At 40.3% G+C, this 72,089-nt stretch overlaps 2 protein-coding genes, 2 long non-coding RNA genes and 1 pseudogene across 5 annotated transcripts; 2 read left to right on the top strand and 3 right to left on the bottom strand.

Annotated features, from left to right (window-relative positions):
• Positions 1 to 29,708: 29,708 nt before the first annotated feature.
• Positions 29,709 to 38,119, bottom strand: LOC145007406 (receptor-like protein 7; annotated as a pseudogene).
• LOC145004877 (uncharacterized) lies at positions 33,874 to 35,736 on the bottom strand. Its single transcript, XM_078963895.1, has 4 exons — positions 35,292 to 35,736; positions 35,048 to 35,150; positions 34,115 to 34,161; positions 33,874 to 33,958 (listed from the first exon to the last, which is right to left on the bottom strand). Exons 1-4 carry the CDS (start codon positions 35,408 to 35,410, stop codon positions 33,874 to 33,876), a joined length of 354 nt encoding a protein of 117 aa, XP_078820021.1. The 5' UTR covers positions 35,411 to 35,736.
• Positions 38,120 to 39,296: 1,177 nt separating the features above from the next.
• On the top strand, positions 39,297 to 41,363 carry LOC145006139 (uncharacterized). The gene is made up of 6 exons (XR_013662812.1): positions 39,297 to 39,686; positions 39,837 to 39,930; positions 40,500 to 40,596; positions 40,671 to 40,700; positions 40,785 to 40,981; positions 41,235 to 41,363. It is a non-coding gene; the product is annotated as an uncharacterized LOC145006139 (long non-coding RNA).
• Positions 41,364 to 41,476: 113 nt separating this feature from the next.
• Positions 41,477 to 46,176, top strand: LOC145003972 (uncharacterized). 2 transcript variants are annotated; one of them, XR_013662223.1, is made up of 5 exons: positions 41,477 to 43,194; positions 43,950 to 44,012; positions 44,667 to 45,014; positions 45,461 to 45,634; positions 45,935 to 46,176. It is a non-coding gene; the product is annotated as an uncharacterized LOC145003972 (long non-coding RNA). The 2 variants fall into 2 exon arrangements; XR_013662222.1 differs by having other exon boundaries at positions 41,477 to 44,012.
• Positions 46,177 to 49,699: 3,523 nt separating this feature from the next.
• On the bottom strand, positions 49,700 to 53,032 carry LOC145005677 (receptor-like protein 7). Its single transcript, XM_078964795.1, has 3 exons — positions 51,946 to 53,032; positions 51,525 to 51,879; positions 49,700 to 51,452 (listed from the first exon to the last, which is right to left on the bottom strand). Exons 1-3 carry the CDS (start codon positions 52,999 to 53,001, stop codon positions 49,777 to 49,779), a joined length of 3,087 nt encoding a protein of 1,028 aa, XP_078820921.1. The 5' UTR covers positions 53,002 to 53,032; the 3' UTR covers positions 49,700 to 49,776.
• Positions 53,033 to 72,089: the final 19,057 nt, after the last annotated feature.

Genomic DNA, 72,089 nt, shown 5'->3' with positions numbered 1-72,089 from the left:
CCATGATTCAGACTATGTTAGTTGAACAAAGGGAAGAAATGAGGCGGATGTCGAATAGGGACGAACCTACTATGCCCGTTGAGCAACCCGAGCTGATTCCCGAGCAATCAGAGGAAGGGAACTACAGCCGCCAAGTGAGTCAAGTTAGGACTCAAGGTGAACGAAGGGATGGCGTGGAGACGAGAAACGACAAGGATGGGCGAATGTACTTGGGTGCGAAACCACCAAGTCTCTCAGGAAGCCCAAAGCCTGTTGAGATTATGGATTGGATCTCCGAGATGGAGATGGTGTTTGAGAGCTGCAGCTGTAGCGAGAAACAAAAGACTATCTTCGCAGTAAGATAGCTGAAAACTAGAGTCTTGAGCTGGTGGAAGCTATTGGTAGCTACGATGCCACGAGGAGAGTCACTAAGGATGTCATGGGAAGAGTTCTTGAAACAGTTGAAAACGCAGTACTACTCAGAGATAGATCTGATAGACCGAAACAACGAGTTTGAGAACATGAAGAAAGAGAAGATGAGTGTTGATGAGTACGCCACCGCATTCACCGAGAGGATGAAGCTATTCCCCTACTTGGTGCCTACTAAACTCTCCAAGATTGATAGGTTTGCTAACGGATTGCCCACTGACTTTAGACCAATGGTCAAACTGGCAACTACCTTGAAAACAACTGTTAGGGCAGCTAAGAACGTAGAGACCCAGATAAGAGAAAAGGGTCTAGAAAAAGATAAGGCAAGAGAGAAGCGGAAGTTTGAAGGATCTTAAAGGTCCAACAAGGAGAGAAAATTCTCAAAGTTGAAGGAGGAGATGGAGGTGAAGCGAGATGGTGTGATAAATGCAAGAAGAAGCATTGTGGGAAGTGCAATGAAGAAGTGACTTGTTACAAGCGTGGAAGGACTGGTCACTATTCCAAGGACTGCACATAATGATAAAGTATGCTACGGATGTGGAGGCAAGGGGCACATGTCCAGAGACTGCCCAAGGAAAAATAAAGCAGGAAGACCAGAAACGCCACCAAGACCAAGGGCATTTCACATGATCCTCGACGAAGCAGAAAACCATGCGAGGAATCAAGGATGGGGACTTCATATCCAAAGATCAAGTTATGCAGTAACCATAGTATCGTATGATGTAGCCTATTAGAGGCATAGTCCAGGGTGAACTTGAACACCTTTGTAATAGTTTGAAGAAATAATGAAGCCTTCGTTTTTCTATCTGATGTATTAAACTGTTATGTGATTTTCTTGTATGGTGACTTGGAAAACTGCGAGACAATATTTGGGACGAGTATGAGTAGGTGTGAAAGGTAGTAGATGCATAAACTACCGGAGGCACATGACTCACACTTGGATCAAGGAAAGTCACAAGGTTACCAAGATACTAGTAACTGATTTCAATTTATTCAAGTGTGTTGTTACCAGCGTCTCAGTAATGACTAAGAAGATGATTGTTATTCCGACCCTAGTGGTCATATCAAATTGATTCTGAATATGATGAGTATGTTATGTGGTTCAGAGAACCAAGTTCAACGTAGCATCTGACTTAAGCTGGAAGATTTAAATAAAATATAATCAAAGCGATCGGTAGAGGTATCGCGATAGTTTCTTGTAGCTAGGAATGCTACCTTTTAAAATTTGATTAATCACATTAGAACATGAAGGAAGGCATAGTCTGTTTTGGAATTTAACTCTAAGAGACCCGAGTCTAAATGTGCATCACATGATGGTAGGTCATAGTTTGGAGTCTAACCTGAGATAGAGAGCAGGTGCACGATCGAGTACTGCTTACAGTCAATAAGTCTAACAGATAGACTTGAATGAATATAGAAGTTATAATTATTACCTAGGATGAAGAGATGACGTATGGATTCACTGTACGAGCCCTGTTTCGTTGATGATTCCAGGACGTAATCATCCTAAGGGGGAGATGATTGTAACGCCCATACATCCGGGCTAGTTAGTTTAGAGATAATATGGGTCGAAAATGACTTTTTGACAAAAGATTATTTAGAATAAATAATCTTAACCAAGTTTTAATATATGTTACAAGGTTTCCGTACATATGAAGAACGCCAAAATCCGAGTTATAACAAAGAAGTTATGACCCGTCGAAGTTTCGCGACGGAACCGGCACGACACCGGGAAGCATAAACAGTAAATTTATGATAGAGTGAGATTTAGCCTTATTGATCTAAACGAAAGTCGTAGAATACGTTAAACCGAGAACGTCCATAAAAAGAACGCCCAAATCTGACTTCGTATGAGGAAGTTATGATTTTTCGAAGTTTCGGCTTAGTAGTGTACAACCTGAAATTTGAATATTAAATCGAGCGGTTTTTAGTTGACACAACCTAAATGAGAATCGAAGATCTCGTTAAGAGTAGTGTAACGAGAAAAATATGGGCGGAAACGGATGTCGGATGAAGAAGTTATGAGAATTTAACGGACCAATCCTGTCCCGGCCTGTTAATAATGTAACTTCTAAAATAAATTGAAAATTAGCCGACAGAGTCTAAACGAAAGTTGTAGAGTATGTTCCCGCCTTCGCGTGGATATAAGGAACGTCAAAAATAGAGCTCTTATGCGAGAGTAAAGATTTTTAGAAGTCAGAAGGAAAAATTACGAAGCTGGAGCAAGATCGATGACGTGGCGGCATCACGGTCATCCATCGCTGAAGCAAGCCTCGCACTGTATGATGCCACATAGCCCCTTCGCATTACGCCCCGCATCCGAAACGAAGTACGCCGAGCGTACCTCGCTCTAGTGCGGTCCGAGACTTCGCCACGTCGCACCACCCGGAGGCCACCACCTGGCAGTCCTATCCAAAGAACGCCCAGTGTAAGCATGTTGAACGCCCATCGTAATGTCCGAACTTTAGCCTATAAAAGGCAGCAAAGGCTGACGAGTTCCATGCACCAAAATCCTCTCTCTCTTTAGTTTCTTTCTCTCTCTAGGGTTCCAAACCCTCCCCTAAGCCTAGGTAAACCCCTTAGCACCCGAAGGAAGCCCCGAGGCTCCCGGAGTCCCGAGAAAAAGGGTCTTTCTGTTTCGGAAATGCTGCTCCAAGCAAAGCACGGTTTTCTTTAAAATCCGCTGTAAGTGAGCTACGCTTACAAAATTTTTAATATAGTTTTCAAAAAATTATAGTAATGTTATTAGGTCCCTAAAATACTTATTTGGGCTATTATTATGAGTTATATTGAGTGTTATTTAACGCTTATATCATACTAATAATAGTCAGACTATTAATTTGTCGTGGTTCTCGTTAGACTAAACCCTAGTGGTATTGATACTAGATTTTATCGAAGGAAAATTGTGTTGAGAGTATCGAAGCGCTATCCGAGTACTGAGTCACCAGCTTTCAGGTGAGTGCATAGTTACTTTCCTCTTACACATATATATGAAGTATTTTATATAAACTACGTGCTATGTGTGCATATTATCTGAATACTTGCTGTCTATGCTGGATGAACGTTTTATACATGTTTTAAATGATTTAAACCGTATACGTATTTTATATATACGAATATGTTGGGTATGAGATGGGTAGATGAATGATGAGAGATAAAAGATGATGTGAGTAAACATTGGTAGCTATAGACTTAGTGCCTAATAAATAATATCAGTAGCTATGGACTTAGTGCCTATTGGACAAGCAATGGTAGCTATGGACTTAGTGCCTGCTAGGAATTGGTAGCTATGGACTTAGTACCCATTAGATAAACATTGGTAGCAATGGATTTAGTACCTGTTAGGAATTTGTAGCTATGGATATAGTACCTAGTAGTTAAACACTGGTAGCTATGGACTTAGTACCTGTTAGGAATTGGTAGCTATGGACTTAGTACCTATTAGATAAACACTCGTAGCTATGGATTTAGTACCCGATGATTAAACTATAGTAGCTATGAAATTAGTGCTTTACGAACGAGCATTGGCAACTATGGATTTAGTGCCAGTCCTATAACCTTGGAATCAAGGGACTTCAGAATAAACAAATGTAGGATAGATGACTTTTAGGATAGATCCTTAAGAGTAAACAAGATAATGGGGATGGGTAATTGGGTTGATTGTTTGATTGTTTAAACATAATAATTATATTATTGTGGGTTGAAAACCCTATGTAGTCACCAAGTTTTCCAATCTGACCCACTCAGTTTATCTATAACACAGGTGTTGATATGAAGTCACATTACACCGAGAGATTGAAGAGATATAGATCACTAGTGTGAACAAATGTAAGTTTTGTTTATGCTTATGTTTCTGTATTGAGTTTTCCCTGTAACTCACCGAGTCCATGCGTGTGACATCCCCATTTTCACGGCCAGAAAAGACCGATTTTGTTTATGCTTTATAAAAATCAGAGTTCTTCTTTTAATAAAAATGTTGCGGAATTTGTTCCCAGAAAAACACGATAAATACGTTATTAAAACATTTTTGAAGAAACGTATTTTATTCATTTCAAAGCGTTTGGGATGTCATCGTTAATACAGAAACATAAGCATAAACAGAACTTACATTTATTTACACTAGTGATCTACATGTCTTTAAATCTCTCAGTGTAATGTGACTTCATATCAACACCTGTGATATAAATAAACTGAGTGGGTCAGGTTGGGAAACCTGGTGAGTACATAGGGTTTTCAACCCACAATAATATAATTATTATGTTTAAACATCAAACAATCAACCCAATTACCCATCCCCATGATCTTCTTTTCTCTTAAGGATTTATCCTAAGACTCATCTATCCTGCATTCGTTTATTCCGATGTCCCTTACTTCCAGGGTTATAGAACTGGCACTAAATCCATAGCTGCCAATGTTCGTTCATAAAGCACTAATTCCATAGCTGCTATAGTCTATTCATCGGCTACTAAATCAATAGCTACCAGTGTTTATCTAATAGGTACTACGTCCATAACTACCAATTCCTAACAGGTACTAAGTCCATAGCTACCAGTTTCTAACAGGTACTAAGTCCATAGCTACCAATGTTTTTCCAATAGGCACTATGTCCATAGCTGCCGATGTTTATTAGGCACTAAGTCTATAGCTTCCAATGTTTACTCACATCATCTTTTATCTCTCATCATTCATCTACCCATTTCATACCCAACATATTCGTATATATAAAATACGTATACAATTTAAATCATTTAAAACATGTATAAAACGTTCATACAACATAGACATCAAGTATTAAGATAATATGCACACATAACACGTAGTTTATATAAAATACTTCATATCAATGTGTAAGATGAAAGGGACTATACACTCACCTGAAAGGTGGTGACTTAGCACTCGAATAGCGCTTCGATTCTCTCAAAAAAATTTCCTTCGATAAAACCTAGTATCAACACCACTAGGGTTTAGTCTAACGATAGCCGCGACAAATTAATAGTCTGACTATTATTATTATCATATAAGTGTTAAATAACACTCAATATAATTCATAATAATAGCCCAAATATTTATTTTAAGGACCTAATAACATTCGTATAATTATTTGAAAGCTATATTAAAAATTACGTAAGCGTAGCACACTTACAGCGAATTTTATCGAAAATCGGAACTTAATTGGAGCAACGTTTCGAAACCGTAAGGCTCTATTTCTCGGGACTCCGGGAGCCTCAGGGCTTCCCTCGAGAGCTAGGGGGTTTATCTAGGGCTTAGGGATGGTTGGGGAGCTAGAGAGAGAAGGAGAATGGTGTCGAAAATGAAGGTTGCCCTCGCAGCTATTTATAGGCGCGAAGCCTTGGATTTACGTTGGGCGTACCGAGGGTAAGCTAGGCGTAGTCCTCGGGTATGGATGCCAGCCGAAGCCAGCTGTCTCGCACTTATCTCGGAAGGATCAGACCGAAGTTACGTGGGGTGTAACTTCTTCATATGCGGGCGTAATAGCAAGGGTGACGCATCATCATCATCTGAAGCGAGGACCGTGGGCCGCAAGCGACAGTCAGGATTAAGCCATGTCATCAGTCCATGCATCAGCTTCGCAAATTCACTTTCCAACTTTGAAAATTCGTAACTTTCACATACGACCTCTGTTTTCGACGTTCTTTATATCCACGCGAAGGTGGGAATGTACTCTACAACTTTTGTTTAGACTCCTTCGGCTAATTTTGAATTGATTTTAAATTTTTTTATTATTAACAGGTCGGGACAAGATTGGTCGTTATATCCTCATAACTTCTTCATCCGACGTCCGTTTCACCCATCTTTTTCTCGTTATGCTAATTTTAACGATATCTTCGATTCTCGTTTAGGTCGTGTTGGCTAAAAATCACTCGATCTAATATTCGAATTTCGGGTTGTACACTACTAATTCGAAACTTCGAAAAATCATAACTTCTTCATATGAAGTCAGATTCCGGCGTTCTTTTTATCGATGTTCTTATTTTAACATATTCTACGACTTTTGTGTAGATCGCTAAGGCTAAATCTCGCTCTATCATAAATTCACTATTTACGCTTCCCGGTATCGTGTCGGTTCTGTCGCGAAACTTTGACGGGTCATAACTTCTTCGTTATAACTTGGATTTCGGCGTTCTTTATATGTATGGAAGCCTCGTGACATATACTAAAACTTGGTTCAAATTATTTATACTAAATAATATTTTTTCAAAAAGTCTTTTTCGACCCCTATTGTCTCTAAATTCACTAGCCCAGATCCACAGGCGTTACAATTATCTCCCCCTTAGGATGATTACATCCCGGAATGATCATCAAAATAGGGCTCACATGATGACTCCATTTGTTATCTATTCATCCTAAGTCATAACTTCGATGTTTCTTCGAACGAGTATCTAACTCTTAGACTCCTTGACTACAGGCGGTGCTCGATCTTGCATCCGCTCTCTATCTCATGTTAGACTCCAAATTATGACCTTCAAGTCACAACGTCAATCCTCAGATGATACGAACTTAAGATAAGTTCTCTTTATTACTACAATGGAACGATTTGTTATATCCTAATGACCTATCATCACGTGATGCATTCCTTGGACTCAGGTCGTTTAGAGTCAAATTCCGGAACAATCTATACCTTCCTTCATGTTCTAATCACATCTTAAAAGGTAGCATTTCTAGCAACCGTCTCGATACTTCTACTGATCGCTTTGATTAATTTTTTCTGGCTTAAGTCGGTGCTACATCGAACTTGGTTCTCTGAACCACGTAACATACGTATCGTAGTCGGAATCAATTCGATATGACCACTTGGGTCGAAATATCAACAATTTTCTTGGTCATTACCGAAACGATGGTAACAACACACTTGAATAAATTGAAATCAATTACTAGTTTCTTGGTAACCTTGTGACTTTCCCTGATCCAAGCGTGAGTCCTGTGCTTCCGGTAGTATATGCATCTACTACCTTTCACACCTACTCATACTTGTCCCAAGTATTGTCTCGCAGTTTTCCAAGTCACCATTCAAGAAAATCACATAACAGTTTAACACACCAGATAACAAAACGAAGATTTTATTATTTCTTGAAACTATTACATAGGTGTTCAAGTTCACCCTGGACTATGACTCTAATAGGCTACATCATACGATACTATGGCTACTGCATAACTCAATCTTCGGATATGAAGTCCTCATCCTTGATTCCTCGCATGGTTTTCTGCTTAGTCGAGGATCATGTGAAATGCCCTTGGCCTCGGTGGCGTTTCTGGTCTTACTGCTTTAGTTTTCCTCGAGCAGTCTCTGGACATGTGCCCCTTGCCTCCACATTCGTAGTATACTTTATCATTATGTGTGCAATCCTTGGAATAGTGACCAGTCCTTCCACACTTGTAACAAGTCACTTCTGCGTTGCACTTCCCACAATGCTTCTTCTTGTATTTATCACACCATCTCGCTTCACCTCCATCTCCTCCTCCAAGCTTTAAGAATTTTCTCTCCTTGTTGGACCTTGAAGATCCTTCAAACTTCCGCTTCTCTCTTGCCTTATCTTTTTCTAGGGCCTTTTCTCTTATCTGGGTCTCTACGTTCTTAGCTGCCCTAACAGTTGTTTTCAAGGTAGTTGCCATTTTGACCATTGGTCCAAAGTCAGTGGGCAATCCGTTAGCAAACCTATTAATCTTGGAGGGTTTAGTAGGCACCAAGTAGGGGAATAGCTTCATCCTCTCGGTGAAGGTGGTGACATACTCATCAACACTCATCTTCCCTTTCTTCAGGTTCTGAAACTCGTTGTTTTGGTCTATCAGGTCTATCTCCGAGCATACTGCATTTTCAATTGTTCCAAAAACTCTTCCCATGACATCCTTATGGCTTTTCCTCGTGGCATCGTATCTGCCAGTAGCTTCCACCAGCTCAAGACTCCTGTTTTCAGTTGTCTTACTGCAAAGACAGTCTTCTGTTTCTCGCTACAGTTGCAACTCTCAAACACCATCTCCATCTCAGAGATCCAATCCATAATATCAACCAGCTTCGGCCTTCCTGAGAGACTCGATGGTTTCGCACCCAAGAAATTCTTGTACATTCGCCCATCCTTGTCGTTTCTCCTCTCCGGGCCATCCCTTTGTTCACTTTGAGTCCCTACTTAACTCACTTGGCGGTTGTAGTTCCCTTCCTCCGATTGCTCGGGAATCAGTTCGGGTTGCTCAGTGGGCATATTAGGTTCGTCCCTATTCGAAATCCGCCTCATTTCTTCCCTTTGTTCAGCTAGCATAGCCCGAATCATGGCTTGAACTCCAGCCATGGTGTCTGGCTCAGGTGCAACTTCTTCTACATCAGGTATTTGCTGAACCACTGGGGGTTGGTTCCTATTCTAATTTGCATTCACGTTTCCGCTACGGGTCCTTGCCATCTTGATCTATACACTGAATAAGGTGAATCTAGATCTTTATTTAGGATCGATGTTTAAATCATCGTTATCACTCCGAAACGTTTATATGTTAGTTCTAATATCGTATTCGTACGTTTAGAATCCTAAACACATAAGGTTTCCAGATCCGGTCGACAACAGACCATAGATCCGAACAATTAACAACATATCAGGCACAAAGCATTTAGCACATAAAAGCATTTTAGGCATAATTCCTAAAATAAGCTAGTGCTCACACCTCACAATCATTTCTTAGCATTCTAAGTTTAAGTCTAGAAATCCTACAAATTCCTAGTTCGCTTAAACTAATGCTCTGATACCAACTGTGACATCCCCATTTTCACGGCCAGAAAAGACCGATTTTGTTTATGCTTTATAAAAATCAGAGTTCTTCTTTTAATAAAAATGTTGCGGAATTTGTTCCCAGAAAAACACGATAAATACGTTATTAAAACATTTTTGAAGAAACGTATTTTATTCATTTCAAAGCGTTTGGGATGTCATCGTTAATACAGAAACATAAGCATAAACAGAACTTACATTTATTTACACTAGTGATCTACATGTCTTTAAATCTCTCAGTGTAATGTGACTTCATATCAACACCTGTGATATAAATAAACTGAGTGGGTCAGGTTGGGAAACCTGGTGAGTACATAGGGTTTTCAACCCACAATAATATAATTATTATGTTTAAACATCAAACAATCAACCCAATTACCCATCCCCATGATCTTCTTTTCTCTTAAGGATTTATCCTAAGACTCATCTATCCTGCATTCGTTTATTCCGATGTCCCTTACTTCCAGGGTTATAGAACTGGCACTAAATCCATAGCTGCCAATGTTCGTTCATAAAGCACTAATTCCATAGCTGCTATAGTCTATTCATCGGCTACTAAATCAATAGCTACCAGTGTTTATCTAATAGGTACTACGTCCATAACTACCAATTCCTAACAGGTACTAAGTCCATAGCTACCAGTTTCTAACAGGTACTAAGTCCATAGCTACCAGTGTTTTTCCAATAGGCACTATGTCCATAGCTGCCGATGTTTATTAGGCACTAAGTCTGTAGCTTCCAATGTTTACTCACATCATCTTATATCTCTCATCATTCATCTACCCATTTCATACCTAACATATTCGTATATATAAAATACGTATACAGTTTAAATCATTTAAAACATGTATAAAACGTTCATACAACATAGACAACAAGTATTCAGATAATATGCACACATAGCATGTAGTTTATATAAACTACTTCATATCTATGTGTAAGATGAAAGGGACTATGCACTCACCTGAAAGGTGGTGACTTAGCACTAGAACAACGCTTCGATACTCTCAAAACAATTTCCTTCGATAAAACTTAGTATCAACACCACTAGGGTTTAATCTAACGATAACCGCGACAAATTAATAGTCTGACTATTATTATTATCATATAAGTGTTAAATAACACTCAATATAATTCATAATAATAGCCCAAATAATTATTTTAAGGACCTAATAACATTCCAATAATTATTTGAAAGCTATATTAAAAATTGCATAAGCGTAACACACTTACAGCGAATTTTATCGAAAACCGGAACTTAATTGGAGCAGCGTTTCGAAACCGAAAGGCTCTGTTTCTCGGAACTCCGGGAGCCTCGGGGCTTCCCTCGGGAGCTAGGGGTTTTATCTAGGGCTTAGGGATGGTTGGGGAGATAGAGAGAGAAAGTATTTTAGAGAGAGAAGGAGAATGGTGTGGAAAATGAAGGCTGCCCTCGCAGCTATTTATAGGCGCGAAGCCTTGGATTTACGCTGGGCATACCGAGGGTACGCTGGGCGTACTCCTCCGGTATGGATGCCAGCTGAAGCCAGCTATCTCGTACTTATCTCGGAAGGATCAGATCGAAGTTACGTGAGGTGTAACTTCTTCGTACACGGGGCGTAATAGCGAGGGTGATGCGTCATCATCTGAAGCGAGGACCGTGGGCCACAAGCGACGGTCAGGATTAAGCCACGTCATCAGTCCATGCATTAGCTTCGTAAATTCACTTTCCAAATTTAAAAATTCATAACTTTCACATACGAGCTCCGTTTTCGACGTTCTTTATACCCACGCGAAGGTGGGAACGTACACTACAACTTTCGTTTAGACTCTGTCGGCTAATTTTGACTCGATTGGTCCGTTAAGTCCTCATAACCTCTTTATCCGATGTCCATTTTCTTCCATCTTTTTCTCGTTACACTACTTTTATCGAGATCTTCAATTATCGTTTAGGTTGTGTTGGTTAGAAATCACTCGATCTAATATTCGAATTTCAGGTTGTACACTGCTAATCCGAAACTTCGAAAAATCATAACTTCTTCATACGAAGTCAGATTTGGGCGTTCTTTTTATCGATGTTCTTAGTTTAACAAATTATAAGAATTTTGTTTAGATTGCTAAGGCTAAATCTCGCTCTATTGTAAATTCACTATTTACGCTTCCTGGTATTGTGCCGGTTCTATCGCGAAACTTCGACGGGTCATAACTTCTTCGTTATAACTCGGATTTCGGCGTTCATTATATGTATGGAAACCTCGTGACATATACTACAACTTGGTTCAAATTATTTTAAATAATCTTTTGTCAAAAAGTCATTTTCGACCCCTATTGCCTCTAAATTCACTAGCCCGGATCTACGGGTGTTACAATGCGTGTCCAAAAGTTGGGAAAACCCCAGTTGAGTCACCGTGTCACCCCATTGACTCGCTGAGTCCATGCACGACAATCTTCATCGGACTTGCCGAGTTGACCATGCAACTCACCGAGTCCCTTCAGTCCATTATCCATTCAGATGCTTATTAAGCCATTTTAAGGTTCCATATCGCAGGTCCAACTTCCCAAGGCATGTTTATCATGTAAAGTTGCAAACTTTATGTGCATTCAAGGCTCTAAAGTCTTATTAGATCGAGTGACTAAAGAGAGCTCAGATCTAAAGTTACAACTTCAGATCTTAGCTCACACCAAAGAATAGCTTCATAATATGCTAGAAAAGCCCTAATCTTTAAGCAAAGGAGATCTAGAAGGAAATAAGGTCAAGGTAACGACTTGATACCTTCCAAAAGATGCTAACTGAGGTAGATATCAGATCCCCACACGTTCCTTGCTTCTAGCCACTTGCTCTCCAAACTCTTCTCACTAAGATCCACCTTCCAAAGCTTAAAACACAAAATAATGGAGCATACATGGATTAGGGTTTGCTGGACTCTCAAGAGGCTGTAAGGGGGCTAAATGAGGCTTATGATCCTTTAAATAGGGTGCAAAACCCTGGAAATTAGGGTTTCATCCTCCAGATCCAACTCATCGAGTCCTATCTTGGACTCAACGAGTAGGTCACTTAAACACGTGGCCCAATCTACTTTAACTCGACGAGTCAGGGCATCAAACTCGTCGAGTAGACCTTGAAATTATGAAAATTAAAGACAAAAAATTATCACCTAATAGTCGGGGCATTACTATTCTCCCCCACTTGAACTAGACTTCATCCTCGAAGTCTGCTGTAGTGAACAACCCTGGATAGTGCTCCCACATTTCTACCTCTAGCTCCCACGTCCACTCGGACCCTCTTCGGTGCTCCCACCGTACCTTGACCAAAGGTACCTCTTTGTTCCACATAACCTTCACCTTCCTCTCTAGAATGGCCACGAGCCTCTCAACATAATTCAGGCGTTCATCGACCTGAATGTCATCCAATGATACTGCTGCCTCCTCATCTAGAATGCACTTCCGCAATTGCGAAATGTGAAAGGTGTTGTAGATCCAACTGAGCTCCTCCAGTATCTCTAACTTGTATAACACCTTGCCAACCCTGGAAACGATCCTGAACGTCCCAATAGATCGCGGACCCAATTTCCCCCTCTTCCTGAAGCGGATCACACCCTTCCAGTGTAAACCCTTCCGGAGTACCATGTCACCGACCTGGAACTCTAACTCAGATCGGCAGCTGTCGGTGTAAGTCTTCTGTCGACTCTGAGTGGTCTGCAGCCGCTGCCTGATCTGCTGAATCTTTTCGGTAGTCTGCAAGACTACATCCATCTACCCCATCACCCTATCTTCGACCTCAACCCAATAAATCAGGGTGCGACATCTCTGACCATAAAACAACTCGAAAGGTGGGGTGCCAATGCTGGAATGATAGTTATTGTTGTAGGAGAACACTGCAAGGGATAGGTAGGAATCCCAACTCCTACCAAAGTCGATGACACACTCCCTCAACATATCCTTGAGGGTTTGAATGGTCCGCTCGCTCTAACCGTCGGTCTGCGGATGAAATGTTGTGCTAAAATGCAGCTGCGTGCCTAGTTCCTCGTGGAACTTCTGCCGGAAATGGGAGGTAAATCTAACACCTCAGTTGGAAACAATGGAAACCGAAACCCCATGGCGAGCTATGATCTCGTGAACATACAAGTCAGCTAACTTCTCGGCCGAAGAACTCTCGTGTATAGCCAAGAAATGGGAAATCTTGGTCAATCGATCTATGATGACCCATATAGCATCAAACCCCTTCGCCATCCTCGGCAGTTTGGTAATGAAATCCATCGTAATCTGTTCCCATTTCTACATGGGAATCTCCGGGGCTACAACATACCATGTGGCCTTTGATGCTCGGCCTTGACTATCCTATAGGTCAAGCACCTCTCGACATACCAAGAGATCTCTCGCTTCATACATGGCCACCAGTAACTCAAACTCATGTCTCTGTACATCTTGGTGGCCCCACGTACATGTTGATTACGCCCAACATACTCACCGAGTTGACCTGGTTGACTTTGACTTGGATTTTGACCAAGGATTTTGACGTAGGGGTATTTTGATACGTATTATGAGATTTGGTTACTGCATTTATAAAAGTGTATGTAGAGTTGATTTTAGAGCATCATGCTATCTTAGTTTTCTTATTTATTTGTGAGGCGAGCTTTCTCACTATATCTAATGGTTGAAGGCACCAATGTCGGCCCGTTATTGTGTTATTTAGGATGATAGCTGTTGTGTGGCTTACATGAATTTGTATGATGGGTTGAAATAAACCTCAAGGTGGGGCCAACTATTGTATGTTTAGGTTGAAATAGACCCCAGGGCGGGGACCAATATTGTGTGACTGGGTTGAAAGATAACCCAGGACGGGGACCATATGTGTTGATCGGGATTAAATACACCTCAGGGAGAGGCTCCAGGACGGGGCCCATATATGTATAGCGCGTTGATTATACCCCAGGGTTAAGCATACTTGTATGTTTTAGTATGTGGTACCTTGGGGAACTTAGTAAGCTTAGTGCTTACGGTTTGTGTTTATGGTTTCAGGTACTTCTGATTCAAAAGGGAAGGGCCCGACGTGATGGCGCAATTAATGAATGAATTGATAGTCTTTCAATGGAAAATTTTATCATTATTTTTGGGCTGTTACAAGTTGGTATCAGAGACTTGGTTTGAGGGATTCAGGCACAATTTTGGGTGTGTTAGAACTCAAACTGAGGAAATGATAATATTGTTTTAAAATGAAAAAATTGAACTTTAAAAAAGATTTTTACTAAGTAAAAGGGGTGCGATGCGTGCCATCAACCGAGCTCAAGTAAGTGGTTCGGGCAGTTTCAAGTGCAGCCGGACGGATCAATTTAGCAGGGATTGTACTTGTAACACCGTAAATTTTCAAATAAAAATTTCATTTAAAATTACATAATTCTCATAACACATTTCACAAAAATTTCATTTATTTAATTTAAAATTTTCAACTCTATAATTGTTTGATTAATAAACCCGGATCCTCAAAACATAGTTCTTTCACATAACACGGTAAGCACGGATCTTAGTGAGTTCCCCAAAATACCACACACAGATCATTAGCTACTCGAGGCTATAACATAATAAGACCCTCTGATCAATGTCTCTCAGTAGGACCCTCCGGTTCCACAACTCGGGTGGACCCTCTGGTACTAACTCAGTAAGCATAGAATAATACACAACATAAATCACATACACATAATGCAAGATATCACAGTAGTCAATATAACCACATAAGACCCTCCGGTCACACAAGAATTACCCCTCTAGGTAAAGTATAGTGAGAAGACCCACCTCGGATGATGAAGAACCCCTATAAACGTTGCTGTTGCGCACCGACCTTTATCTCTGAGCCAAACCCACAATTAAGCCAATTAGGAACTAAGTCCAAACTCTCACTCATTAGGTCTAAAGGTAGTCCACTAACCAGCCCATCAATAATCTAAAACCCATTAGGCCCACCAAGGCCCAATAACAAATGGGCTTTCCCGAGGCGCAACTCTCATGTCCAAGCAGCAAGCCCAACTCAAGGGCCCAAGGCACACACACACACACACACACACACATATATATATATATATATATATATATATATATATATATATATATATATATATTCCTCTGGTCCAAAACTCTAGTGCAACAAGCCCAAGCTCCAGGCCCAACACTCAAGACCCAAAATGAGACTTAGCCCAAAAGTCCACAGTAAGGTTATGTAGGGCGTACCTCCCTTGGTACGCTCATTATACTCACGAATACATATTGGCTGTAACACCGTAAATTTCAAAACAAAATTTTCAATTTTTACAAAACATAATTCCATCAATATTCATAAAAACAACCATTTTAATTATCCAAACAAGACAATACAAAATCCCAAGATCATAATATCAAGCTCCGAACGTGTGTGTGTACGGATCAAGCCGGCGCCTTCCCGCAGTCGTCACTAGTACCTGAAACAATAACATCAAACACTGTAAGCACAAGGCTTAGTGAGTTCCCCAAAATACCATATATAACACATATTAGCCACTCTAGGCTATAACTCTGTCGGTCTGTGCACCCAAACTCTGTGAACCCTCAGGTTCTAGCTCTGTTAGACATGTACCACATAAATCACATAGAAATAATGCAGTACAACACATAACATACATAGCATACAATACTCTATCCCATAACTCAGGTTACCTACTCAAGGTAAAGTATAGTGAGAAGACTCACCTCGTGTGTCTCGGTAAATCGTAAACCTGAAATTGCTAATCACTCGATCTGCCGAGCTGTAGTCCCCCTATAGCACAATACATCCCTAATTAACACTTTCCCAACTAGGGTTGACCACACTATAACCAGTCAATTTAGGTCAACGCTGGTCAACGGTCAATGGTCAACTTTGACCGGACTCGGTGAGTGCGCTATAGCGACTCGGCGAGTCTGAGCGTATACACCAATTTCCCTGGAATCCTCCCTTGACACGTCGAGCATTCGCTCAACTCGACGAGTTCCACCTGGCATGAGTTATGGGGCCACCACGACTCAACTCGCCAAGTCTCAAAACAACTCGGCGAGTCCAGTTTGACTCAGTCCACCGGTCCATTCTGACTCCCCCTTGACTCACTGAGTCCACCCTCCCCAACTCGGCAAGACCACTCACTGTGTGGTCGGGCAACATTCATGCTACTCGCCGAGTCTGTTCTTCAGACTCGGCGAGTCCGTGCCATGCAATGACTCAATCTTGCTCATAAAGTCAGATCCAGTCCATTAATCCATAGATCCAGTCCCTCCAAGCTCATTTAGCACGTAAAGTTACAATCTTGATGCACATACAACCTCTATATGACCATATATGATGTTTTTGACTCAAATACCACAACACAAGGTCCTAGATTCCATTGTTATACATAAAGCTTGATGAGTGAGGCTCTCTGTGTAACATCCGGATTTTATCAGGTATCTTGTAAATTTAATTTTGTTGAATTGTGAGGGGGACTCGGTGAGTTGGAGCTCAGACTCGCCGAGTAGGGACGCGGATTTGGGCAATGAAGCGCGCCTGGACTCGGCGAGTCCAGGATATGGACTCGGCGAGTCTGCGCTGTGTAATGAAACCCTAAATTTCCGGGTTTGAGGCCTATTTAAGGGGCCTTATGGCCGTCATTTGTGCTTACCCAACCCTCAGTGAGAGACCCTTGTGCCCTTGAGCGATTTGTGAAGAGAAAAGAGCATTTCTTGACCTTGTGTGTGTTATTTAGCAAGAAGAAGGAGACTCTAGGCAAGAGGAAGCAAAGGAGGTTGCTATTTCGTGGATTTGGGGCTTAGATCATCACTCTAGAAGTATGATCTCGGACTATTTTCTGTTTGGTGAAGCATTATGCAATTTAGGGCTTATGATGGTCATTTATGGGATGATTTGGTGCCCATTGGTTCCCTCCTTGAGTTGAGGTTATGGATCTGGACCCATAGAGGTCCAGAGAGTCTCACTCATCAAGCTTTATGTATGATAATGGAGTCCATGACCTTGTGTTGTAGTAAATGAGTCAAAAACATCATATATGGTCATATAGAGGTTGTATGTGCATCAAGATTGTAACTTTACGTGCTAAATGAGCTTGGAGGGACTGGATCTATGGATTAATGGACTGGATCTGACCTTTAGAGCAAGATTGAGTCAGTGCATGGCACGGACTCGCCGAGTCCGAAGAACAGACTCGGCGAGTAGCATGAATGTTGCCCGACCACACAGTGAGTGGCCTCGCCGAGTTGGGGAGGGTGGACTCAGTGAGTCAAGGGGGAGTCAGAATGGATCGGTGGATTGAGTCAAACTGGACTCGCCGAGTTGTTTTGAGACTCGGCGAGTTGAGTCGTGGTGGCCCCACAACTCATGCCAGGTGGAACTCGTCGAGTTGAGTGAATGCTCGACGTGTCAAGAGAGGATTCCAGGGAAATTGGTGTATACGCCCAGACTCGCCGAGTCGCCTTGGTACTCGCCGAGTCCGGTCAGAGTTGACCGTTGACCAGAGTTGACTCCTTTTTGATAGTCAACCTTAGAGATATAAAGTGTTAATTAGAAGCATATAATGTTATAGGAGGATTAGAGCTCGGAGGATCGAGCACGAAGGATTTCCAGGATTCGTGAGATACCGAGATACGCGAGGTGAGTCTTCTCACTATACTTTACCTTGAGTAGGTAACCAGAGTTATGCGATAGAGTATTTGTATGCTATGTATGTTGTGTGTTGTACTGCATGATTTCTATGTGATTTATGTGGTGCATGTTTATCAGAGCTAGAACCTGAGGGTTCACAGAGTTTGGGTGCACGGACCCACAGAGTTATAGCCTAGAGTGGCTAATATGTGTTATATGTGGTATTTTGGGGAACTCACTAAGCCTTGTGCTTACAGTGTTGATGTTATTTGTTTCAGGTACTAGTGAAGACCGCGGGAAGGCGCCGGCTTGATCCGTATACACACACGTTCGGAGCTTGATATTATGATCTTGGGATTTTGTACTGTTTTGTTGGATAATTAAAATGGTTGTTTTTATGAAAATCGATGGAATTATGTTTTATAAAAATTGAAAATTTTGTTTGAAATTTTCGGTGTTACAAATTGGTATCAGAGCCTTGGTTTGAGGGATTCGGGTACACCTTCGGGGGTATTTGAACTCAAACTGAGGAATTGAAGAGATATTTCAAAATAAAACCAAAATTTTCTAAGAGTAAAAGATTTTCTAGGAAGAAACGTGTGTACGATCAGCCAGCGCCCGAACGGTGAATTCCCAAAATACCTTTATATTATGTGATAATTATTATTAATGTGATGTGTTTGCATGCTAGAGTAGGTTAGGTATTTCTAATAGGACTAGAGTGGCCTGTTTTGTGATGCCTTAGCCTAGGGAGGGGTGAGCTGCTATGAGATGCTGAGAGTAATTAGGTAGCAGCTAGGGCTTTGTGTGAGATCTATTTCAAAGTGATTTAAGTATTATAGAGTACTTGGGGATTGGGATCCGAAGAGGAAGATTTGGGGTGTGTACTGAGACGGTGCGGACAGTAGTATTGGGCCCGTACTACTGAAAGCACCGGTGCGGTACACAGTCCAAATAAGAATCTTGGGATGCCAAGGATCAAGGAGGGGTGGATTGTCGAATGTAAGAGTGTTTGAGTGAAGTCTAATTATCGCATGTTGTATTTCAGAGGTTGATCATGGTGAGGACACGTCATATGCCAGAGGATGCCGAAGCTAGTGATGAGGAGATTCGACAGATCATTCATGAGGAGGTGGCTGCGGTCATCAGAGCTGAGATACCAGAGATGTTCGGGTCTATTAAGACCGCGTTGATTGAGACATTTGACGAGCGCTATGCCGCTCTTTCTGAGGCTGCGGTTGCAGCGGCTACCGCAACGATTGCTGCGGCAAGACCCCAGGGAGGTGATGTGACATTGTTTAGGGAGTTCAGCACCACCAAGCCACCAGAGTTTGATGGTACGCAGGATCCGGTGGCAGCTATGAGGTGGATATCTGATATGGAGGGATGCTTCTTCACTTGCTCGTCCCCTGAGCATTTGAAGGTTCGGTTCGCGCTGAACCAGCTTCGCTTGGGAGCGAAGGACTGGTGGAAGTTCGTGACGGCACACTTCACACCGACTGAGCTTTCGGCAGTGACCTGGGAGAGGTTCACTACCATGTTCCGAGATGAGTACGTTCCTCAGGTGGAGAGGGAGCGTCTGACACAGGAGTTCCTGACCCTCGAGCAGGGTACCGAGTCAGTTACAGCGATTACGAGGATGTTTCATGAGAGGGCGATGTTCTGCCCTGAGCACGTGTCCACCGAGCAGGCACGTATGAGCCGTTACCTGAACATTCTGAGACGGGATATTCGGGAGTTCGCTGCGAACTCCTCGTATCGGACATTTGCCGAGCTTCAGGCAAATGCTCGGAAGAGGGAGATTGAGCTTGAGACTCAGGCCAGGGAGGAGGCGGAGTCTCTAGGGAGGGATCGGCGGCCGGCACAGTCCCAGCCGGCAGCCAAGCAGGCCAAGCCCGCTGATCCTAGACCCGGGAGCCAGAAGGGCCGCACTTGTGGAAAGTGTGGCAAGGGTCACGATGGAGTCTGTCGAGCAGGATTTTGCTACAAATGTGGCAAGGAGGGGTATATGGCCAAGGACTGCCCCAAGGGATTTGCAGTGTGCTTCCACTGCAACCAGACCGGACACCGGAAGGCAGAGTGTCCGCTGCTGCGCGGAGCATCTCAGGGGTCTGCTCCCGCCGCCATCAGAGCTACTGCTACAGAGAGTCGGCCCGTGAAGGCCGAGGCACCGAGGGCTCGGGGGAGAGCCTTTCAGCTGACTGCGTAAGAGGTCCGCGCTGCACCCGACATTGTGGCTGGTACGCTTCCTTTTCATTATTTATTTATGGTGTTGAGATATTATGCTATGCATAGGTACCTTCCTTGTGAATTCTGTACCTGCTTTAGTGTTATTTGACTCGGGTGCGAGTCGATCTTTTGTATCTTTGACATTTAGTCAGCATATCAGTGTTAGTCGTGGGGCACTGAGTCGGCCCCTGCGGGTTTCCATAGCCGCCGACAGAGTGATTTGTGCCACGGAGGTCCTCCGGGGATGTATATTGGAGATTTTTGGGGTTGAGTTCCCGATCGACCTGATTCCTATTGCGATGGGTGATGTCTGTGTTATAGTGGGCATGGACTGGTTGAGCCGATTCGGCGCGGTTATCGATTGCGAGCGTCAGCTGGTGACTATACGAGATCCTAGTGGGGGAGTTCTTTCGGTTTACGGCGAGGGTACACGTTCTGGATCAGCCTTTTGCTCGGCTGCTAGGGCGAGGCAGTGTTTACAGCAGGGCTGTAAGGGTTTTGTGGCGTATGTGATGGATACGCGAGTGATCTCCGAGAGACCGAGTTCGGTGGATGAAGTTCCGGTGGTGCGTGAGTTTCCAGATGTTTTTCCCGAAGAGTTACCAGGTGTGCCTCCCGTGAGGCAAGTGGAGTTTGGTATCGATTTGGTTCCGGGATCCGCGCCTATCGCTAAGGTGCCGTATCGCCTTGCGCCTCCAGAGATGCAAGAGTTATCCTCGCAGCTTCAGGAGCTGCTGGGGAAGGGGTTTATTCGGCCGAGTAGCTCGCCGTGGGGAGCACCCATCCTGTTTGTGAAAAAGAAAGATGGCTCGCATCGCATGTGTATTGATTACCGGGAATTGAATAAGCTGACGGTCAAGAACCGTTACCCGTTGCCGAGGATCGACGATTTATTCGATCAGTTACAGGGAGCATCTTGGTTCTCCAAGATTGATTTGAGGTTGGGCTATCATCAGGTGAGAGTGCGGGACGAGGACGTCCAGAAGACAGCATTCAGGACGCGTTATGGGCATTATGAGTTTGTGGTGATGCCTTTTGGGCTCACCAATGCCCCGGCTGTGTTCATGGACCTCATGAACAGGGTATGTCGGCCGATGTTGGATCGGTCGGTGATTGTGTTCATTGATGATATTCTGGTATATTCGAGATCTAGAGAGCAGCACCAGGAGCATTTGAGGGAGGTTCTTGGAGTTTTGAGATCGGAGAAACTTTATGCAAAGTTTTCCAAGTGCGATTTCTGGTTGCGGGAGGTCCAGTTTCTGGGACATCTCGTTAACCGGAAGGGGATATTGGTCGATCCGGCCAAGGTTGACGCAGTGATGAGGTGGGAGGTGCCAAGGTCACCTTCTGAGATCCGGAGTTTCCTTGGGTTGGCAGGGTATTATCGGAGGTTTATTAAGGATTTCTCCAAGATTGCGGTTCCACTCACCAGATTGACCCGGAAGGGTGTTACATTTTTATGGGGTCCTGAGCAGCAGGCCTCCTTTGAGACGCTTCGCCAGAGGTTGTGTGAAGCTCCGGTATTAGCTCTTCCGGAAGGGATGGAAGGTTTTGTGGTATTCTGTGATGCATTGATTTTAGGACTGGGAGCGGTGCTGATGCAGAAGGGACATGTGATAGCATATGCATCGAGGCAGTTGAAGCCTCACGAGACGAGGTACCCCACGCATGATTTGGAGTTGGGGGCAGTGGTGTTCGCCCTCAAGATTTGGCGGCACTACTTGTATGGGGTTCGTTGTACGATTTACACGGACCATAAGAGCTTGAAGTACTTGATGGATCAGCCTAACCTTAATATGCGGGAAAGGAGGTGGTTAGATGTGGTCAAGGATTATGATTGCGAGATCTTGTACCACCCGGGCAAGGCTAATGTGGTAGCCGACGCGTTGAGTCGCAGGGCGGAGAGTACTCCACTGCGAAATGTATGTTTGAGATTGACCGTGATAGCTCTAGTTCTGGACGCCATTCGTGGGGCACAGGCCGAGGCTGTGCGTCCGGAGATGCAGAAGAGAGAGTGGGTCGTTGGGTTGGTTTCTGAGTTTGTATCGGATTGTCGAGGGCTTATGACGTATCAGGGCCGGATCTGGGTACCGTTTGTGGGCGGTACGCGTACTACATTGATGGAGGAGGCTCATAGATCGAAATTCTCGATCCATCCCGGGGCTACGAAGATGTATTTGGACTTAAGAAAGGAGTATTGGTGGCCTTGTATGAAGAGGGATGTCGCATGGTTTGTCGAGAGGTGTTTGACCTGTCGAAGGGTAAAGGACGAACACCAGAGACCGCATGGCAAGTTGCAGCCATTGGAGGTTCCCGAGTGGAAATGGGAACAGATCACTATGGATTTCATCACCAAATTGCCAAAGACTGCCAGAGGAGTCGATGCAATTTGGGTGATTGTGGATAGGTTGACAAAGAGCGCTCACTTTCTTGCCATCAGTGAGAGTTCTTCGGCGGAGAAGTTGGCGGAGATTTATGTGAGAGAGGTTGTATCTCGGCATGGAGTGCCGATCTCGATTGTTTCAGATCGCGATGTGCGTTTCACTTCCCGTTTCTGGAAGAAATTTCATGAGGAGTTGGGTACTAAGCTGCATTTTAGTACCGCATACCACCCCCAGACCGACGGCCAGAGTGAGCGGACGATTCAGACACTTGAGGACATGCTTCGAGCATGTGTATTGGACTTTGGGGGTAGTTGGGACACGTATTTGCCCTTGGCAGAGTTTTCCTACAATAACAACCATCATTCGAGTATCGATATGCCGCCCTTTGAGCTGTTGTATGGTAGGAGGTGTCGGACTCCCATATGTTGGGGAGAGGTTGGGAAAAGGGTAATGGGTAGTACAGAGATCGTAAATCAGACAACAGAGCAGATACAACCGGTCAGACAGAGGTTATTGACTGCTCACAGCCGACAAAAGAGTTATGCGGATAGGCGCCGGTCCGAGCTGGAATTTCAGGTCGGTGACTTTGTTCTCCTGAAGGTTTCTCCTTGGAAAGGAGTGATCCGGTTCAGGAAGAGGGGCAAATTGGGACCCCGGTTTATAGGTCCGTTTCGTGTGATTGCAAGGGTAGGCCGGGTAGCCTATCGGCTGGAGTTACCAGCAGAGTTGGGGCAGATTCACAACACTTTTCATGTATCGTAGTTGAGGAAATGTATAGCCGATGAGTCGGCAGTGGTTCCATTAGAGGATATTCAGGTGGATGCAAGCCTGAATTATGCTAAGAGACCAGTGGCTATTAGGGATCGGAAGATCAAGATTTTGAGGAACAAGGAGGTACCTCTGGTATTGGTTCAGTGGCAACATCGGAGGGGATCAAAAATGACTTGGGAGCCGGAGGGTATGATGCGGGAGCAGCATCCGGAGCTGTTTTAGAGCGAGACTTCGAGGGAGAAGTCTAGTTCTAGTGGGGGAGAGTTGTAACATCCGGATTTTATCAGGTATCTTGTAAATTTAATTTTGTTGAATTGTGAGGGGGACTCGGCGAGTTGGAGCTCAGACTCGCCGAGTAGGGACGCGGATTTGGGCAATGAAGCGCGCCTGGACTCGGCGAGTCCAGGATATGGACTCGGCGAGTCTGCGCTGTGTAATGAAACCCTAAATTTCCGGGTTTGAGGCCTATTTAAGGGTCCTTATGGCTGTCATTTGTGCTCACCCAACCCTCAGTGAGAGACCCTTGTGCCCTTGAGCGATTTGTGAAGAGAAAGGAGCATTTCTTGACCTTGTGTGTGTTATTTAGCAAGAAGAAGGAGACTCTAGGCAAGAGGAAGCAAAGGAGGTTGCTATTTCGTGGATTTGGGGCTTAGATCATCACTCTAGAGGTATGATCTCGGACTATTTTCTGTTTGGTGAAGCATTATGCAATTTAGGGCTTATGATGGTCATTTATGGGATAATTTGGTGCCCATTGGTTCCCTCCTTGAGTTGAGGTTATGGATCTGGACCCATAGAGGTCCAGAGAGTCTCACTCATCAAGCTTTATGTATGACAATGGAGTCCATGACCTTGTGTTGTAGTAAATGAGTCAAAAACATCATATATGGTCATATAGAGGTTGTATGTGCATCAAGATTGTAACTTTACGTGCTAAATGAGCTTGGAGGGACTGGATCTACGGATTAATGGACTGGATCTGACCTTTAGAGCAAGATTGAGTCAATGCATGGCACGGACTCGCCGAGTCCGAAGAACAGACTCGGCGAGTAGCATGAATGTTGCCCGACCACACAGTGAGTGGCCTCGCCAAGTTGGGGAGGGTGGACTCAGTGAGTCAAGGGGGAGTCAGAATGGATCGGTGGATTGAGTCAAACTGGACTCGCCGAGTTGTTTTGAGACTCGGCGAGTTGAGTCGTGGTGGCCCCACAACTCATGCTAGGTGGAACTCGTCGAGTTGAGTGAATGCTCGACGTGTCAAGGGAGGATTCCAGGGAAATTGGTGTATACGCCCAGACTCGCCGAGTCGCCTTGGTACTCGCCGAGTCCGGTCAGAGTTGACGGTTGACCGTTGACCAGAGTTGACCAGTGTTGACTCCTTTTTGATAGTCAACCTTAGAGATATAAAGTGTTAATTAGAAGCATATAATGTTATAGTTGGATTAGAGCTCGGAGGATCGAGCACGAGGGATTTCCAGGATTCGTGAGATACTGAGATACGCGAGGTGAGTCTTCTCACTATACTTTACCTTGAGTAGGTAACCAGAGTTATGCGATAGAGTATTTGTATGCTATGTATGTTGTGTGTTGTACTGCATGATTTCTATGTGATGTATGTGGTGCATGTTTATCAGAGCTAGAACCTGAGGGTTCACAAAGTTTGGGTGCACGGACCCACAGAGTTATAGCCTAGAGTGGCTAATATGTGTTATATGTGGTATTTTGGGGAACTCACTAAGCCTTGTGCTTACAGTGTTGATGTTATTTGTTTCAGGTACTAGTGAAGACCACGGGAAGGCGCCGGCTTGATCCGTATACACACACGTTCGGAGCTTGATATTATGATCTTGGGATTTTGTACTGTTTTGTTGGATAATTAAAATGGTTGTTTTTATGAAAATCGATGGAATTATGTTTTATAAAAATTGAAAATTTTGTTTGAAATTTTCGGTGTTACACTCTGGACCTCTATGGATCCAGATCCATAACCTCAACACAAGGAGGGAACCATTGGGCATCAAATCATCCCATAAATGACCATATTAAGCCCTAAATCGCATAATGCTTCACCAAACAGAATATGGACCGAAATCATACCTCTAGATTGATGATCTAAGCTCCAAATCCATGAAATAGCAACCTCCTTTTCTTCCTCTTGCCTAGAATCTCCTTCTTCTTTGCTAAATGGCACACACAAGGTCAAGAAATGCTCCTCTCTCTCCACAATCACTCAAGAACACAAGGGTCTCTCTCTAAGGGTTGGGTGAGCACAGATGACGGTCATAAGGCCCTTTAAATAGGCCTCAAGCCCGGGATTTTAGGGTTTCTCTACACAGCGCAGACTCGCCGAGTCGATATCCTGGACTCGCCGAGTCCAGGCGCGATCCATTGTCCAATTCCGCGTCCCTACTCGGCGAGTCTGAGCTCCAACTCGCCGAGTCCCCCTCATAATTCAACAAAATTAACTTTACAAAATACCTGGTAAAATCTGGATATTACATTGGCCATCGGGGACACCTTGTCAGGACACGGGGTATACTGGAATTACGCTCATCATACATCCCATCTTCACTCTTTCTACTCATTTGGTTTTAATCAGTTAAGACCTTGGCTCATATCACAAATCTAGACTCCCTAATAGCTCTTACTCCATAAAGTCAGTGACTTTAAGCCGTTGCATGGTTGATAGGGTCACCAACACACAAAACTCTCACTCTTCTATCACAAAATACTCATATCTCATGCATGGCTTGATTCCAACGTCCAAATCTTGATTTTGATGACATTACCCCACCAAATACACTCAAAGGGGTTGGTCATAGTCTCTGGAACTCAAATATCATATAAAGTCTCCAAATTTTTGGAAAAAACCCAAAAATAGTCTACTAAGATGCACAAATCAAAAGAATGAGAAAGTTTGAAGCTTTATACCTCTATATGAAGCTCCCAACATGGATATGCTCAGATCCAAGGGCCTAGACTCTCACTCCTTCTTCTCTAAAGCTTATTATTCACTCCAAGAACACACAAAAACATTCAAAGGCTCTCAAATGCACTCACAAGCTCCATGAACGAAGGTTTAGGGTTTAAGAGGGTTTTCAGTCTGTGGATGGTGGTCAAGAATGAGCCCATCTTATTCTTTATATAGGGACACTCCTCAACTAGGGTTTTTCATTTAGTTCCTATTACGCCTAGCGTACTAGGTGGCTCTGATTAAAAGTCACGCACATGAGTACGCTAAGCGTACACACACGTACGCCCAACGTACTCAGTTGCCACCTTTCTCAAATAAGGGCCTTATCCTGCCAAAACTTCAAACTTCTATAGCTTGCTCGATATAACTCCGATTCCAATGGACCTTATACCTACGGAAAGGTTCCGTGATGCCCTATGCTTCTAGCAACTCCTCGCAACCTCGAGGCTTCCTCATGCCTGGGTTGCAGCCCACAAACCCTAATATCAGACAATCTGAAACAGGATGTTACAGTACTGCCACCACCACCACCACCCCAGGATCTAATTTCTTTTTCTTTCATTGCAATCATAGGGTCCAAAAAAAGGCCCATTGTCTGAGTTTGACTACAGCACAACCGATGTCAACACCTGCTCCGACAACTCTTCGGAATTTTTGTATAACAATAGTTATCATGCCAACATTGATGGACATCCTTTTGAGATGCTTTACAAAAAGAAGTGCATGACCCCGATATGTTGGGGTGAGGTCGGTCGGTGGGTTATGGGGAGGACTGAGTTGGTACTCAAGACCACCGAGTTGATCCATCAGGTTCAGAGTAGGCTTCAGAAAACACATCATCGGCTGAAAAGTTATTCCGACAGACGTCGATTAGACTTTGAGTTCCAGGTGGGGGATATGGTTCTCATGAAAGTGTCTCCTTGGAAAGGTGTCATCTAACTTTGGAAGAGGAGCAAGATGGGCCACATGTATATTGTTCCTTTTAGGGTTTAGGCCCAGTTAGGTCGGGTTGCTTACCGCTTGGATCTTCTAGCTGAGCTCGATCAAATCCACAACACGTTTCATGTCTCTCAGCTATGAAAGTGTTTAGTAGATAGTTCCACAGTGGTTACATTGGAGGATATTCAAGTGGATAACCGCCTGAATTACATTGAGAGACCGGTGGTGATTCTTGACTGAAAGACAAAAACCTTGAGGAACAAGGTTGTTGAGTTGCTGAAGGTGCATTGGCAGAACCGCAAGGGTTCGGAGTAGGGTTGGGTGCCAAAAGATGAGATGAGGGAGCACTATCCGGTGTTATTCTAAATGGATTTTTAGATGTGTTCTTGTTCCCTGCCATCGTAAAGAAGACGTTGCGTGTGAAAGGCACTAGGGTTTACACTGTGATGGGATACGAGAGTGAGAGAGAGGGAGATTGTAACACTTAGAAACTTTTAAGTTTCATATTTCACCCTTGTTAATTAAAAGTTTGCAAAATTGGTCCCTAAGCTAGTACGTGGGGCGTACTAGCTTGAATTTGGATCACGATCTTGGACCACGTATGCTGGGTGTACATGGAGTATGCACGACGTACATGGATTAATGAAACCTTAATTTTATGGTGTTTCACCTTATTTAAACCTTGTGATAGCCTCATTAGTTTATGTTTAGACAGCCTCCATCCCTTATTGTCCAGAAAATCGAACCTTAAGTAAGATCTTGAGAGTTTGCGCCTTAAAGTGTGATTTTTAGGTGCTTGTGAAGAAGAAGAATAAGTGAACCATTTGGGGTTGTGCTTAGAGATTGAAGATCTGGTATTTGTTCTTCATTTGCTTTTCGTGTGAGCTAAAAATCTTCCATACTGCTTATACATGTTGCTAGATCTAGTTTGGTGCCATTTTTGTACTTTTTGGGTCCATGGTTGGGTTGTTGAGCCTCTTGATTCACTCCATAAGTGATTGATGGCAGATCTAGGGTCCTTTAGGTCCCTTTGTCTATAAAAATGCAAGCTTTATGGCACTTGTGGTCTCATGCATGTGTTAAGTCAGTTGTTAAGCTCGAAAAGCCTTATTAAGCCATGCATGTACGTAAAGTTGATAACTTTACGTGATAAACCACCTTAAGGAAGTCAGATCTAAGTGTTGGAGTGAAGTCTTAGATGTTTAAAAGCTGAATGAGAAAGTTGGTTAAGAGGGAAGAGTAAGCTGGGCGTATAAGCAAGTACGCTGCGCATACAAGCCTTTAAGCGAGTATACTAAGCGTACGAGCTGAGTATGCCCTGCGTACTCAACAATGGGCTTCTGATTTGTGTGCTTCTTGGTTTTGGGCCATGTTGGACTTTAGTTGTCTCAGGCCTTGTTGGGCCATCATAATTCCATTACTACGTTGTTGATATTTTATTGGACTCGTTGGTTAGAGGCCCATGAAAGAGATTTGGGCCTAATTTGGATTATTGGTCCATATTTGGGATTTAGGTGAATATAGTTGATTTTGGGCCTTTGGATAATTAGAATGGGCCTTGGCCTTGGTACAAGACGGGGAAAGGGTAAAAAGGTATTTTACCCTAGTTTGGACTCTTAGTGTCGGTCGGGATCCAATTATTAATTGGATGTTATTTTGTGATTGGTAGCGCGAGGATTTTAGTGGGCCAACAGACAGAGATTTATTTATCTGTGAGATTCAGTAGTATGAGGTGAGTTACCTCACTGGGTTTAGCGGGTCTAAGACATAAATTTCGGCCCTTGTTTATTATGCTAGGATGGTAGCAGTCCGCGTGACCCTTGCATGTGTTATGTGTTGCTATGTATACCAGATGGGAATCAATACCGTGCAAGGCCCAATTATTGTATTGTATGCTATTGTCTTTGTGATTATTGTATGTGTTAGAATGATTATACGTTATATGTCTATGTGTATCGTGGGCATGGCCCGACGTCAAGCGGGGCCTAAGGAGTAACATATCTGTATACCGAGCGGGGCTCGATGCTGGGAGGGCCTCAAGGCTGAGTGGGACTCGATACCGGGCGGGGGCCTAGTATGTGGTTTATTATGTATGGTATGTGGTAGTTTTGGTAACTCACTAAGCTTTGTGCTTATAGTTTTCAGTTTATGTTTTAGGTACTTCAGGATCGAAAGGGAAGAACCCATGATGATTGTATTGCATACACCATCTTATTCTGCATTTTGTGATTACTCTGATATTTTGAGATGTTTTATACACTTTAGTTTATCTTGGTTGTTCGACAATGTTTGGATTATAGTTTTAATTAATTTAAAAATAAAATTTTTAGGTCATATTTTGGGACGTTACAGAGATTGAGGAGAGAGAAAGGAAGACTAAGGCAATGAGATACAACTCTAATACCATGCCATCAGTCATATTTTCCCATGAAAGGAGACGGGTTATTATTCTTCATATCTATATCTTACAAAATACAATACATGGGCCAAGCCTAAAATACGCCATGGACAGAAACTATAGATTACTCTGTATACATGCCCACTAATAATTTCATCTGAGAAATAAATTAGAAGTCTTCCTTCCCTCACTCCCATCACATTTGTTCTCCTCACCTCTTTCACTTTCTGAATCTTTTTAGAAACCACTTGTAACAACCTGTGGTTAGATGGCCTCCAAAAAGAACCCCTATCACTAGCCGACTTGCAACTCCTGTAACAATAAAAACCCAATCAAATCCACTTGGGAAGTCAGACCAAGTAGCTTCAGCTGATGAGATTGTTGGACGCTCTGATGCTTTTGGATCTCCACAATCCTTAGATAAAGGGTCACCACAAAGTGCTGAATTTCCCATGTAAGACATGTTCAGAAAGGTATTGAACTGTCCACCTTGAGGTATAGGGCCAGTGAGTTTGTTGAATGACACATTTATGAATGCGAGAAAATTCAGTTGTACTAGCGCTTGAGGAATCTTTCCAGAGAGTTTGTTACTAGAAAGATCCAATGATTCAAGATTTGTCAGGTTCCCCATGGATGATGGAATGATACCAGAAAGCTCATTATTGGAAAGGTTGAGCAACTGAAGATTACTAAGGGCTTTAATGGCTTCTGGAATCTCCCCCTGGAACTTGTTACTTGAGAGATCAACCGCTATAAAGATGTTCAAAATTTTCTCATACTCCGTCTTTACACCTTTGTTAGTCATATTCATCGAGTATGAATAATTTCCTAACCAGAAGTACTTTTCCCCAAAAATATTAACATTTGCTTGCATATATGCTGCATTTTCTTCTGTCTCCTTCATTGATGACCAATCCTTGAAGTACCGATGTGGAAGATCACCAGAAAATGAATTAAATGAGAGGTCGATGATGCGTAATTTTGAGAATGTGAAGTTGGTTTTACTTGGGATCTTTAAAGCACCATGAAATTTGTTAAACCGAAGTAAGAGAACCTGTAAGTCTGAAAGTGCTCCTAGCCAGAAGGGAAACATGTCCTCCATACGATTATTTCCAAGATCAAGGATCTGGAGTGACGCACAGTTTTCCAATGATCTTGGTATCTTTCCCTCTAATTGATTTTCACTTAAATTGATCATTAGAAGCTTGCTTCCATTACTGAAAGCATTGGGAATGGTTCCTTGTAATTTGTTACCCCTAAGATTCAGCACTAACAACGAACTGTTTAGTTTCTCCAAGCATGGAGGAATTGAGCCACTGATGTTGTTAAACGACAAATCAAGCAACTGGAGAGAGTGCAAATCACATATGGATGGTGGAATTTTTCCAGACAACTTATTGTTTGATACCACATAGTTCATGGTGGTTGATGATGGAACTGGGATCGATCCATGCAACACATTATGACGCAGGTCTAATAATCGTAAACCAACCTAAGGAAGAACTGGCCAATGCTACTCAAAACCAATTAGGGAACTTTTAGAAAAAGAAAGTGTATGCAGTGTTTCTTTGCTAATATTCCCAATCCAGTTGGGTATTAGCCCCTCAATTTTATTGTCATCAAGGTACACTTCCTGCAGTTGATCTTGAAATCTCAGAAAGTCAGGGAAGACTTTCAAGTTACAGGATTCGAACCTTAATATTTCAAACTTTGGCAGCTTATCACTGGTGATGTTGGTCATGACAGAAAGTGTGATTCGGTTTCCCCCTAGAGTGAGAATCTTTAGATTCCTAAGACCAAGGAAAATGTCAACCTCCACTGTGGTGTTCATGTTGTTATCATTCAACACAATTTCTTCAAGATTGTGGAGATTCAGAAATGACCTTGGGATGGGGCCTTTCAGTTGATTTTTTTGAAGGATTAAGCTCGTTAGCTTTGTCATGGTACTTGGAAAAGGTGGGACCCGACCTTCAATCTGATTCGATGACAGTAATAAATCTTCAACTTGGGTCAAGTTAAAAATTGATGATGGGATCTCTCCATACAGATTGACAGCAACAAGTTGCAAATAAGTAAGCTTATTTAGCTTACCAAGCCAATCAGGCAGCTTCCATCTATCAAAATTATTGAGGGAGAGGTACAAAACGTTGAGGTTTGAGAGGCTTTCTAAAGAGGGAATTCGGCCTGTGAAGTCATTAAACCTCTGGATCAGGTCTGTAAGGTGTGTTATGTTCGCAAGTCAGGATGGTATTTCACCAACCATGTTGTTATAGTTGAGGTAAAGTTCTCTAAGTTGTGTTTGATTCTCAATAGAAGATGGGATCTCACAACTGAGATTGTTAAGCTTAAGGTCCAAATACAAGAGGTTTGGAAGCTTACCAAGCCATGCAGAGAGGTTCCTTCCATCAAATTCATTGGAGGAAAGTATCAGATAACTGAGTTTTGATAGGCTGAACAAAGACGGAATACGCCCCCAAAACCTATTATGATCGAGCTTCAAAAGTGTAAGCTGTGTTAGGTTGCTGATTGATCCAGGAAGAGGCCCTGAGAAATTGCAACCACTTACATCCAACTGATTCAAGTGCATGAGGTTCCCAATTGACGTCGGTAGCATGCCATGAAAATTTGTTTCAGCGAGGATCAGATCTTTAAGTTGACTTTTAGAATGAAACTTTGGTAAATAACCAGAAAGATCATGGTTACCACGCATGTCAAGATGTTGCAGCATTGGTAGATGAAATATACCTGTTGGGAATTCACCCCTAAGCCCACAATCTCTAAGAACGAGTGATGTTATGGAAGATGTATTGGTCAAGATATGAGGTACTTCAGAATCTATGTTGACCCCTGAGAGAATGAGTTCTCTCAGAGTATCCGTTATGTTTTGAACTAGGTTTTTGAAGCTAAGAGCTTGTAGTTTTAATGGGTTTCTAATTAGATCACTACAAAAAAGATGTCAATTAGTGACCAAAGTGAAATGGTCATTAGCAATAGAACTAGTCGTCACTAAATGATTTAGTGACCAAAATTCCGGTTGTCACTTTTCGTCACTACAGGTCCGTCACAAAACCGAGTTAGTGACCAAAATAAAATATGGTAACTAAATAGTGACTAAAATATATGCGTCACTAAATCTGTGACGACGAGTTTCGTCATTAAAAGTTGTCAATAATCAATAAAAGTCGTCACTATTATATATACTCAGTGACCAATAAAAGTTGTCACTGTCTTGTTGGATTAATGACCAATAAAAGTCGTTACTGTCTTGTTGGATTAATGACCATAGAAAGTCGTCTCGTCACTGGTATATCCAATTAGTGACTATAACAGGTGGTCACTAATTTATTCAATTAAAAAAAAAGAGGTCAATAATTAAGGAATTATTGAAATATTAAATGACTGATTTTAATATGAAATATAACAATATACAATTAGACAAAAGAAAACGCAAATGCTATAAATCTTTACAATACAACAATAACCAAATAAAACTTCACATTTATAATATTAAATATTAAATGTCATTTTTAAAAATCAAAATCCATGCATATAAAGATCAATGTAGATTAAATGTAAATTTAATTGAATTTTCTTCCAGATAATGAGGAGCAAGTTTTTTGAGTATGCTCCATAAAGTTCCAACCTACCTGCATAGGAGCATAAGAATGTATTAATCACAACTGATAGTCACTAATTTTTTTTTTATCTTTCTGAGTTGATCGAGACACAAAACTACTCTGCCATGAAAGTGATGGACAAAAATGCCCTCACAAGCAGGAATAAGCTTGAATAAGCTCTTGAGGGCATAAACTGAAAAGGAAGTCCTGCAGTTTCCTACGTTGTATCACTTTTTTTGGATACACAATTTAGAGCAGAGATGAATCTTGCTGAATTTTCTGTCCCTATTTTACTACTTAACATTTTTCGCCTCGTAAAAGTTACGGGTCATTTCTCCAGAATAAAATGACCATTTTACCTTTATCTTCTTCATAAAAACTGAATTATTTATGAAATCGAACCTAATTACGAATCCATAATCTAATGTTATTAGAACTAATAATAAATAAATTGCTAGCCACCAACCTACTACATGTGAACATCGGAATATTGAGAAATCGGATGGAGCTGGCAGAATAATTTTTTAATAAAATATAGATATGATGTTAAAATGGTCATTTTCATAAAATTAATGAAATGGATGTTTACATTGACAATTCATGGTCAAAAAATGTTAAGAAACAGTAAATAGGAATGAAAAATGCAAGGACTCTTTTTTTGACCCATATAAAAAAGTGATATAACAGAGGGGGTCAAAATTGTAAATTTTAGAGTTAATTTAGAGATAGCATACCCAAATAAACTGCTTTCGGATATTAGTGCCAATTTCAGTTTGATTGATGGAGGATACCAGTGCCTAAATGTACCTCCAAAGAGCTATATAGGAACAAGATCTTCAAGGCACAATCAGAACTGCATTTGTATGTAACAAGCTACTAATTAACTTTAAGTATAAGATTATAGGTATAAATATGTAGTCATCATTGAGGTTAAAAAAATGAAATCAAACTAAAGATCAAATCAATACATACTTATTATTATCTTTTGATCACACAAATAAAAGGATACCTTCTACTAGAGACAATCTTCTTTCGACTGTTGCAACTCTGAAGATGCTAAAAGAACAAATACATAAATGATTTAGTGAATACATCATTAGGGTATGAAGAAAGAAGATAAAAAAAAATGAAATCCAACAAAAGATCAAGTAAATACATACTTATATTGTAGATAAATTGCATTAATAAGAAAAAGGGAAGTATATTGTTGTTATTCTAATCTTGAAATCAGCATAAAGGCTGAATTTTTGTTCTACACTTGAAAAACAGCAAAAAGGCTGAACTTTTATTCTTTTGCTACCATTTTATTTATTCCTTCCATTGCACTTGTTTAATTAATTGTCAAATCTATGAGTAAAAAAAATTCTTATCATATTCCCTCATTTTGTTGGACAATTGATTCATTATCCATTCTATCATAAAAATATAAATACATGTACTAAGAACAAACTCTTGTTCTTGATGTATTTGTACATGCTTTTTGATTTTGTATCATGCAATGAAGTGGTTAAGGCATCCACCACTTCCGATGGTATATTACCTCTTGTTAGGGATAGTTGGTCAATATTCAAATCTACAGTTAGATTTAAATGTGGCTCTTGTTCTTGATGTACTTCTTCCACCATTACATGAACATCATACAATATACGAGGGGCACTACTTTGAACCACGTACCAAGTTTTGTCCAATTTAAAATCAGGTTCATAAAAAACTTGTTTAGCTTGTTGTTTTTGGGACTAATGATGGAGTTGGCAAGGCTTTTCTGAATATACCAAGCAAAGAATCAAATGATTTGATGGACCATCCAACTCATATCTTGGGTCCTTACTCCTTTGACTTATGAACTATAGTCTATATTCATTCAAGACTTGTCCATATGCTATGATAAAAGAAAAAATTCACAGTATCTGTCTTAATAGCAAATGAGATTCATGTATATTACCTCTCCAGCACCTTCAATAGCTGCCAACGATTCATCAGAGAAGGGAGCGCCATGTGTGGCTAAAGACTTATTATCGTGCCTCTTGATGTTATTTGAACTCTTCCTGAAAACCAACCAAGAATCAAGTTTACAATTTTGTCCCCTAAGTTAGATATGAGTTATGATCAACTCAAGATAAGTGAAAAAAGTAGAAAAAAGCAAATAAATAAATAAATAAATGTACAACTTGCTCAAAGCTACTTACATCAACACTATTGCATCTTTATTCTTTCCTTCTTGTTCAACATCAACTTCTTCCCTCAAGCTTATCTTTAATACCTCAGCTACTTTAGCAACAAAATGACTGAATAGAGTGTTATACATGTACTTGTAGTTTCACTTGTAGTCGATTGTTGACTCACTGGAAAACTTGAATTAGACTCAAAGGGTCTTTGTCACATGACAAGTCTTGTTCATCCAAGACTTTGTCCATATGCTATGATAAAATAAAAAATCATGAAAAGAGTATAAATATATAATGACAGTGATAAATTTTTAAAAAACTCAAGTGGTAGCATTAGATTATCTTGTGGCACTTGAGATATTTTTGTGCCTACTTGTAATGGAAACATGGCTAAAGTTGTGGAAGGGCATCGCAGGTAATAAGAAATTAAATTCATAAGTAAAGAAAAAATTGTTATCTTAGAATAATAAACTTTAATCAGATAAAGATATATCGTTAAATAAATTGCATATAAACATCTCATGTCCTCTAATATATATATTATATCTAGGGTTTTATGCATAAGAAATGTTCTTCTGTTGCACCCTCCAATACTTTTCTATGACATTAAGAAAGAAATAAAACCAAGAATGCATTTTTTACAAAGGTATGATAATGTTTATAACTTTGCTACCACGGTGACAATTATGTAAATGTAATTCTGATTCATTATATACCGGTTTTTATCAGTAAAGTAAAAAAATGTTGTTAAAATGTTATTTTTTCTTCATATTTAGGTGTATGGAGAGGATAAGGAATTTGGTAAGATGTTACTGAAATACCCTTGGATTCTTTCCACAAGCATTAAGAAAAATTATGAGGAAATCCTTGCTTTTCTTTATACTAAGAAGGTATGTATAATAACCGATGCTCAATATCAGAATTGTTAAATGAAATTCCAGATTAAGTTATCATGCTATATGGTAAATTGTCAATTCATGTGACAAGATTTCATGACAAGTGGCAGAGGTTAGTATTCATCGAGCAATCAAGAGCTGGCCACTTATTTTAGGTTGTTCAGTTGGAAAACTCAAGTTGATGATTGATCAATTTCATGAATTGGGTGTTACAGATAAGATATTACACCAAGTTATTGTCACTAGTCCTCAACTACTAATTCAAAAGCCCCAAGAATTTTGCCAGGTGGAATTTGGATTTCCGTTGTGACTGAGGAAAGAGAAGTATGGAGATAACCTCTGAGCATTGTAAAAATTCAACAATTTGGTAGAATGACAGAATAAACAAAAAAGCAACTGATTGTAAACTATGTGCTAATTTAATCAAGCTTTTCTGTTTGTTGAGAAAGTCATGTTTCTAGTTGCTATGATTTTAGCTATTATTTGGTAGAAGGGAATCAGGATCTGATCGATTAGCAATTGAACAGTTAATTAGCAGGAAAGTGAAGTATGCCACATGAGAGTAGAAGATGTAGCTATATCCATGGTCGGAGCAGAGAAAAGGGTACTTGTTTGACTTCTAGTGGAGAACCGAGGTGCTTCCATGGGAAGGTGTGGACCGGCGACGATTGACCAGAGTCGACGGATAGGGGACGATGGATCGGCAAAGATTGACCGGCGATGCTGGTGCCGAACCGCCCGATGGTTGGTATGTTGATTTAGGGCAAATAGGGGAGATGTGTTGACGAGAGATGCCCAAGAATAATTTTAGGATCTCAACTTTTTGCCCTAGTCCGTAAAAGATAAAAGGGTCCAAGGTCGTCTATATTGAGAAGGGTAGTATAGTAAATATATTAGAGAAGAAGGTTTTGGTTAGCTGTGGAGGAGTCTACAGGGACTTAGATAAGAACTTGTCAAATAAACTGAGTCTTTGGAAAATTAGGTTCGTAAAGAAAATAAAGCTCTAGTCATTTTCAAAAATAAGAAAAATATTAATTAATGACAACAATTGATAGTCATTAATTTTTTTTTTCAATTTGTAAATCAATTACCACTTAGTGGTCATAGTTTAGCTTTGTAGGTTTAGAATAATAAATAGTAGTTAGTGACCACTATTTTTGGTCACCCAACCTTCAATACAGTGACCATTATTTTTGGTCACTAGGCCTCTAACACAGTGACCATTTTTTTAGTCACTAATAGTTATTTTGATATGAAACAAAAGTATTTTAATCTTATTCATGGTATAGTGACCGATTTAGTGACCACCACATATAATTGGTCATTAAATTTGTAGGATTACTAAAATTCAGTGACGACTAAATTTTTGGTGACTAAAAGATGTTGTTAGTGACTAAATTTTAGGTCGTCACTAAAAATTGGTCACTAATAAGAACTTTTTTGTAGTGGATCCAAGGAAACCAATTGGGTAAGTTGTGTGATTTCATTCGGGATTTGACCTCCGAAAAGAGAATAGGAGAGATTTAGATTTGCTAAATGCAAGTGACGTCCTATTCCAGATGGAATTTGTGAGAATTGGAAATCGTTATCTGCAAGGTTTAGGGTTCGAAGGTGGATGAGGTTGAAGAGAGAGTTGTTGGATTTAATGGGGCCATAAAGAAAGCTGCTGCTTAAGTCAATCCCAATCACATGACCTGAGCTTTTCCCACTGCACTCAACTCCATCCCATAAGCAACAATCGCTCCTGTTAAGCTTCCATGAAGCAACCTTTGGATAAGCATGAGGATCAGATGCAGATTGGTTTATAGAGATGTGCTCCTTGAACTGGAATAACATAGAGCACTCGTCATCATGTGCCAATGATTCACGTGAAGATGAAAACTTAGTTGCCAATGTGGATTGAAGAACATATAGCTCAAGTATCAGCAAAAACACATGCAATGGTTTTTCCATGATACAGAAGAAGAACTAGAAAAGAAAACTTATGTATACTAGGATGTGCAGTGTTTGTTATAGATTAAATTTTGTGATTATTTCCATTCGAAAAATAGTCTCTTTCCCAGGTTCTCTCAACGATCATTAAAATACTTAGAAAAGAACTTTCAGCAGGGAAATAGTAGTTAATTAAAAGATGAAAATAAGAGTTAACAATGACTAATTAATACGATGACTTTCTGCAACTGATGTTTGAAAACAAATATTATGCTTTTTGACAAAACTCAGTTGTTAAAAGATGCAAAACAAACCGTAAGATGACAAAGTGTAGTGTAGTGTAAACAGAGAAATAAAAATTCTTTTTATTACAATATTTGATTCTTGACTTGAAGATACCTAACATTTAACAATGACTTCCATACTTGTAAATATGAGTGTGACAACAGATACTTTTCCCAGATTATTTCCATTTGAGATTTTCAGCCTTTTAAAGAAGAATTAATGTGATGAAAATTTTTCTCTTTCTGGGGTTCACTTGGGAAGGATTAAGATACACAGAAAACTACTACACTTGTGGATGTGGGCAACTAGTTAAGAGATGCCATCTCACTCAAAACACACCACCTCATATGCCATGTCAAAATGGTATTATAATACAAAATGTAGGAAATGGATAACTAATTATAACGTGTTTATCTTTCTTTGTTATCATTTTTTTTTTAATTTTATTTTTGATTTTTACCAAATGTAGGAAATGGATAACTAATTATAACGTGTTTATATTTCTTTGTTAGCATTTTTTTTTAATTTTCTTTTCGATTTTTTAATTTTTTTCAATTTATTTATTTTTTATTGTTCTTTTTCAATTTATTTTTTTAATCCCATTGGATTAATTAAAAAAAACGAAACATGCAATTTAATTAACTCCTAGATTAACCATAACATTAAAAATGAGAAAAAGAAAACACTACTAGAAAACAGACCATTAATGACGCGCAAACAATGACACACACCGATAGAGGATACGCATTTGTGGGCGCCCCAAAAATAATTTTCAGTTTTCAAAAATCTTAAGGATAGAAGACACGCATTTATGCGTGCCCTAAAATTAATGTCAGAAAAGAAAAGAAAAAAAATGCGGAGGGCGCCTTTCATAAAATGTGCGTCGTTTAAGGGTGTCGGTTTTTTTTTTTTTTTTATTTATTTATTTTTTTTTAATGAAACACGCCTTTTAGGCAGGAAATGATATCGACAAAAATTAACCCCCGTCTATTAGATCCCCCAACATTTTGGAAGACCCGCTCATTCTTTCCCCTCCACCTATCGATGACCTTCATTTTCTCCCCTCCTTCTCTCTCTGTAAAACCTAGCAGCCGCCACCACCAGAAACATGGTTTTATGCTGTCCTTCATTAATAGCTAAAGGGGGGAAATCCCCAAAAATTTTAAAGTACCCTGCTCACTCTCTCCTTAGATCTCTGCTCACTCTCTCCTTAGATCTCCAACCGACGGATCGACCTTCATTCCCCCCCCCCTCTCTGTAACACCCTCGCTTCATAAATAAGTTTCTCTTTCATCCTTCTATGGTATGTATGTATGTTGTGATAATGCATGTATGTGTATATGTATGTGTGTGTGTGTGTGAGTGTTTGTGTGAGTTGTAAGTATGTATGTGTGAAACCATAGAGTTTGAGTTCATCGCATTTGTTCTTATATCCTTCAACTATGCAAATCAGAAATAGCACCCCAAAATCAAAACTTAGCAACAATTGATGAAGGTTACTGGAATCAAGAGAAATCATCTCCTACTCTGAATCGGAGACAAACCAGGTATGTACTCTTTCTTTATGGCGCAAAAGGGCATGAGCGATTCGAATTAATCTAACCTGTCCATTTGACGACCGATCTCTGCTACTACCAAACAAAGATTATAATTATATCACAGACAATGCTCTTAAATCAACCTTTGGTTGATTAGTTTTTGTTAGAAAATGTCATTTGGTTTCCTTTCCTGTATTTATTTCTCAAATTTTTAGGTTCTGTGAGAATTGAAAGTCAATGTATTCTGATCAACAGGAATGTGCACATTATGTGTTTGTTAAAATGTCTAAACCAAATTTTAAGCTTCATTAGACCACTTAATCTATCGCATCAGCCATGAGGCATTTCTTTTCTGCAACCAAATATGTAATATGGATTTTTCTGATTTTACATATCAATAATATTGAACCAAAGGGGGTTTAAACACTAATAGACCTTTTGCATAGTGCTGAAATTAGGTTTTAGAGAAACTGCTATATATAGATTTAACTTCATATTTTTGCAGAGAGTTGTATCCTTTTCAATTATTTATATCTTATTTTGTTAATCAATAACTGTAATTTCCTATTTCCTTCAAGATATTTGGAAGAGGCCCTGAAGATTATGGTGAAACATTCCATCTATTTCCATGAAAAGGTCAGACTTTAAGCCAATAAGCCATGATTGGTTTGAAAAGTAAGTTACAAATGATTCTCTTCAAGAATGGTTGTTGCTTCCATCTCTGAAAATCAGTTGTTTTCTAATTGTAGATACTCTAACAGCTGCTCATGCCTGCTCATGTAAGTGTGTACTTCATAACACTCATCATTCTTTTTAAAAATGGTTTTGGTTATTTTATTTATTTTCTTTTGCTTATGAATCAGGGGTGAAGCATATAAAGGGCCAGGAGGGGTTGTTGATGAGACAATCAGTCAATCAGCACTCCTGCCTTATTCTCCAACTCCAAGTATGAAGTCTGAATTCTAAAGTCTTGCCTGAAGCCTGGAATTAATTGATCAATGTGAATACTGAATTGTGAAGTGAAGCCTGGAAAAAATGACAATCTTAATTACTTAATCAGGTTTGTTTTTTTATTTTATAATTTTTTTTCACAATGCAGGATTTGAACTTACAAAGATCAACTTAACGACACAAAAAATAACTAAGATAGTCTATATATTGTTGAACTTACAAAGATCCTTCTATCTAGATGTTTCTGCATTACTGTCCCACAGTTTCTTTTTTGTCAAGAAAAGCTTAAATCTTACACAAGAAAAGCTTAAATCTTATTTGTGTACATTATGGCCATCCAGTGCTTACATTCACCTTTGCAGGATGGAGCATCCCAGACAAAACAAAATCTTGGTAAGTTCACTTATTCAGTAAGGGACAATGCAGCTGGTGCAGTTGCAAAGATTATTATGGCCCACCAGAATGTTGTCCCACTATATCAGGTCTGCATACTAGTCTTATATATATATATATATATATATATATATATATATATATATATATATATATATATATATATATATATATATATATATATACTTTAGATTATGATTAGGGATGTTAATCGGGTCAACCCGATTGGGTTTCGGGTTAATTGTGTAGGGTTAGTCGGGTTTTTAATTTGAAAAAATCACCCGAAACCCGACCCTATTAAGCTACGGGTTAGTTGGGTTCGGGTCAATCGGGTTTCGGAATGATAGAGTCGGGTCAATTGGGTTAGTCGGGTTGATACTGGTAATCCATTATGTAATCTAATTTTCCTATTTTCATAATCTATTAGAAATAAATAAACATTACATTCTTTTTAACTAACTTGGTTGAATTTATCATTCACATAAGGTTTACTTTTGAAGCAGTTTGTTTATCATTATGGCGGAACATTTTGAACATTTTGGGTGCATGAATAATAGAAAGTCCATGCAAGTGATTCTAGGAAGAAAGTAAGTGCACATCTTATTTAATTAAACATTTTGGTGGTATTACTCATATATCAATTGCAAATTAACAAACGAATTAAAAATAGTATCAAACATGATGCATCAAAAGCCAAGAGTGAGGAAAAAAAAGACAACAGTGAGAAAGTTATAACATAAATTAATAAGTATAATATAGATTCACTAGGAAGATCAAAAATAATTTAGTTAATAGGATCGTATTTATTAATGATCTAACATGGCATTTCAAGTACTTGATGAGATTAAGTATTATTATTCGGGTTATTCGGGTCAACCCGAACCCGAAAAAATGATATACAACGAACCCGAACCCGACCGTAATTATAGTTCGGGTTTATCGGGTTAACCCAAATAACCCGACTATGAATTTTTGACCCTATTAAGCTCGACCCATTTAAGCTTATTCCGGTTTGGGTCGGATCGGGTTAGTCGGGTTCAGGTAGTTTTGACACCCCTAATTATGATTTAGCAAATAATCAATCAAACTATCTTTAATCTTTCAATCATCAGGTCCATCCTATACTCCTCAAAGTTCTTCCTTTGAAAAAAGATTATGAGGAATCCAACCAATAGGTACTTGTATAAAATGTTTTCTCGTTATATAAAACATGTATAATGATGGTTTTCTGGAATTCTAATAAAAAGAAAGAAAGAATGTAATTGACATTGACTAATTTCTCATCATTCTTTTATTCGGTTGACCATTAGGTGTGGTTTGTACTTGCGTTTGTTTCTTGTTCACAGAGAGTGGTGACACACGAGGTGAACATGAATTTACATGAGCATCTATTTGAACTACACGTTTGTTTGGAATTGATAAATGAAGAGGTAAGGGATTATTGGAGAAGGATTCTGCTGTAACTTTCCTCTTTGAAGGTAATAATGGCTTCGATTGGCCTACACTAAGTGATGAGTCTTGATTTGTAACATCCCGGAATCGCAAGAGTAGAGTTGAAGGGCTAAAAGTGTAAGTTTCGGAGGGTGAGTCGGCGAGTCCATGGATAGACTCGGCGAGTCAGGTCGCGACTATGGTCGCGTGTCAAGTGGCCTACTCGGCGAGTCCAAAGATGGACTCGGCGAGTAGGTGCTCTATAGAGAAAACCCTAATTTTCGGGGTTGAGCCCCATATAAAGAGCATTATGCCCCTCCATAGCCTCCCGTATTCCCCCTTTGAGTCCCAGAAACCCTAAATTCGTGGAGAGTCCCATTATTGAGCAAATTAGAGCTTGGAGAGGTGTTGGCTGAAGAAATCTTGAAGGAGAAGTGGCTTGGATCAAAGGGCTTTGCTTGGATTCGAGTTTCATTGCTATTGAGGCATCTTTTGGAGGTAATACTTTCGTTCTTAGGCTGTGTTTTCCTAGTTTCTCATTTTGGGGTTGTGTGGGGTGCTTGGTTGTGTGGCATCTTGAAGTTGGAGGATGGATCTGAGGTTGCTACCTCAGATCTAGAGTGGAGAAGATCTTAAGAGCATTAAAGCCCCTGTTCTTGTGTTGTTAATGGAGCTACCATGTCCCAAACCTTGGTTCTAAGGTGAATAAGGCTTAGATCTCTTTAGATTCACGTAAAGTTTGCCACTTTACGTGATGGATGGATTGTAGGAGGTTGGATCTATGTTTTGGATCAATTGCATGGCCTGAGATGCTTCTGTATGGATTCAGACTGGTGGTACTCGACGAGTCACATGGGTGGACTCGACGAGTTGCTTGAAGATGGCCTAGAACTCGACGAGTTGGAAGAACAACTCGGCGGGTAGGTTGAAGATAGCCTTGGACTCGACGAGTCCATTTGGACTCGGTGAGTCTTGTCGAGGAAGTCCCAATATTTATGGTTGAGTCGATGAATCGGTGAGTCAAGGGATGACTCGGTGAGTTGGGTGCGAGTGGACTCAGAGTTGTTGGACTCGACGAGTCTTGGGGTGACTCGGCGAGTTGGGTCGCTAATTGAGGGAAGTTCTGAGCATAAGGACTCGGCGAGTAGGGTTAGTCAGGGGTTGACTTTGACTTGTCCAGGGTTGACCAGTTGTTTTTCAGGGGTATTTTGGTAATTAAGAGTATTTATTGAGTTGTATGTTTTGATGTTTAGTGGAGGAGTTCGTGTCAGAGTTCGGAGCAGCGGGATCTTGTCCTTTCAGCCAGCAGTTTCGAGGTGAGTTATCCTCACTATATATATAGGGTTTAAGGCACCAAGGCCGACCCTTTTATCGGATGGAAATCCGGGTAATTGTCTGTTGTATGATATTGCGGGATATGGGCCGGAAGGCATTACATGTTGCGGGCTGGAAGGCAATGCGGTATGGACCGGAAGGTCATGGCCTGGAAAGGTGTATGTGCATAATTAGTATGTTGGCTAAGTCGTAGGGTGATGTTATGCTAGTGATCGGCTAGGCTGGTATCTTGGTTAGGGTAATGATATGTTATGTGATCTGTTGATCGATTTGCTAACTGTGAACTGCTATATGATTACATGTTATGTGTATGGTCGTCTGGTCTGGAGTGTAACCCGGTATGCACGGTTGTTCTATGTTCTGTCATGATATATATATATATATATATATATATATATATATATATATATATATATATATATATATATATATATGCTTTTACGTTGCGGGCCGTAAGGCGATATGTTATGGGCCGGAAGGCAATGTGTTATGGGTCGGAAGGCATTACGCAATGGGCCGGAAGGCGATATGTTTGGACAGGAAGGTTGTGGCCTGGAAGGGCGTATACGTGGTTGGTATTTTGGGGGTATCTCATTAAGCTTTCAGGCTTACAGTTGTGGTTTAATGTTTTTCAGGTTCTTCAGGAGACCGTGGCAAGGCGAAGGCGCGATCGTACCGCTCCTCATGATTTTGTAGCAATGTGATTCTGAGAATACTCTAAATGATTTGTATTGAAAACCTTTTTGCAAACAATTTAGTGAAAATCAGGTTGTTTTGAAAAAAAAATTAAATTGGTTGTATTTTTCGGACGTTACATGATTGGAAAGAGGTTCCATTTGAAGAGGTATTGATAATGGCTGAGATGCAATGCTGCTCATGTCTACTGGACTTGATGAAAAAAGCTATCCAGCATACCCTATTGACTTCCAGGATTATAGTCTACAATAAAAAAGGAATTCAGGGATATGAGAAACTTCACTCAGGTAATGTTTATCATATGATATAAAACTCAAAATAGCGCAAATACAAGATGACTAGACAACTTAATGAACCCCACGTATATTTAGCACCTAGACTATATACACTAGACATATATAGAAAGGAAGTTCAAGAATGCCCAAAACATTGTATAATATCAACATATGATTCTGCTTCTGCATTGATAATTTGATTAGTTGCTGGAAAACCCTTAAGGAGAAATCACTATTAACTCAACTATCAACCTCATGCCTGTTACAAGCTACTCCATATACAAATAATAGTTATATCAGTTCTTTCCCATCTCATTTTCATTGTCAGTAGCAATACTGCTGGAACAACTTATCTTGATGTTCTTACTTGATCCAGTTATCAGTTGAACTTGACAAAAACTGGTTTTAAAATATTGTGGAAAAAAATCTTGGAAAGAATAATCTCGGAGCACTTGCAGGAATGCCATTACACAGGAACAAGAAAGATTTTGGAGTACATGGAGTGTATTATAACAAGTCAAACGTATGAATGAAGCCAAAGCTGGAAGAGTCACATTAAGGCCGTTGGATAAGGCTGCCACAACTTGTAATGTTGATGATAGTGAACGTCAAGCATCACACATGACTCCCCGGTTAGCAATTTCCCATGATTTTTTTCCTCATTGACTTTGTTGTTACTAAGCTTAGTCTTCATCCGTTATAGGCTAACAATTTAGCAAAGGAATTATGAGTTAGATATGAAAATTAAGGGGAAGTCAACTAGTCAAATAAATAAGGTCAAACAGGTCAAGGCTTGGGCTAGGGGTCTTTTAGTCATTTTACTTGTTAGTTTAGTATAAATAAGAGGTAAAGAGGAGGAGGAGTTGAGCATCTATTGATTTTGTTCTTAGAACTATGTTCTTGTAAATGGGGTTTTGACTTTTCTGGTGCAGTTAGCAAATGAGAAGTAGCTTGTTGATCATTACAACTCCAAGCATCCAAAGGAGAAGCCTGCAACTTGTAAATGGGGTTTTGTGTTGTCTATTTTTCTTTTTCATTTGCATGATGATGATATGTCTAGTGTTTCTTTTTCTTTGACATTTTTATAACATTTACTCACTATTGGAATAATGATTTGTATTTGAGATATTAGTGAAATGAATTATCTTTGTTATTAATGGTATTTTATTTTGTATTATGAGTTTTTTAATGTATTATTTAATTTAAAAATTAGTAAATCTATAAATAATATTTTTTTTAAACATTTAAAATTATGATATGCAAAAATGTGTGTCATCTTCATTTATGACATGGACTTTCTTGACAAGGGCTTTCTTGATACACATTGCGTGACATTAACACACCCGTCGTAAGGTTACGACACGCGAATACATGTCGTCTTCCTTTATGACAGGGCCTACCTTGATGCGCATTGCGTGTCGTGAACGCGCATCGTAATTGCGCGTCGTAAATGAGCGTCGTAAATGCGCGTCATCTCTCTTTATGACATGGCCTTCCTTGACGCACGTTTGCGCGTCGTCTGAGCCTTTTACGACACGCAATGAGCATTGTAAAAGGCTGTTTTTCTAGTAGTGAAAAGAAATTACACACCCAAAAAAAACCCATTGTCCTAAAAACAAAAAATCGATCAACTAGTCATATTGCTTTCCGATTTTCTCCATCTTTTTGGGCACTTACGCTTCTCGTGGTCCCATATTTTATTCGCTAGGTTGAATAATTGCTAAATCTTTCACCATTTGATATTTCTCTGCTTGCTTACGAAGAAACTCCAAGTGCTCACATTGCAAATCAACCTTTTGCTGGGAGATCAGATTGTGTTGGTCGAACATTGCTTTCATTTCCGCCAATTCTTGTGCCCTTCTATCAGTTTCGTCCGCGTGACGTTGAGCGCATTTCGCTTTGTCGATTTCGATCCGTCGTGGAGGGGGGTGGGGGTGGGGGGGGGGGATCTTTTCTTTGTCGTCGGGGATCTCATCTGTGTCGGCGTTCAACTCGATGTTAGTTCATGCGTCAGAAATGTCAAACGAACTAAAATTGCGAGACCTCTTTGATTGTGCTCCGACAATGTTATCGCCTTATTCCATTTTGGATATAGCCTAACAATCTCCCATATTTTTTCAAAATCGAAAGTGTGCCTTGTTTCTACTTGATATTGTTCCCGCACAGCTTCGTACACATCAAAATCATTTGCAACACTTTGTTTTTGCGATTCTAGTCTCATGAAAATCCGATTAAACTTGGTATAGCGGTGACTGATAAGAGTTCGCTTGCTACTAAGCATATCGATATTGCGATATGGCTATTTCTTCATAAGAGTGTGTAATTTGCCAAGCACGACTTCCCAAAACTCAATTCTTTGCATATAATTTCTGATGACTGAACTCTTTGAAGTCCCGCACCGCACCACCGCCACAACATACTCCTCCTCCAGTGTCCACCATAGTGGAAGATCTTCTTCCGTATCTGCGACTGCCTTCCTTTTCCTTTTCCCTTTTCCTTTCCCTCTCCTTTTCCGACTGCCTCCCACTTGTGTTTCGGGAACAATTTCTTGTTGTGGTGGTTGTTTGTTGCATTGAAGTGAAAGCACCGAAAAGGCGAAAAGGTTTTGTTAAAGATTTGGGTTTTGCTGCATGTAAGGGGAGGTAGGAAACTGCAATATGGTGAGTTTGAGTTGAACAATATGGTGAGTTTGAGTTGAACAGATTCATATAACTTCCGTATTATGTGAACCCCATTGGGATGGATGTGTTTGTGTTTGGAGGTGGGGTATTCGGGTTTTGGTCCACATTTGGTTAAAAGGAAGTGGTTTTTTTTTAGTTGAAAGTTTAAAATAGTATGAAGATAAGAGAAGATTGTGTGGTTGATATTATTTTTTGTATGTGTATTTATATTTAAAAAAAAGTTAATTTTTTTTTGAGATATTGACCATTCGCCAACGGTAAAAAAAATGATTGTTTTACATGTTATCAATCGTTATAGGGGCAACGGAGGGCAATGAAATGGCTGGTAATGGACGAAAACATGTGGGGGGTGTTTAGCCGTGACCACAATGTTATGCCCATACCACGTCACATAAATGAATGTGGGTGTTGCCCACACCGTTTAGTCTAAGCAAGGAAATACTAGTTAAAAGATGATAAATATTAAGAGTAAACATTGACTAATATGATGACTTTCCGCAACTAACTAAACTAATACATGGATATTAATCACTATCGCTGCCACCACCACCACCACCATCGCCCAACACCACTACCACCGCCACCGCCAACGTCATTGCCACCACCGCCAACACCATTGCCACCATCGCCACATGTATTTATATGTATTATATAATCATATATGATGTTTCAGATTAAATACATAGAATCAAACATGATTTATTTGATTATACGCATTCAATTATATTTGGTTGTAGGTAGTAGGTAGTGGTGGTATGGTGGAGATGGGTGTTGGTTGGTGCTGGTGAAGGTGGGGGACGGTCGTGGTAATAGGTGGTGGTCGTGGGTGATGGGTGATAGTTGGTTTATTATAGTTCTAGGTGATGGGTGGTATGTAGTGATGATGTTGGTGAGTGGTGGTAGGGGTGGTAGTTTAAAACTCATATTTTTCATCATATTGTAATTTATTTTGAACAAATATCATTCAACAATGTAACTTTTAAATTATATATATGATGGTTGTTTTACTTTCTTTACTATGTATTTAACTGTTACAATACTACATGAAGTCATCCGCCATCGAACGATTCTGCCGTTCTGGTTTGGGGGTGTGACACCTTTTACCCTAGTTTGGACTCTTAGTGTGGGCCGGGATCCAACAATTAATTGAATGTTATTTTGTGATTGATAGTGTGATGATTTTAGTAGGTTAGCAGCCAGAGATTTATCTGTGAGATTTAGTAGTGTGAGGTGAGTTTCCTCATTGCGTTTAGTGGGTCTAAGGCACCAATGTCGGCCCTTGTTTATTATGTTAGGATGCTAGGAGTCTGTGCGACCCTTGCATGTGTTATGTGCTGCTATGTATATTGGGCTGAGCTTGATGCCGGGCGAGGCCCAATTTATTCTATGTTATTGTATTTATGATTATTGTATGTGTTAGCAAGATGATGTGTTATATGCCTATGTGTGTCGTGGACGGGGCCTAAGGAGTAACAAATTTGTATACCTAGTCGGACTTGATGCCGAGCGAGGCTCGAGGCCGAGTGGGACTCGATACCGGGCGGGGGCCAGTATGTGGTTTATTATCTATTGTATGTGGTAATTTAGGGAATTCACTAAACTTTATGCTTACGGTTTTCAGTTTATGTTTCAGGTACTTCAGGATCGAAAAGGAAGAGCCCACTGTGATTGCAGCGCAACACCACCTTATTCGGCATTTTTTGATTTATCAGATATTTTGAGATGTGTTGATACACTTTTGTTTATATTGGTTGTTCGATAATGTTTGGATTATAGTTTTACTTAATTTAAAAGTGAAAGTTTTGGATTATATTTTGGGACTTTACAGAGATTGAGGAGAGAGAAAGGAAGAATACGACAATGTGTTACAACTCTAATACCATGTAATCAGTCGTATTTTCCCAAGAAAGGAGACGGGTTATTATTCTTCATATTATATCTTACAAAATACAATACATGGGCCAAGCCTAGAATACACCATAGACAGAAACTATAGATTACTCTATATACATGCCCACTAATAATTTCATCTGACAAATAAATTAGCAGTCTTCCTTCCCTCAATCCCCTCACATTTGTTCTCCTCACTTCTTTCACTTTCTAAATCTTTTGAGAAACCACTTGTAACAACCTATGGTTAGATGGCCACCAAAAAGAACCCCTATCACTAGCCCACTTGCAACTCCTGTAACAATAAAAACCCAATCAAATCCACTTGGGAAGTCAGACCAAGTAGCTTCAGCTGATGAGATTGTTGGACGCTCTGATGCTTTTGGATCTCCACAATCCTTAGATAAAGGGTCACCACAAAGTGCTGAATTTCCCATGTAAGACATGTTCAGAAAGGTATTGAACTGTCCACCTTGAGGTATAGGGCCAGTGAGTTTGTTGAATGACACATTTATGAATGCGAGAAAATTCAGTTGTACTAGCGCTTGAGGAATCTTTCCAGAGAGTTTGTTACTAGAAAGATCCAATGATTCAAGATTTGTCAGGTTCCCCATGGATGATGGAATGGTACCAGAAAGCTCATTATTGGAAAGGTTGAGCAACTGAAGATTACTAAGGGCTTTAATGGCTTCTGGAATCTCCCCCTGGAACTTGTTACTTGAGAGATCAACCGCTATAAAGATGTTCAAAATTTTCTCATACTCCGTCTTTACACCTTTGTTAGTCATATTCATCGAGTATGAATAATTTCCTAACCAGAAGTACTTTTCCCCAAAAATATTAACATTTGCTTGCATATATGCTGCATTTTCTTCTGTCTCCTTCATTGCTGACCAATCCTTGAAGTACTGATGTGGAAGATCACCAGAAAATGAATTAAATGAGAGGTCGATGATGCGTAATTTTGAGAATGTGAATTTGGTTTTACTTGGGATCTTTAAAGCACCATGAAATTTGTTAAACCGAAGTATGAGAACCTGTAAGTCTGAAAGTGCTCCTAGCCAGAAGGGAAACATGTCCTCCATACGATTATTTCCAAGATCAAGGATCTGGAGTGACGCACAGTTTTCCAATGATCTTGGTATCTTTCCCTCTAATTGATTTTCACTTAAATTGATCATTAGAAGCTTGCTTCCATTACTGAAAGCATTGGGAATGGTTCCTTGTAATTTGTTACCCCTAAGATTCAGCACTAACAACGAACTGTTTAGTTTCTCCAAGCATGGAGGAATTGAGCCACTGATGTTGTTAAACGACAAATCAAGCAACTGGAGAGAGTGCAAATCACATATGGATGGTGGAATTTTTCCAGACAACTTATTGTTTGATACCACATAGTTCATGGTGGTTGATGATGGAACTGGGATCGATCCATGCAACATATTATGACTCAGGTCTAATAATCGTAAACCAACCCAAGGAAGAACTGGCCAATGCTGCTCAAAACCAATTAGGGAATTTTTAGAAAAAGAAAGTGTTTGCAGTGTTTCTTTGCTAATATTCCCAATCCATTTGGGTATCAGCCCATCAATTTTATTGTCATCAAGGTACACTTCCTGCAGTTGATCTTGAAATCTCAGAAAGTCAGGGAAGACTTTCAAGTTACAGGATTCCAACCTTAATATTTCAAACTTTGGCAGCTTATCACTGGTGATGTTGGTCATGACAGAAAGTGTGATTCGGTTTCCCCCTCGAGTGAGAATCTTTAGATTCCTAAGACCAAGGAAAATGTCAACCTCCACTGTGGTGTTCATGTTGTTATCATTCAACACAATTTCTTCAAGATTGTGGAGATTCAGAAATGACCTTGGGATGGGGCCTTTCAGTTGATTTTTTTGAAGGATTAAGCTCGTTAGCTTTGTCATGGTACTTGGAAAAGGTGGGACCCGACCTTCAATTTGATTCGATGACAGTAATAAATCTTCAACTTGGGTCAAGTTAAAAATTGATGATGGGATCTCTCCATACAGATTGACAGCAACAAGTTGCAAATAAGTAAGCTTATTTAGCTTACCAAGCCAATCAGGCAGCTTCCATCTATCAAAATTATTGAGGGAGAGGTACAAAACGTTGAGGTTTGAGAGGCTTTCTAAAGAGGGAATTCGGCCTGTGAAGTCATTAAACCCGAGGATCAGGTCTGTAAGGTGTGTTAGGTTCGCAAGTGAGGATGGTATTTCACCAACCATGTTGTTGTTGTTGAGGTAAAGTTGTCTAAGTTGTGTTTGATTCCCAATAGATGATGGGATCTCACAACTGAGATTGTTAAGCTTAAGGTCCAAATACAAGAGGTTTGGAAGCTTACCAAGCCATGCAGAGAGGTTCCTTCCATCAAATTCATTGGAGGAAAGTATCAGATAACTGAGTTTTGATAGGCTGACCAAAGACGGAATACGCCCCCAAAACCTATTATGATCGAGCTTCAAAAGTGTAAGCTGTGTTAGGTTGCTGATTGATCCAGGAAGAGGCCCTGAGAAATTGCAACCACTTACATCCAACTGATTCAAGTGCATGAGGTTCCCAATTGACGTCGGTAGCATGCCATGAAAATTTGTTTCAGCGAGGATCAGATCTTTAAGTTGACTTTTAGAATGAAACTTTGGTAAATAACCAGAAAGATCATGGTTACCACGCATGTCAAGATGTTGCAGCATTGGTAGATGAAATATACCTGTTGGGAATTCACCCCTAAGCCCACAATCTCTAAGAACGAGTGATGTTATGGAAGATGTATTGGTCAAGATATGAGGTACTTCAGAATCTATGTTGACCCCTGAGAGAATGAGTTCTCTCAGAGTATCCGTTATGTTTTGAACTAGGTTTTTGAAGCTAAGAGCTTGTAGCTTTAATGGGTTTCCAGTTAGATCCAAGGAAACCAATTGGGTAAGTTGTGTGATTTCATTCGGGATTTGACCTCTGAAAAGAGAATAGGAGAGATTTAGATTTGCTAAATGCAAGAGACGTCCTATTCCAGATGGAATTTGTGAGAATTGGAAATCGTTATCTGCAAGGTTTAAGGTTCGAAGGTGGATGAGGTTGAAGAGAGAGTTGTTGGATTTAATGGGGCCATAAAGAAAGCTGCTGCTTAAGTCAAGCCCAATCACATGACCTGAGCTTTTCCCACTGCACTCAACTCCATCCCACAAGCAACAATCGCTCCTGTTAAGCTTCCATGAAGCAAACTTTGGATAAGCATGAGGATCAGAGGATGCAGAATGGTTTATAGAGATGTGCTCCTTGAACTGGAATAACATAGAGCACTCGTCATCATGTGCCAATGATTCACGTGAAGATGAAAACTTAGTTGCCGATGTGGATTGAAGAACATATAGCACAAGTATCAGCAAAAACACATGCAATGGTTTTTCCATGATACAGAAGAAGAACTAGAAAAGCAAACTTATGTATACTAGGATGAGCAGTGTTTGTTATAGATTAAATTTTGTGATTATTTCCATTCGAGATGGACAGTTCTTTAAAGAATAATTATATATAGAGAAAACGTTTTATTCTTCTGATATTATGAAAAATGGTGTCTTTCCCAGGTTCTCTCAGCAATGATTAAAATACTGAAAAGAACTTTCAGCAGGGAAATATTAGTTAATTAAAAGATGATAATAAGAGTAAACAATGACTAATAGGATGACTTTCTGCAACTAATGTTTGAAAACAAATACTATGCTTTTTGACAAAACTCGGTAGTTAAAAGATGCAAAACAAACGGTAAGCTGACAAAATGTTGTGTAAACAGATAAATAAATTATCTTTTTATTACAATATTTATAAGCATCAAGATACTTGACTTGAAGATACCTAACACTTAACAATGACTTCCATACTTGTAAATATGAGTGTGACAACAGATACTTTTCCCAGATTAATTCGATTTGAGATTTTCAGCCTTTTAAAGAAGAATTAATGTGATGAAAAATTGTCTCTTTCGGAGGTTCACTTGGGAAGGATTAAGATACACAAAAAACTAGTACGTAAGACTTGTGGATGTGAGCAATTAGTTAAGAGGTGTCATCACACTCAAAAGATGCCACATCATATGCCATGTTAAAATCGTGTTATAAAAACCAAATGGAGGAAATGGACAACTATTTATAACATGTTTAACTTTATTTGTCATCATTTCTTTTTTTTTTTTTTTTTTTTTTGGATTTTTTCTTTCTTTTTTCAATTTATTTATTTTTTATTGTTCTTTTTCGATTATTTTTTTTAATCATGTTGGATTAATTAAAAACAACGAAACATGCAATTTAATTAACTCCTACAATAACCTTAACATTAAAAACAAAAAAGAAAAAAAAAATTACAGACCCAAAAAAAACCCATTGTCCTAAAAAAAAAAACCAATCAACTAGTCATATTGCTTTTCGATTTTCTCCTTCATTTCGGGGCACTTACGCTTCCTATATTTTCTTCGCTACTCTGAAGAATTGTTAAATCTTTCTCTGCTTGTTTACGAAGAAACTCTAAGTGCTCACGTTGCACATCAACCTTTTGTTGGGCAATCAGATTTTGTTTGGTTGAACATTGCTTTCATTTCCACCAGTTCTTGTGCCCTTCTATCAGTTTTCATCCGCGTGACGTCGAGCGCATTCCGCTTTGTCAATTTCGAATGGTCGGCGGGAGGGGGGGGGGGATCTTTTCTATGTCGTCAGGGATGTCATCCTGTATTCGTTGATGTCAATGTTAGTTTGTGCGTTGGAAATTTCAAACGAACTAAAATTGAGAGGCCTCTTTGATTTTGCTCTGACAATGTTATCGCCTTATTCCATTTTGGATCTAGCCTGGCAATCTCACATATTTTTTTCAAACTCGAAAGCATGCCCTGTTTCGACTTGATATTGTTCCCGCACAACTTCGTACACATCAAAATCATTTACATCACTTTGTTTTTGCGATTCTAGTCTCATGAAAATCCGATTAAACTTGGTGTACCGGTGACTGATAAGGGTCCGCTTGCTACTAAGTATATCGACATTGCGATATGGCTGAACTCAATTCTTCGCATATAACTTCCGATGACTGAACTCTTTGAAGTCCCGCACCACACCACTGCCAACACGCACTCCTCCTCCGGTGTCCACCATTATGGAAGATCTTCTTCCTTATCCGCGACTGCCTTCCTTTTCCTTTTCCATTTTCCTTTCCCTCTCCTTTTCCGATTGCCTCCTACTTGTGTTTTTGGAAAAATTTCTTGTGGTGGTTGTGTGGGTGGTGGTTTTGTGGTTGTTTGTTGCATGGAAGTGAAAGCACTGAAAATGTTTTGTTGAAGATTAATTTGGGTTTTGCTTCATGTAAGGGGATCAGATTCATATAACTTCCATATTGTGCGAACCCCATTAGGATGGATGTGTTTGTGTCTGGAGGTAGGCTATTCGGGTTTTTCTCCACATTTGGTTGAAAGGAAAAGTGGTTTTTTTTTCTATCGAATGTTGAAAATAGTATCAAGATAAAAGAAGATTGTGTGGTTAATATTATTTTTGTATGTGTATTTTTATTTAAAATAAAAAAAGTTAAATTTTCTTTTGAGATATTGACCATTCGCAACGGTAAAAAAAAATGATTGTTTTACGCGTTATCAATCGTTATAGGGGCAACGGAGGGCAACGAAATGGCTGGTAACGGACGAAACATGTGGGGGGGGGGTGGTTAGCCATGACCACGACGTTATTCCCATACCACGTCACAAAAACGGATGTGGGTGTTGCCCACACCGTTTAGTCTAACCAAGGAAATACTAGTTAAAAGATGTCAAGTATTAAGAGTAAAACAAGACTAATATGATGACTTTCTGCAACTAACTCAACGAATACTTGGATATTAATCACTATCGCCGCCACCGCCACCACCACCACCATCACCCAACACCCCTACCACCATCACCACCATCACCCAACACCATTGCCACCATCGCCACATGTCATTATACGTATTATATAATCATATATTATTTATGTGATTAAATACATAGACTCAAACATGATTTATGTGATTATATGCATTCTATCATATTTGGTCGCATGTAGTAGGTACTGGTGGTATGGTGGAGATAGGTGGTGAAGGTGAGGGAGAGTCGTCATGGTAGGTGGTGGTGGTCGTCGTGGGTGGTGGGTGATGAGTGTCGTGGGTGATAGTTTGTTTATTGTAGTTCTAGGTGATGGGTAGTAGGTAGTGATGATGTTGGTGGGTGGTGGTAGGGGTGGTAGTGGTAGGTGGGTAGTTGTGGTAGTAGGTGGCGGTGGTGAGTGGTGTTGGTGATGATGCGTGGTTGTGAGGCTGGTGATGGTGGGTGGTGGTGACGGTGGCGGGTGGTTGTGATGGATGGTAATGGTGGGTGCTAGAGGTGGATGGTTGATGATTGGCAGTAGAGATGGATGGTGGGGGTTGTGGTGGTGGTGGGGCTAGTGATGATGGGTTACGGTGATGGGTGGGTGTGGTGGCACGTGATGGTGGGTGGTTGTGATGGGTGGTAATGGTGAGAGGTGGGTGTGGTGGTGGTCGGGTGGGTGGTGATGGTTGGTGGGGGTGGTAGTGATTGGTGATGGTGGTGGTGGTACTGGCGGTGGCGGATTGAGTTGCTGTTAGTGGGGGTGGTGGTGGTGGTGGCAGGTGGTGGTGGTGACGGGTGGTGGTAATAGGTGGGTGGTGATAGGTGGTGGATTGTAACATCCCGACTCCTAGGCCTAATATTTAATTTATTTACATTCATAATTTAAGATCAACTTGACGAGTTGGATGCACCAACGCGCCGAGTAGAGGAGTTAAAGGTTGCGTGATTTTTAGAGTCTACTCGACGAGTTGGAGGAACCCATCTCGACGAGTAGGTGCTGAGTGGAAAAACCCTAATTTCCAGGGTTGGTGTCCTATTTAAAGAATCTTAAGCCTCCATTTCCACCTCCCTTATCACCCTAACACTCAGTGAGAAACCCTAATCGAGCTATAACCATGTGTGAGAGAAAGACATGCTAATCTTTTGTGTTTTAGTGCGCTTTTTGCAAGGAGGTTAGAGAGCAACAAGGATTGGAACGAGAAGGGACTTTTGGATCTAGTTTTCTTTAGTGTTAGCTTCTGTTTGGAGGTAAAACGCTACTACCTTGATCATTTCTTTGTTAGATCTCTTTCTAGGGAGTTTTATGGCTTTCTCGCATCCATCTTTTGGTTATTGATTTATTTGAGCATGACATGAAGTTGAAACATCGAATCTGAACCGAATGAGGTCCTTTGAGCCCAAAGATCCAATCTTTATTGAGCTAGTGACAATCATTTACGCATTAAACCCCATATAGAGCTTATTATGGCATTTCGAGCCCTAGATGCCATGCATTGACATTAAGCTTGCAACTTTAATTGGTATTTCAGTCTTCGGAGGCTAGATCTAGAGTTTGGGACATTATTTCTGCTTAGACTCGTATGAATGAGAATTGGTCTAGAGGGACTCGACGAATGCATGAGCCAACTCAACGAGTTAGCTAGGGTTTTCCCTCGATAGACTAGACACGCTAGAACTTGGTGAGTTGATGAGACAACTCGACGACTGAGTTGGATTTTCCCGATACTTCAAAAAAGCGAAGGAGCTCGACGATTCGCATAGATGCACTTGACGAGTTTAGTCAACATCGACTGTTGACTTGAGCATTGACTTTTGTTGACTTTTTGGGTTTGGTCAATTGTGGACCTTGGAGACTATGGAGGGGTAAAATGGTATTTTAACCCTTTTGGAGATTTAGTGGAGGAGTTAGCTTAGCATCTCGAAGTGGTTATTACAAATTGCTTATTAGAGATAATTATATTATTACTAACTATCGACAAACAACTTTGTGTCACTATTACATTACTATAAGGGTCAATAATGTTAATTATAATTTGTGCTTTTGCAATCATACAATTGCAAAATGTAAGAGTTTCATATGTAACCGACTCGAGTCTATAAATAAGGTTGTGTCTGTAATGAATAAATCAGAATTATTTTCATGTAAGACTTTAGTGTTCCTAAAGTTTTATCTCGGTTGAAATTTTAAATTTCTGAATAGAAAAGTTCGAAACATTATCGATCATTAATCTTTTATTCATATATCATGAAACGCAATATTCAAGTTCGACATCCTATCTCATTTCCCCGCCGGGGGGGGGGGGGTGTGGGGTGTTGAAGAGATTGGTAAATGAAATGTTTTTTTTACACTGTAGAAATATTTTTTCCGCCTTACTGAGGAATGTGATATATTACAAAAATACCCCCTTTACCACCAACTGCCACCGCCATTTACCACCACCACCACCGCAACCACCATCACCCACCACCAACAGCCACCAATACTGCTACTGTCAAGATTTTTGCTTTTTTTTATAATTTATATAATGTATCTTTACTTATAAGTTAGAAAATAAAGTAAAATTAAGCAAAAAAGACAAAAAAGGTTTTTCATTTTACATGGATTCAAATTTAATTCCTTGCGATCCAAATAAATATGAAATTACTTCTATTTTCATTTCCTATAAACCATAAATTAGATTCAAATTCTCGAGATATTCATTTTCCAATTCTAATTACAATTCCTTTTAGAAATATTCTCCGAAACAACACCTAAGCTTTTTAGTAAAACACTATAGTTAATAGATGCAAAACAAATTGTAAGCCCACAAAACGTGTCACACCCCAAAACCGAAGGCGGAAATGTTCCGGGGCGGAGGAGGTCATGAATATCGCAACCATGTACATAGTAAGCAAAGTAAACAACCATTACATTACATATTAAAATTTACATTTGTTCAAAAGTAAAGTTGTACTGTGTTATACATATGTATATATAAACAAAACAAGACGTGTCTTCGATGCACTCCGTCTTCGACAAAAGGATCATCGGGTACCTATCTAATGCGGACCTGAGAATACAAGCAATTTGAAAATCAGCATAAAGCTGGTGAGTTCATAAGCGATTTTGTTTTCTGAAAATGTACGAGTTTCCTTTAAGTTTCTGAAAATGTTACGACCCAAGAAGATCCAATATTTTCTTAAAAGTAATGTTTGGTAAACTGTTATATTGTACGTTTCTGATTATGTTCAATTGTTATCCCAGGAAAATCCTATATTTTCCTAAAGTGTTTGTGAAGTGTTATCGAACCTGAAAGTAACGTACAAGTATCTACCATACTTAAAGTGTGTGCGTGTGCGAAGTTTCCTGAAAGTTTGGTTACCTTTAAGTGTACATTAGTTTTAAGACATATATAAAAATAATAAATAAGTATAAAGTTTTCATAATCTTGATTGCGAGTTCCATAGCCATACTACATACTAGATATGACTCGAGACGTGGCTAATATCTTCTATGACTTTTGTCACCCTTGAACCTTTTGGTTCGGCTGTAGCTAGCAGCCAGGTGCGGGATAGTCAGTCCCGTATAGATCTATACACTCAAGTCACGCTCTCCCCTTTCTAGAGATTCTGGTTATGGGGGCGGTCCTCCACTTTCGTGTCTATGAAAGTGTTGCAAAGGACGTGTCTCCAATCTTAAGATTCATGAAGTTAAAACTGAAATTATCAATATGCAAAATCCTGTTCTATTGGTTCTTTACTCTCGTGTTAATGGGGATTACTAACTAGGACCTGACTAAGTTCCAATGATAACTGTCCTTCATACTCATGTCTAGGGGTGTTTTATTAAGGACAATACAAAAGTTCTATCTACTATCCTCCACTCGCGTATCTCTGTGGAGTGTTACCGAGGAGAAAACAACATATTAAGTTTCCTGTTCAAAGTTTAAAGGTTATGTTTTTAACTATTATAATGAGGAAAACCATTGGTGAAAATATAAAATATGACACTTTATAACGTTTTTCACAAATTATATGATAATGTGATCTGCAAGTTCAAACGGTTATCTGCTACGATTTGTCAGTGTTAAAAACATATGTAATATGAAACACAACACATATAAAATAAGTTTTGACTACAAGTATTACTTGTACTTTGCTTGTATTCCCCCCCCCCCCCCTGAAAACAGTGAAAAACATTGAAAAACGGTAGGGGTATGAACTCACCAGATTAGAAAACGCGACGATTTGAATGCTAAGCGTTGGTTCGGGGCTTGATTACACGTGAGGTTCCTATGTAACATGAAATAATATCCAAAGGTATCTAATTAGACTTTAAAACACTAATTAGATATGATAATACACTCCAATGAGCGAAAACACTTCAAATCAAGTGTTTGGAGTGACCCGGGTGACATCTACGGACATGTATGGCTTGGATAATGAGTTTGGACTTCAAGAGTAAACTCCTTAAGGAGTTTATGGCCGTAAGACCATAACCATATGAGTTCACGGCCGTGAACTCATGAGTGTGAGGTTTTATGGTGCCAAATGGTAAGATAACACTTAAGATATGTTGGGATGAATTTATCTAAGGCTTAGGAATGAATTAAATCACCAATAACACCATCAAAGGGAGTTTACAGCCCTAAACATGAAGTTTACAGCCGTAAGATCCTATGCCCCTCTTATATTGATGATTTGGTGGCTTTATATCAATCACATGTGATTCATACTAATTTTACAAGCCTTAGAATGAAGTTTGGGCATCATTTGACTTGTCTTAATGAGTTTACAGCCCTGGAACCAATCCTTGGGGGGTTATGGCTGTAAATCTCAAATGAAGAGTTTCTATTATGTTTAAGGTCCCCAAATTGATTTTGGTTGGTTCTAGGATTTATTCCAAGGCTAATGGTGTGTTTAAATGGCTTTTAAACACTTGGGTTTGAGTTTACTCTCCATGAATGATGAGTTTACGGCCCAAGCTTGTTCTTGGGTAGTAAACTCATGTTTACTCCTCAAAAACCATGATTAAGGTGTTCTAAGTCCGAATTGGTAAGCCATTAAGTCATATCTAAGTCCCAAAGTTGGTTTGGAAGGGTTTTAAGGCTCAAAAAACCCAATTTATTTGAGTTTATGGCCCAAGCATGCTCCAGGGCCTTAAACTCATGAAGATGGTCCTAAATCAATGTTTAAACTCGGATTTGAAGGCTAAAGAGGTTGAATAACAAGTTAAGGAAGTTACCTTAAGGATTTGAAGCCTTAAATCAATGTTTTTGGACCTTGAATTTTGATTGAAGAGAGAGGTTAGAGAGAGAGTAGTGAGAGAAAGCAAAAGCTTCAAATGGAAGCTTAAACATCTTTATATAGGTTCTAAGTTTTGGACACAGTGGAATTCTACCCGATACCGGCGTTATACGGTGCTTTTGGTCGCACCCGATTAAGTTGTTGTAAGCCGATATGGTCGATACTAAAAATTTTCTAAGTAATAGTTTGGGATGTTTTGATGAGTTTGTAACATGTTTGGATGTCAATTAAGTCATAATAGAAGTCTCCAAAATAATGACTTAATTTATAACTTAAACGAAAACAATTCCAAAAAGAAAAATTTTATGGAAGGAAGTGGGTTACGACGGTGGGGCAAACTTCGGGTTGTCACATTATCCCCCCGTTAGAGGGAATTTCATACCGAAATTCAAACCTTAAATACGACTCAAGGATTTCAAAAGAGACACGGATACTTCAATTTCATCGGATCTTTTACGCTCCCAAATGAACTCGTTTCTTCGTATGGCATTCCGGCGAACCTTCGTTATCAGGATACGGTTTTGGTCACATTGAAGGGATTACTAGGGTTTTGTCGGGTAGGCACTTCTTATGAATAACGACGTGGAATACCGGATGGTTACTGCTAAGTTCTTAAGGTAGTCCTCGACACAGTCACAGTGTAACGCCCCGATTCTCATGTATTGTTTTAAATAAGATGTATTGGGTTAAGATCTCCTCGACGAGTTGAATTCCTTACTTGTCGAGTAGCAACGAGGTGGGATCGCGTGTTAAGTGACCTACTCGACGAGTCCATATTGGGACTCGACGAGTAGGAGCTGGCAGATGAAACCCTAAATCCCGGGGTTTGTACCCCTATTTAAAGGGGCCTTAGCCTCCCTCGGACCTCTTTACAGTTATAAAGAGTCCTTGAGAGCCCTTATTCGTGTGTGTGTGTGTGCCTTGTGTATGTGTTGAAGCTTGAAAAGAGGATTTTTGGAAGGAGAAGACTTAGAGGAGAGGGAGATTAGAGCAATTCGAGTGTGGAAATCAACATTCATCTCAGATATCATCATCCTGAGGTACCTAAACCGTCATTTTCATTATAGACCTCCTCTATTGGTTGAGTTTTAGGGTTTTATTTGTATATCAAGTTGGTATGATGAGCTATGGACTAGATCTGAAGTTGTAACTTCAGATCTAGACCCTCTTCGGATTCTAGAAGCATAAAGTTACAGTTTTGGTCGTGATTGAGGTCCCTCTTGGGCATGAAGCTCTATTAAGAGCTTAGATTTTTCATTTGGAGCATTTAAAGCTATGCATGCACGTAAAGTTTGCAACTTTACGTGATAAGGATGCCCTAGAAGCTTGGATCTGTGAGTTGGAGCCGTTGCATGGTTCAAAATAAGTCTGTATGGAAAAAGGACTCAATGGACTCGGCGAGTCGCAAGGTTGACTCAGCAAGTCACATGAAGATGACCGTGAACTCGGCGAGTTGGATGAACAACTTGGAGAGTCCGATGATGATTGCCAGAGACTCGACGAGTTGAAGAACAACTCGACAAGTTAGATGAGTTTTCTCCTGGATATGTATGCATGTGTATCCATCGAGTTACAAGGAGGGAACTCGATGGGTGGCCTTAAAGTTTGATCGAGAATCGAAGGAACTCGACGAGTCACCCCATGACTCAGTGAGTTAGAATGTGCTTCAAGGAACTCGATGAGTAGCCGAGGGTACTCGGCGAGTTGAGGTCAACATGGGCTGTTGACCTTGACTGACGACTTTAACTTTAACCATGGGTTGACTTGTGGGTTATGGAGTACCTTATAAGGTTAAGGACTTATGAGTATGTTGTACTATGATAATAGGTGGTGGAGCATATATCAAGTGATTCGAGAGTTGGAGTTTACCTTTCGATTCGACATCTGCGAGGTGAGTTATCCTCACTATGTCGATAGGGTCTACGACACCAAGGCCGGCACTTTAGTTGTTATTGTTATGGTATGTTATATGTGGTTATGGTCTGTTAGATCAGAATTAGTGTTGACAGTACGCTATGCTTTTATGATCCGTAGGGATTGGTATATTAGTGACCTGCTAGGTCGGTACTCTAGTAATGAGAGAATTCAATGATTGATGATCAATGATAAATATGCTAGATGTTTATATATGCCATTATATGATAGTTATGCACATATAGTAATTGCTTGTTGGTCGGGTTGAGGCGGACCTGCTTTGTGTTGTAGGCGAACATACCCTATGAGCGGTCCGGGGAGACTGTAGGTCCACGTGGCGGACCAGTCATGCCGAAGGCTCCGGATAGATCCAGACAGACTGTAGGCCCAGTAGGGCGGTCCAGTCAAGCCGATGGCCCAATATGCATGACTAATTGATTGATTATTACCGATATGGTATTGTCAGTGTGGTATTGATATTTTATGGGTAGCTCACTAAGCCCTCGGGCTTACAGTTTTCAGTTTATGTTTTCAGGTACTTCAGGAAATCATGGAAAGGCGAAGGCGTGACCGTACCGCTCCTAATCGTGATGTTATGATTTTGGGACACTATGATGGATATTGATTTGAAAACATTTTTGTAAACAAACGATGTTTGATTTTATTTATGATTGAAAAAGCTTAAATTTCGCGTACAATTTTTGGATGTTACAAGTTGGTATCAGAGCCTTTGTTTGAGTGAATTGGAGGAACACTCGTGTGAATCCTATCTCAAATCAAGGAGATTTTTGGAAAGTAAGTTTTAAAATGGTTTTAAAAAAAAAGGATGGAGGATGCAGAGGGTACGATCAACCGGAGCGTGTATGTAAACCCTAAAATACCTTGTAGTTATTGATATTATGATATGTTAGAACAGCATGCTAGTGCTAGGCTAGGGATCTTCAGGAATCACATGATAGATTTGCCTGATTACATGATGCCTATTAGCCTAGGGTTTCTTGTACGTCGAATTGACATCATAATTGTAGATGTTTAGTGTATGTATCATGGTTGTGCATAATAAAGACCTTATAGCCTGAAAATGTTGATTCCGCCTTCGGGTAGGATTGGATATTCGAAAGTCTATTGGGTCCAGCGTTATGTGCAGCTAGCATGCACTGGCACTGTAGGGGCTGATGGAAGTTTCATGGATGTGTGAGTCGTGATAAGTGCTGAGACTAGACGTGAGATATTTGGTATTCCCCTAGAAGTGAGGGTTTAACGCATTTCCTATGTTGATGATATTGTTAGGGCATTGTGGTGATACTTGAGAGAAATATGGGTAGGTGTGGAAGGCAGTGTGGGCCCATACTACTGAAAGCACAGGACCCATACGCGTGGCAAGAAAATTACAACCCCTAGGGTTTGTGGGTTTTGGTCTCCCGACATTATGTTATTTATCTGATGACTTGCATATATATTTCAGTATGGTAATGGAGAGACGTGTTGCTTCGTGATCCCGATGAGGATCAGGATCGGGGTCGGGAGATAGTGGGTTGGAGGTTCCGGTAGCACCTGAGCTTGTGGTTCAGATAGGGACCGAGGAGTTGGATGCCAGGATCCGAGATATCATGCACGACGAGATTGTTGTTGCGTTCCGAGCGCAGCTGCCAGAGATGTTTGGGTCGATTAAGACTACAATGATTGATTACTTTAATGAGCGATATGCAGCTCTAGCAAAGACAGTTGCCGATGCAACAATTTCAGCTGTAACTGTGGTAGGGGTTGCAGGAAGAGCCGACAGGGCTTTCCAGTACCGGGACTTCGATAATACGAAGCCCCCCGACATATGATGGTACATAGGATGCGATCAGGGCTATGCAGTGGTCTTCTGATGTGGAGGGCTGTTTTTTCACGTGCTCATATGCTGCTGACCAGAAGGTCAGGTGTGGTCTGAACCTGCTCAGGATCGGGGCAAAGGACCGGTGGAGATTGATGATGGGTTCATATTCTGATGATCCGTGGGTTCCTATTACTTGGGAGCAGTTTCGGGATATGTTTCGCACCCGCTATGTTTTGCGTGTGGAACAGGAGCAACTTACTCAGAAGTTTTTGACATTGAGACAGGTTGGGGAGCATGTGATGGAGATCACCCGGATGTTCATTGAGAGGGCTATGTTTTTCCTGGAGTTTGCGTCAGAGCAGTCTCAGATGACTCGTTATCTGAGTATGCTCAAGAGGATATACGACAGTTTGTGGATACACAACGTTGTGATACCCTCCTGGACGTTCAGGAAGCCGCAAGGTGGCGTGAGTTGGAGATACAACTGCAGCTAAAGGAGCAGCGTCAGGCACCGGTACAGTCTGAGTGGGTGCCTAAGCGGTCAAAGACCGCTGATACACGGTCTGGGGCCATCAGAGCCGCACTTATGGAAAGTGTGGCAACGCTCATTTGGGGGTTTGTTGAGTAGGAGGTGGGTACTACAAATGTGGCAAGGAATGGCACTATACCAGAGACTACCTTCAGTCCGCCCCTCCAGCAGATATGAGGATTTGTTACTAGTGTCATCAGGTTGGTGATGTGAACACTAATTTTCTGCAGCTTGCTGCTAAGCCAACGCAAGGTTCCGTGCTAGCTACTGTACGGATTGGAGATGGGAGGCCAGTCAAGGTGGAGCCTCCGAAGGCTCAGGTTCATGCCTTCCAGCTCACGGCCGAGGAGGCCAAGTCAGCACCAGATGTGGTTGCTGGTACGTTTCTATTTTATGTCTAAGTTATTGTATTTTTGTTATGCTTATTGATTTTACCTGTGATTAGGTACGTTCTTAGTAAATTATTTTCCTGCTTTGGTTTTGTTTAACTCAGGGGCGAGTCAGTCGTTCATATCTCATACTTTCAGTAGAGGGTTTAGTGTGCCGAGGGATGATCTTGAGTTCCTGTTGTGAGTTTTAATCGCCAACGAGCACGGGGTTTCCGCTTCTTCGGTCTACCGGGGATGCGAGTTGGAGATTTTTGGGGATTCCTTCCCGATATATTTAATTCCTATCCCCATTGGGGAAGTGTGCATGATTGTAAGGATGGATTAGCTTAGCCGTTTTGGTGCCATGATCGACTGTGAGGAACAACGGGTGGTGGTTTGAACCCCAAGTGGGGGAGAACTTGTAGTATATGGTGAGGGCACCAGGATGGGATCAGGGTTTTGTTTGGCAGCAAGGGCTCGATAGTATATTCAGCACGGGTGTGCCGATTATTTGGTGTATGTGGCAGATATGCGGGTTAGAGAGCAACTCTCAATTTTTGAGGTCCCGGTGGTGAGGGAGTTTGCTGATGTGTTTCCGGAGGAGTTACCCGGAGTGCCTCCGGAGAGGAAGGTTGAGCTCAGGATTGACCTAGTGCCAGGTGCGGCCCCTATCGCCAAGCCACCATACCGATTGGAACTGCTTGAGATGCAGGACCTATCATCTCAGTTGTAGAAGCTGCTTGGTAAGCAGTTTATTCGTCCGAGTAGTTCACCATGGGGAGCACCGATCCTTTTCGTCAGGAAGAAGGTTCGCACAGGATGTGCATTGACTATAGGGAACCAAACAAATTAACGGTGAAGAACCGTTATCCGCTCCCGAGGATAGACGATCTTTTCGATCATTTGCAGGGTGCATCTTGGTTTTCCACGATTGACTTGAGATCAGGATATCACCAGATAAGGGTGAGGGAGGAAGACGTGGAGAAGACCGCGTTTCGGACTCGTTATGGTCATTACGAGTTTGTGGTAATGTCGTTTGGGCTCACCAACGCGCCGATAGTGCTCATGGATCTGATGAACCGGGTTTGCAGACTGATGCTCAATCGCTTGGTCATTGTGTTTATAGATGATATCTTGGTGTATTCCAAGATCCGAGAGCAGCATGAGGAGCATCTCAGGGAGCTAATGGAGGTTCTACAACGATATACTCCTCCTCTAGTGTCCACCATAGTGGAAGATCTTCTTCCGTATCTGCGACTGCCTTCCTTTTCCTTTTCCCTTTTCCTTTCCCTCTCCTTTTCCGACTGCCTCCCACTTGTGTTTTGGGAACAATTTCTTGTTTTGGTTGTCTGGTTGTTTATTGCATTGAAGTGAAAGCAATGAAAAGGTTTTGTTGAAGATTTGGGTTTTGCTGAATGTAAGGGGACGTAGGAAACTGCAATAAGGTGAGTTTGAGTTGAACAGATTCATATAACTTCTGTATTATGTGAACCCCTTTGGGATGGATGTGTTTGTGTTTAGAGGCGGGGTGTTTGTGTTTTGCTCCACATTTGGTTGAAAGGAAGTGTTTTTTTTTTGTTGAAAGTTTAAAATAGTATGAAGATAAGAGAAGATTGTGTGGTTGATATTATTTTTTGTAAGTGCATTTATATTTAAAAAAAGTTAATTTTTTTTGAGACATTCACCATTCACAAACGGTAAAAAAAATGATTTTTTTACACGTTATCAATCGTTATAGGGCAACAGAGGGCAATGAAGTGGCCGATAACGGACGAAAACCTGTGGGGGGTGTTTAGTCGTGACCACAATGTTATGCCCATACCATGTCACATAAACGGATGTGGGTGTTCCCCACATCGTTTAGTCTAAGCAAGGAAATACTAGTTAAAAGATGATAAACATTAAGAGTAAACAATGACTAATATGATGACTTTCTGCAACTAACTAAACTAATACATGGATATTAATCACTATCGCTGCCACCACCACCACCACCATTGCCCAATACCACTACGACTACCGCCGCCAACATCATTACCACCACCACCAACACGATTGTCACCATCTCCACATGTAATTATATGTATTATATAATCATATATGATGTTTGTAATTAAATACATAGAATCAAATATGATTTATGTGATTATACGCATTCAATTATATTTGGTTGCAGGTAGTAGGTAGTGGTGGTATGGTAGATATGGGTGCTGGTTGGTGGTGGTGAAGGTGGGGGAGGGTCGTGGTAATAGGTGGTGGTTATGGGTGATGGGTGATGAGTGTTGTGGGTGATAGTTGGTTTATTATAGTTCTAGGTGATGGGTGGTATGTGGTGATGATGTTGGTGAGTGGTGGTAGGGGTGGTAGTGTTACGTGGGTAGTTGTGGTAGTAGGTGGCAATGGTGAGGACAATTTTGCTATGATTATGGGAGAGGAAATTATACTTCATTTCAATTATATAATCTTAGATCGTGAGATTTTAATCAAATTTATTCAAGGATATATATGAATTTTGTGTTGGAATGGCTCAAAATAAGGAAATTGTATATATGGGTACATTATTTGCGTTCTAAAATTCGATTATGATTACGATGTCCCTTTTGATAATCTGAATTTTGAGAACTTGGCAAATAGAAATATTGTAGCAAAAGGACTAGTCTAGTATCATGTCTTTATGTGAGACATCTTGAATCGTGTCCTATATTCTTCGGATATAGGATCGATTCCATGTGCTATAATATTCATCCTTTCTAAAATTTTCCAAATGCCCGGGGCATTAAGAAGGGAAAAGATCTAGAATTGGATATGACTAAAAGGATTAAACAATTATCGAGGACAATCTATGGTTTACCAATGATTGGTTACTCATGGACAGTTGGAAGTATAGTGTTAATTTTAGAAGGACCATATTGACATATTCTGAAAAGAGGCAACTCTTGTTCAAGAGTAATAGTCAAAAGGGGAATTTGGAAATGTTCCCATAGGTGGAAGTTATTCATTAAATATGTGTAAGATTAGGAAACTTAATGCAAGAAGAATGTTCAAAGGCAATGAACTTCGAATATGAGACTTCGGTTCCATGGAGTTGGTCTCCATTGGAATACTCTGTAATGTATGTTGACAAGTCTTTGTGACTTTGTGCATAATCATTACAAGAGGAAAAATGCATATAAGTTTAGGATCTAACAGATTTAGGTAAATGGCAGGAATTTGGAATTCTTGCATTTGCAGTAAGGAATTAGGAGTATGAAATGAGAATCATTGGAATTATGTTCAATCGATCTCTTTCACAAAGTAAAGATCATAGACAAACTTAGTATGCATACTTGGTGTATGGAATGACTATTGTTTAGAAAAAAACATAGTGTACATGCTTGGAGCATGAGACAATTATTGTTTTTAATTCAAGTATAAAGTTGATAGTTAGAAACAATATGCAACGAATGATGGGCAATCAATATGGTGATAAATAAAATATGTGTTATTTATATTCATATGTTCTGAGACCATATTGGATTCGATTATTCTTGTGTTTCACTTTGCATGTTTTGACTTCCAGAATAACTAGGTCATTCTTCATGAATGACTAAGTTATTCAAACCATCCACAGTCGGTCATATGTTGGAAGTAGATATGAATCAAGAATGTCATGGATGTTGGACAAAGTGGTGCTACAACACTCATGAGTCCTCCTAAGTTCTGAGTATTGGATTCAACCCACGCTCATTGGAATCACTTCATGGATTTTATCATGAGTAATCATGAGATGATAATATCTTATATTCTTCAAACCAAGAGATATAAGTTGTTACTATGAGTTGGTTATACATTGATTGCACGAAACCACATTGGTAAGTCGATGTTATAAAACATACCTTTGTGTATGATTCAACAAGTAGTATAAAAAGCTACATGAGTCGAAGTTTATCCATTCTTTTTACATTCGGGATAAAAGCAATATCTATGGGCCCCTCGATAATTTAATGAGGACACATGTGAGTGCTTGGCCAAGCCAAGAGTGATTTGATATGTTTAATCAGTCAGTCATTATGAATCGAAAATCAGGAAACAACAAATAGACGGAGAGAATGATTTGAATCCATGTCTCAGTTCATATGATATCTAGAATGGAGGAATATATGATCCCTTATCTAATGGACAAGTCATTGACAAAGGTCAGTGTTCATCGACAAGGTCAGAGTTCGACAACGAATTTTGAGAGCAACGATTTCCAGTTGGTTTTTGAAGTCATACGCAATAATAGTTTTAGACTTATCCAAGTGGGAGACTGTTGGAGTAGTGTCTAAGTCCATAACCATATTTGGTATGTACTTGACCTTACTTGGGATGGTCCATTTGGGTTGCATGGCATCATGCATTTGGAAGACTAAAATGAGAGAAGTAACACTTAAGGTTTGGTAATATATTATAAGTTCTAATATATTAATAAGATTATTTAATTAGTATTGATTAAGAATTAATTTAAAATTAATTAAGTGATCAAAAGGAGACTAATTAAATATATAAGTTGATTGTGTAAATCATTCATACTTGTATAGTGGGTAATGCTCCATGGATTATCAAGTTGGGCTAAAACCCATAGGATTCTCCATGGATGCACCATGGTGTTTTTGTACCCATGGATCATGGAAATGAAAGGCCATGACAATTAAGGTTTACATGGTGTAACCCTAATTGTGACACACTATATAAGCATCTTATTCTTGTCAAAATCAGCCACTATGAGAGACTATGAAGGAATGATGAGGGCTAGCCGATTTCATGAAGTGTATCATTTCTCTCTAATTTTTTCCAAGTGCATTTGATGTTGTGTGAACCATTTGAGGTGTCACACTTGGGGCACTAGGCTCTCGAGCTTCATGGAGTTAAGCTAAATCAACAAGGTATGTATTTCTATCTAGTTTATTATTCAACTATCAAAAGATTGTATGCTAGTTAGGGTAATACCTTGGAATATTCCTAATTGCATGTATAATAGAGAAAACATAGATCCAAGGTATTTAGGGTTGCATGTCCACTTAGGAGTGTTAGAATGCTCATAACCCAACACTAACATCAACATGGTCCGTTGCAACCTCTAGAGATTCCCCAATGGAAGTGGGAACATATTCCCCTGGATTTATCACCAAATTATCAAGGTGTAACACCGCAAAAATACGAGCCAAAACCTTCATTTTTGAAAACATATTTTTAACAAAACATTTGAATTAAAACATTTACTGATAATAGTATTTTAATAAGATATCGCATGTCTTGAAAACATTTCAATAAACATAATAATGTCAGAGTACAAATCCCCTGGAAGTTCACATGATGCGGAATACGAAGCATGTGTGTGATGGGCCGCTACCGCGCTAGCTCCTTCCCCTTCGAAGAAGAGGTACCTGAAACCAAAACTGAAAATTGTAAGCATGAAGCTTAGTGAGTTCCCCCATCATACCGCATACCATACAATCACATATCATACATACTGCTAGGGAGTTCTGGGGTGCCCGACCTACCCGATATGGCCATTCTGGGGTGCCGACCTACCTGTGTCAAGCCATTCTGGAGTGCTGACTACCCTTCGGTCCTGACGACCGAACCTCGGGGACTATTTCACCCCTACTGATACTATCACATATATCATAACATAACATATTATCAGACATATCTGGGGTGCCTGAACTACCCTTTGGTCCTAGCAACCGAACTTGGGGATTGGTCCCCTCCTACTACCTCTATCGCATATAACATAACAAGCCATCATGCAAACATATAATCACATACTGTCAGACGTATCTGGGGTGTCTGACTGCCCTTCGGTCCTAACAACCGAACTGTACTACTATTACATATAACATATCATGCTAGCATAAAACATATCATGTAGTAGCAAACCTAGATGATATCACAAAGACAATCATCTATCATATATCTCCTACTAGTGGGCCGACGTTATGGCCTTAGACCCACCGCTACTGGAAGGTAACTCACCTCGTAGTAGATGCTGATCTATGTGGGAATAGTCTGTCTGCTGCTACTGTTGCTCCGGAAATCCTCCGACTATAATTCCCACCAAACACTTAGTTAAATACTGCTAACCGCCCTCAGGGTAAATTGCCCATTTACCCTTAACAAGTCATGAGTTAAGTCATAGTCAACTTCCAGTTGACCAGACTCGCCGAGTTGGCTTGCCGACTCACCAAGTCCCTTTCTCTATACCCAAGTCTTAATAGTCCTGCATCCTACTCGCCGAGTTGTATGAACAACTCGCCGAGTTCTCCTTCATCCGAAGAACACTCTACGCTGTGACTCGCCGAGTTTTATGAACAACTCGTCGAGTCTGTTCTTGATCTAAGAAGATTGTCTTGAACTCGCCGAGTCAGGGCATTGGCTCGCCGAGTTCCTTCATGGATGAGTTCGGCTTCCAACTCACCGAGTACACCCGGACTCACTACACTACTCGCCATAACGAAAAGGGGGAAAACTCGGGGACTCGCGTCTCGACTCGCCGAGTCGTTACCATGCAATTACTTTATGGTTGATTCTGCTCGAATCCAACTCATGCCATACATAGATCTGTGATCCTGGGGCTTGATTTACACATAAATTTCCAACTTTACGTGTACATAGGCAACCATGAGGGTTTTAGGGTCCAAAATGAATCAAAAGGGTAGATCTAGGGCTTTCATGTA

The sequence above is a fragment of the Lactuca saligna genome, chromosome 7 (genome assembly GCF_052625555.1).
Source record: "Lactuca saligna cultivar CGN05327 chromosome 7, ASM5262555v1, whole genome shotgun sequence".
In the NCBI taxonomy this organism is placed as follows: Eukaryota; Viridiplantae; Streptophyta; class Magnoliopsida; order Asterales; family Asteraceae; genus Lactuca; species Lactuca saligna.
The sequence above is the reverse complement of the archived record's forward strand: the minus strand, read 5'-3'. Positions and strand labels throughout refer to the sequence as shown.

Coding starts and splice junctions, on each gene's coding strand:
- LOC145005677 (XM_078964795.1), bottom strand. CDS start 53,001: ATGGAAAAACCATTGCATGTGTTTTTGCTGATACTTGTGCTATATGTT. Junction 51,880..51,945: donor TTGATGGAAGGAACCTCTCT/GCATGGCTTGGT, acceptor CTCAGTTGTGAG/ATCCCATCATCTATTGGGAA. Junction 51,453..51,524: donor GTCATCGAATCAAATTGAAG/GTCGGGTCCCAC, acceptor ATCAACTGAAAG/GCCCCATCCCAAGGTCATTT.
- LOC145004877 (XM_078963895.1), bottom strand. CDS start 35,410: ATGTATAACACTCTATTCAGTCATTTTGTTGCTAAAGTAGCTGAGGTA. Junction 35,151..35,291: donor AAAGATGCAATAGTGTTGAT/GTAAGTAGCTTT, acceptor GTTGGTTTTCAG/GAAGAGTTCAAATAACATCA. Junction 33,959..34,114: donor AAGATTGTCTCTAGTAGAAG/GTATCCTTTTAT, acceptor ATACAAATGCAG/TTCTGATTGTGCCTTGAAGA.